Source organism: Gymnoscopelus braueri (genome assembly GCF_963280865.1).
Source record: "Gymnoscopelus braueri genome assembly, chromosome: 8".
Taxonomy (NCBI): Eukaryota; Metazoa; Chordata; class Actinopteri; order Myctophiformes; family Myctophidae; genus Gymnoscopelus; species Gymnoscopelus braueri.
The window spans coordinates 9721432-9786988 of NC_137609.1; the positions used below are offsets into that span (position 1 = coordinate 9721432).

General features: G+C 42.4%; 1 protein-coding gene across 1 annotated transcript; it reads left to right on the top strand.

Moving 5' to 3' along the window:
- The first annotated feature begins 295 nt into the window (after positions 1–295).
- Positions 296–48505, top strand: postna (periostin, osteoblast specific factor a). Its single transcript, XM_080436282.1, is given in 30 exon segments — positions 296–551; positions 2168–2266; positions 17362–17426; positions 17844–18001; positions 18397–18561; positions 20195–20341; positions 21622–21763; positions 24949–25010; positions 25012–25029; positions 25031–25072; positions 25074–25154; positions 25156–25165; positions 26623–26757; positions 27301–27449; positions 28404–28540; positions 29124–29142; positions 29144–29194; positions 29196–29256; positions 30191–30321; positions 34488–34590; positions 35299–35366; positions 35517–35562; positions 35657–35692; positions 40173–40646; positions 41332–41379; positions 42048–42128; positions 45658–45702; positions 46801–46887; positions 47092–47130; positions 47703–48505. Coding segments are annotated over 30 exon segments (2874 nt in total). The 5' UTR covers positions 296–432; the 3' UTR covers positions 47759–48505.
- Positions 48506–65557: the final 17052 nt, after the last annotated feature.

The following is a 65557-nucleotide window of genomic DNA, read 5'->3' on the forward strand; positions in this document are numbered from 1 at the left end:
GGGGTCTCGGGGTGTCCTTGGTGTTCTGGGATGAGATGGTAGTAAAAAAGAACAGACTCTTTAGAGAGAGAGAGAGAGAGAGACAATGAGCTCGTGCTCGAGTTAAAGACTTGCCCTAGAGAGAGGGGGGGAGAGGGTGGGGGGTGAGCGTCAGTCATTCGTTAAACAGAGAGAGAGAGAGAGAGAGAGAGGAAAAGGGGAGTGGGTGGGGGCATGGGTGTGTGAGGCAGAGAGACCTGATGCTATAAAAGCTCCCTCTCTTGTGCGCGTTCCCATTTCTCCAGTGAACTTTTTTTTGTTGCGGGGGGTGGGCCAGAGTGTGTGTGTGAGGTGTGTGTGTGTGGAAGAGAGAGTGAGAGTGAGTGGGTGAGTGTGTGTGACCTGAGCTGAACAGAACAACCAAAAAGGATTGATATTATTTCCACACCCAGGATGAGGCATTTATTTGTGTTTACCTGTGTGCTGCTGGCACACTGGTCCATAGACAGAGTGGAGTCTTCTGCATATGACAAGATTGTCACCCACAGCCGCATACGGGCCAGGCTTGAAGGGTAAGAACATAATGAGAGAGAGAGAGAGAGACAGAGAGAGAGAGAGAGAGAGAGAGAGGATGCTGTGCAGTGGACCTGTGCTTCTCAAACGTTTTAATTTCAAGGGCCCCCCATAACTCTGAGAGTGTACAAATGGAACCAAATGAACCCTCACGGGTCCATTTGGTTCCATTTGTACACTCTTAGAGTTACAGACCTGTAAGGGTCCATTTTTAGAACCTTCTCAATTAACCCTGAGGGGGTCCCTGGACCCCCACTTTGAGAACCAAAATAGGTTCCATTTGTGCAATCTCAAGAGTTGTACAAAATTAGTCAAAAAGGGTCCATTTGGTTCCGTTTGTAAGACACTCAGGGTTACATTGACACTGTCGTATGTTGCTGTGTGGTACAATGATAGGTTGATGTGAGAGGATGTACTGCGCAACAGGTGGAAATTAGACGTTGATGCTTTTTAAACACTTTTTTTACAAAAAAAATGCAATTTTGACAAATTGTAGAGGTTAGAATGTGGTTTGAATTTAAATTTGAGTTAACTGTATACACGTGTGGTTACAATTATTAATACATACAGTGTATGTGGATGTTTATGGAAAAAATAAGCACACATGAGTGTTGTTTAAGACGTCATGTTTGTTTTGCTTCTATGCACAGACTTGTTCTGTGGTTCAGATAGTGGTCGAACGTAAAATGTGTAAAGTATCGATTTTTTGTCATAATGGAAAGGTCAATATCCTTCCTCAGTTGCATTCACTCCTGTTCTAATTCTGAAAAAGGTTAAGGTGATCTATAGGGCTTGTGTCAGCAGTTTTCCATTGATCTAAAGACAAGACCGTTAATCCTAATTCAATAATAAGTGGGAAAGTTGTCAGTTGTGAAATTTTCATTATATACTGCAAAGTGATAAAAGTGGTTATTTGAACTTAATGAGCTATTCAATACAGCTGTCCCGTCTTAGTCGAATAATTGATTAATCAATCAATTTGGGTTTTGTCGATCGAGACATTTTTTGTTGATAAGTTGTTTTTAATACTAATACTTAATACCGTACTAGTTTCCAAAATGTTTTCTTGAAAAACTATGAGCACATCTCTTGTGAACTCTAGACATAATAACCCTTTATATGTACAAGTCTACAGGCCAATTGTCACTCAGTAGCTATTGTGAAATCAACATCAGAAAAGGCTGCTCTCTGCATGATTACAGCCTATACTGCAGCAAACATTATTTCACAGATCTTTTCAATTAAAACAACGAATTAGTCGACAAATTCCTGTGACTATTAGTCGAATAAGAATGTTTTTAAGTCTAAGTCAGTCCTATACTATTCAAGTAACACACTACAACCCATAAAGTCTACATTAACGTCTGCATCTCTCCTCCTTCTCATCCCCTCCCTGTTCATGTGTCTTCTCTCCATGACCGTCTCTCTCCATGACCATCTCCTCCTCCTCCTCCTCCTCCTCCTCCTCCTCCTCCTCCTCCTCCTCCTCTATACGCTGACACAAGCTCTCTTTGTGTTCTTCTCCTTTTCCTCCTCCTACCACCACTCACCTTTTCCACCCCTCCTCCCCCCTCCACCTCACCTGTCTCCCCCCACCTCCCTCGTCTCCTTGCAGGCCCAACGTGTGTGCTCTGCAGCAGGTCATGGGGACCAAGAAGAAGTACTTCAGCACGTGTAGGAACTGGTACAAGGGCGCCATCTGTGGCAAGAAGGCGTAAGTTCCCCCCCCCCCCCCCCACACACACACACACAAACTGTGATGTCATCACCACACCACACACCTGGGATCAATCTGTAATTCAATGGTTCTTATGAACGTTTTCATTTCAAAGACCCCCGTCACTCTGAGAGTGTAAAAATGGAACCAAATAGGTCCATTTTTCCACTCTCCGAGTTACAGACATGTAAGGGTACATTTGGAACCCTGTCAAGGAACCCTGAGGGTCCCTGGACCCCACTTTGAAAGTCACTGCTCTGATTGGTTCACATTAGTAACCAAATTTTGGTTACTGTTTTTGTTGTTGAATAGACTGGCTATACACGTTGCATTAATAGTTGTCTCCCAAAGTAATACTACGGCATAATATGTTCTCAACCGAGACAACACAATAATGAAAACTAGTCGGATTAGAAATTGATCCAAGACTTAATATTAATAGCAACTATTCAATGCAGTGCCCATCTTACCCTGATTAAATCAATACCTATGGTCATGCAAACACAAATTATGGTTTCCGAAATTGGAGTATTGTCTTACTCGGTAGCCAGGGGCGTGGCTGTAGCTGAGTGGGTAGAGCAGGTCATCCGGGGATCAGAAGGTCACCGGCACCTTTGACCCCTAACTGGTCCTCAGGTGTTGTGTTATTAATGGCTCCTAATAGTTGGCATTGGAGGAATGTCAGGTATGTGTAAATGCAATTGTCAAACACGGAAACACCACAACAACAACAACAACAACAACAACAAAAAAGAGATGAAGATGGCAGTTTTCTTTATTATTATCATTATTATTATTATTTTGCTGCGACCACACAGCTACTATATCGCTGTTGTCGGGCAGAAACGTTCACTTATCCATGTAATTGCTTTGTCAGATTTCACTTGGGTTTCTTAACGTCGGTTATATGTATTCCCAGTAATGTGTCAGGGCATCACGGCTATCTGTCTTAATAATACTCTGTGGTGTGAAAACGTAAATCTTACTTTAGTGAACTTGGGGAAGCTTTAAGTGTTAGTGTAGTGTTTCTGCAGATGTTCTTTTACAACGCCTGCTGCAGCCGTGACCGTGTCACCTCTGTATTAAAGGTTCAAAGGTCAGAGGTCGTCAGGCTCTTGTCTGTTCAGACCCGTGGTATAGGACGGTCTCTGGGTTGAGTTGTAGAAGATGTTCACCAGCTGTGACTCTCTACCCCGATGCTTGTCAAAATGCAGGTGTTGGCGTTTATAGGAAACAGAAAACGGAAAGGATTTATCTTTGTCCTTTTCAAGCAGTTGCTTTCCTCCCTCTTTCATTCTAATAATTCCCTTTTTATTCTATTCAGTTTAATCCTCCTAAATATATAATCCTCTAAATGACACATGGAATCCCCTAACTGTCCCAATCTGTTTGTCTCTGCTTCTCTGTCACCACCCCAAGCCCACTCGCCTCTCGCTCTGCCCTCCAGTCTGTGCGTGCGTGTGCGCGTGTGCGTGTGCGTGTGTGCGTGCGTGCGTGCGTGCAAGTGTGCAAGTTTGTGTGCAACCCTGACAAGTGTCCTGTGTCAGTTTTAATGACATGACGGCCCCACAGGTGCTATGCATTCCTTGACTCTGTGCAGATTGGCATTTCTATAGGTGCATTTTAACCTGACAGTCAGTCGGGAGAACCTTGGATTATAGTGCAGGTCAGATCATGTACATAGGAGCTCCTGTTTTGGGATGCGTTCATGCATGCGCGTGCGTGCATGCGTTGTTGTGCATGTGACAGGGAATGCAGGCACAGGAGGACTTGTGTTTGGAGATGCATTTTGTTTGCAGGTCCGTTGTACTTTCATCTTATTTTCCGTATTATCTTTATTATCATCTTGTGTTTATTTTATTTACAAAACAATTGTCGCTTCTTGTATGGAGTGACAAATAAACCCTCTCGAATCTTGATTTTCAAGTGATACATCGATGCAAAAGTGTTTTGATTCAAGCTGTCAGTCGGAGACCTTCTGCAAAGCATCCTTACTGGCTTCTTGAAGAAAGTCTGTTTACAGAATGTTTACATCGAACCATTTTTGCACAGAGCTGTGTGTGAATGCTCTTCTTGAACCCTAGCGTCTCTATTCCGCGGCAAACAATCTGCTATTTTCGGTGTAGAATGAAATACTAGCGGACCTAGTACAGACCCCAGGGGGACCCCGGTCAACAATATATGGTTTTAGTGGTTAAAGCCAAATGTATGACAATAATAGATTTACAATGCATTGCGATGAGACACGTTGTTAGCTTGTAGATCTGGTCTTTTTGGCACGCAACACTGACATGCGATGGGTTATAAATTGAGCTTTAGTTCCAGCACCTGGGCTAAACAAGCGTTTATTTCTTCCAGGTGATCCATGTATATAAACAATCTGTAGACTGATGTCTAGGGAGAGGAGGACACTGGTTCTTATAGGAGACCATGTTTGGAGTGTAGGGCTCGACTGGAGAACGTCTGCTGTGTGTGTGTGTGTGTGTGTGTGTGTGTGTGTGTGTGTGTGTTTGTGTGTTTGTGTGTGTGTGTGTGTGTGTGTGTGTGTGTGTGTGTGTGTGTGTGTGTGTGTGTGTGTGTGTGTGTGTGTACATCCTGGGTGGGGTCGTGTGGGACTTTTATTGTTCTGTATCAGAAACATACACTTCAAACACACACGCAGACACAGATGCATGCACGAATGCACACAGACATACACACATGTTGTACTCAAGTGCATACATACACAGATTACACACTCACATTTAAGCACGCACGCATGCTCACGCTTGCACATACACATGCACGTGCACACATACACATACAGACACACAACATTCACACACATAGGCCACACACACACACACGCACACATGCGAGTTCAAACACACAGTGCGCACACACATGCATTGCACAGGCACACACACGCACGCACGCACGCACGCACGCACGCACGCACACACACACACACACACACACACACACACACACACTCACTCACTCACTCACTCACTCACTCACTCACTCACTCACACGCGCATGCACGCACGCACGCACGCACGCACGCACGCACGCACGCACGCACGCACGCACGCACGCACGCACGCACGCACGCACGCACGCACGCACGCACGCACGCACGCACGCACGCACGCACGCACGCACGCACGCACGCACGCACGCACGCACGCACGCACGCACGCACGCACGCACGCACGCACGCACGCACGCACGCACGCACGCACACACACACACACACACACACACACACACACACACACACACACACACACACACACACACACACACACACACACACACACACACACACACACACACACACACACACACACACACACACACACACACACACACACACACACACACACACACACACATACAAACCACATGTGTTGGTCACATTACAGCTATCAGCTCCAGCACCTGCTGTTGTGTCAGGATGTGTCTGGTTTAACTGTGGGAAACTTAACTTCAAGATGGAGGATGAGAGAGAGAGAGAGAGAGACAGCAAGAGATAGAAGAGAAGAGATAGTAGGATAGAGATACTAGTTGTAAACAGAGAGAGGGGGAGAGTGACGCGTTTTGATCTTGTAGATCTGCCATTTTTTGTGTCGAGCATTAATTTACAAACAAAACATTAAAAAGTTATAATATGGAGATAAGAGGTTTCTGCCCGAAAGCGACGATTTAATATAGCACTATTTAGAGTGCGATCCATCAGCCAGCACATGCCTTATCATACAAAGTATTTGCCAAGATTTCACGCCTGCTGCTCAGCGCTGTCTTTTATGGCCGGTGTCGTAACATTAACGCATTATAAATCAAAGCTACCAAAATCCATTAAGCCGTCCATATGATATATATGATGTACAATATTGATATGCTGGAACGTGGATCAAAGTACTTTGATCCAGTCTCTCCGGCACTAATGAATTTCCCCTGAACGCTTTGTGTCAATATTGAATTTCATTCTAATATAGTGAATACATCGTAGCAAATTGTGATGTTTTCTGTCCTACCTGGCATTCGAACCCCAGGTCTCGTGCGTGGTAGACCAAACATCTACCACTCATTCAAGAGGGATCCGGATCCCTTGAATCATTGTCCAGCGGAGATGTTGCGCTTGTGAACTTCAGGTGCAGTACCACTTGTCAACCAGTAGGTGTCATACCTGACTCCAGGGTCTTAAATGTCTCAATGGAAGAGTAGGGAGTCCACTTCTAACCACTGCAGGTGTACCAGTTATTGTAATACAATGTAAATACTCTACCATTCAGAATGGTTTAAATAAAAATGTATTAATTCTAATAAGTTATGTATAGTCTCGCGTGGCCAGACTGTTGCCTCCCAAAATTTTGTTTCCGGTCATACAGTCTGGGACTCGGAAGCTCTGATTATGATTAAAATATAAAGTCGATGTGAAGCTTCCTCCCCACTTCCGTTTCATCTTTACAGTCCTGCAAATTTATCCGGTTATAAATCAAAATCATCTAAGCATATATAGCTTGCAGCTTAGCAGAAATGGAAATTTAAAAATATAATGTAAACATATTTTTTAATATATTTTGTGAACGGAAGTGCCAGCTTCCTCTCTCGGATTTCGGGAGGTCTAGTTCCAGACTCTATATAGCATTCGGAGATTGTGGAATAGTTGTCTGGCCACGCGAGACTAAGTTGTGTATAGCTTTTACACCTGTAAAACATTTAACTAAAAACCTGAAGACAACCACCACTTAAAGTGGACATTTACGAGCGATAAAAACTCGAAGTGAAACGAGATTGACGCTATCTCGACGTTAACTGTCTGTGACTAAGCTGACATGGAACTTTTGCGAAAAGGGGGAAATGGAATAATAAAACGGTAGAGGGACAGTGTGAACATTGTTCAGCCGCACTGGAGGAAATCCAGCCAGCTGTGATGAATGTCTCACTTGGATTTGGGTGTTGATGAGAGATTAGCAGAGGTTCTTTGGGGCTACGGTATATGGGTCTGCTGGGGTGTCCTCTATTTGGGTCCATTCTTCCCATCTCAGAGTTAAATTAAAACAGCGATATTTGCTGTGTTAACACATAACACGTGTACTCAGTAAAAGTGTCAGTGTTAATTTATCCATTAAGTAGCTCTGAGATTGTACAGATGCAACCAAATTATAGGTCCATTTGGTTACATCTGTACACTCTCAAAGATACTTTTTTTGGGTCGTATTTTATACTTATACTTTACATTTTGAAAATGTTAGCTTAAAACGACATCCCCAAAATAGGGGCGCCTAAACATTCAACCAATTAAAAGTATTAACAAGACCTTTTGACTAAATAATAACTACACTGAATCCATTGGAACACATGGGGGTACTTTTTTTGCATTTCCTTAAAAGCAACAGTCTTTGACCTACAGTACAGAACAAGGTTTCCACCCAACAGCAACGATGTAGTACAGCTGCTTCATGTCTGCCACTGAAAGATAAGAAGGAATCATGGCAAGACATGTAGGGTGAAACTGGAATTCCCTGCTGTGTGAATCTACGGGGAGCAGAGACATAACTAAGACTCCAGTTCATAAAACTCACGCCCTGTTAGCGCTATTCTCCATTCATTACCCAAATTGCCCCTTCGTGTGGCTGCTAATGATGTATTCTGTGGAGGAATGGCACCATGGGGACTTCCCTAACGAGCTAATTTCTGCTAAAGCACTCCCCGACTTGAGCTGCTGGAACTCAGGTGGAAGCAATTAGCCTCCCAGTGAGGCGCTGTGCGACTGCGATTGATTCACCAGCTAGTTACTGTCAGGAAAGTGTTAAAGCTGGAAATGAGCTCCCGAAGCTATTTTAATGAATAAAACATTACTTTAACCCATCTGTACTGTAGAGCATTGGTTCGTAAACTTTTTTCAAGGACCACCAGTTTGTAATGCCATAGCCCAAGGACACTCATAACTCTGATAGTGTACTAATGGAACCAAATAAACCCGTAAGGTCTCTCAGAGTTACAGACCTGTAAGGGTCCATTTGGTTCACAACTGTCTAGAGTTTTGCTGGGGGGCCCACTGGAACCCCCCCAAGGACCCCCGGGGGTCCCTGGACCTCACTTTGAGAACCACTGTATCTGCAGTGGTTGGAGCCTCCATTATTATTATTACATTGGAAATGTAGCAAGACCACCTCCAACTTGGAGGTGGTCTCGCTACACTTCCGATGTAATAATAATAATAAACTTTATTTGTATAGCACTTTTCATGACATGAAATGCAGCTCAAAGTGCTATTCAGAGCAAGAATAAAGCACTAGTGCTTTACAGAAAAAGCGAAAACAATTTAGCAATAAAGCTTGTCAACCTTGGTGTTGACAAGTGATACTGCCTGGAGCTCATAAGTGCAATATCTCCGCTGGAAAAGTGTGGTTTGCCTCTTGAATGAGCGGTAGATGATTGGTCTCTCATGCAGGATACATAAAACGTTATGGACTGCAGCTTAAAAGCTGTTTGTACGTTTTATTTCCTGACTGGACTGCCTGTTGTAGGTGTGCACTGTAGCTGTATAATTGTTGCATGTGAAATTGTTGTACAGTTGGTGTTGCTATTTCTATACAGTATATTCATATTATAGTATAATGTATTATATGTACGGATTGTATGCCGAGTTTTCAGGGAGCAATGGGCATTCACAAAATGTAAAAAAGACCCTGAAAGATCCTTCTTCATGGTTGATTACGTAACCAGAAAGAAGAACTGTCTTATGTTTTTAAACATATGGCAAGATCCCCCACCACCTGTGTGAATGTGCAAGTTTGCACTGTGTGTGTGTGTATGTGTGTATGTGTGTGTGTGTGTGTGTGTGTGTGTGTGTGTGTGTGTGTGTGTGTGTGTGTGTGTGTGTGTGTGTGTGTGTGTGTGTGTGTGTGTGTGTGTGTGTGTGTGTGTGCGCGAGTGTGTGTGTGCGCGAGCGTGTGTGTGGGTGTGTGTGTTTGCGCATGGTTGCGTGCATGTACGTGTGCATGGCGTGCGTTCATGCGTGCTTGCTTGAGTGTGTCCATCAGTGCGCACGCATGCATAAGTGTATGTGCGCACGGCTGTGTGTGTGTTCATGTTTAAACATCTGTCTTATTATTGCTGTGAGCGTGGAGCCCATCTGGAGAGCACTGTGTGCTGGCTCACACTGCTAGGGTCTGGTGGTGGTGGTGGTGTGAGGGTCAGTTCCACCTCCAGTCTCCAGACCCTCATCCATTATGCTGTCATAGTTATACCATGACCTCATACCTGCCTGACGGCCAGCCACTTTATTGGAACCGTATAGAGTATATCGTTGCTGTCGGGGGCAGAAACCTCTTATCTCCATATTTTCACTGTTTGTGGTTTTCTGTAAATTAACGCCCTGCTTGATCATACTACAGTGTCACACAAAAACATCAAAAGTAGCAGATCTACAAGCTTCGCGCCGCGTTTCGAGCTTGTAGATCTGCTACTTTTGATACTTTGGAATTTGAATCCTGAAAAGTAACAGTTTTTTGGACATAATGAGGTTTCCACCCGACAGAGACGATATACACACATAATCATCAAAGCATGGGCTTTAACAAATAGTCCATGAGCCAGAGCCCCAAAATTGAGCAATGATTATCGAAAGAGTGGGCAAAACCATACCTATATTAAATTGTTTATAGGGTCAATATAAGTAAATAAATATATGATAACCTTTCCACAGGAGCAGCTTTTTCATATTTATCACACATTTTGTTATTTTCCCCATACGTACATGACAGGTGAAAAAATGACAACATTTTAAAAATAATCATCATAATGAAACTTCCCCAGTTGATTACTTACATAAAGACAATGATTTATCGTATTACAAGTTTTCTGAAATTGTATATTTAAATATGCAAATTAGGCATTAGGAAAATATGCCCGAATTTGCATAACTTTCTAGAATCAACATTGGAACATTGGACAAAGCCAGAGTCAACATTATTATTTCATTTTGTTAAGATGTTGGAGTCAAAGGTTTTTAACGAGGGAATATTCAATATCTGGCTCAATTTTGGGGCTCTGGCTCATGGACTAAATGCCTAATTTGCATATTTAAATATACAATTTCATAAAACTTGTAATACGATAAATCATTGTCTTCATGTACTGTAAGTAATCAACTGGGGAAGTTTCATTATGATAACTATTTTCTAAATGTCGTCATTGTTTCACCTGTCATGTACGTATGGGGAAAATAACAAAATGTGTGATAACTATGAAAAAGCTGCTCCTGTGGAAAGGTTATCATATATTTATTTACTTATATTGACCCTATAAACAATTTAATATAAGTATGGTTTTGCCCACTCTTTCGATAATGAAATCTTGTCTGGCTCATGGACTAAAAGTCGTAGTTAAAAAAGAAAAAAGGGAAAAAAAACAAGAACAGAAGTAGTGAATTGATAAAGGTTTTGAGGAAGCGGTTGAAGCATAATAGGCAAGTGGTTCCCAACCTGTGGGCCGGGGCCCACTGTTGAGCCGCGAGGGTATTGCGAGTGGGCCCCCAAATAATTGGCTAAACACCTTTAAAGATTTTAATGATAATATAGCATTGATATAAACAAAATTATATTTATATTGCCGAATGACTAGCGTGGGAACCGAGGGTGTAGGTCATTACAAGTTCAGACGGGCAGCCCAAATCATATTTTTGGCCTATCCAGATTGGAATCATTAGGGGTTAAGTGTCTTGCTCATGGACACCTCAACACATAAGGAATTGAACTTGGGACCTTCCGTTTCTCAGGCTGCCTCTCTACCCATTCAGCTATGGCCGCCCTAAAAGACAAATATCTACAAGCTCACAGCACATCACATCGTGATGTGCTGTGAGCTTGTTGGATGGCTATTTTTTATTATTTTTTTGTCTGAAAACACAAATCAGATCTGCTCACCGATAACAGTGTGGATAGTCACTCCTAAAGATCGTATTTGAGAAACAAATGTTGCCTTAATTTGCCTGTAATCTGAAACAAACCCCAAAATAAAGTGGGAGAGACGCTTCTGAATGTTATTTTGTTTTTGTTTTGTTTTGCTCTCTGGACTTGAACGTCATAAAAAAGCCAGCGGATCTGAAGCATGTTTCTGATAAATCACTGTGGAACAGAAATTTGTGAAATTTTCGCTGGAATATATTGACCTTGGACAGCCTGTGGGTTTTCTGTCACCGCTCCCAATAACACATCATGATCTGTGTTCCTGTTCATCTCTGGAGGGGAAAGGGAACGCACTTACAGTATTGGTGTTGGACGCAGCCCTGAACCCCGGAGACAACCTCGACATACTGTAGAATCACAGCCGTATTTCCATGGGAAAACAGGAAGCACACTCCCTTCACGACTCGGCTGCAACGCTCGGATTGTGTAAATAAATAAGCTCCAGTAATTAGCCCAAAAGACGAAGAAAAACTCACTGAAGTACTTTGGCCTAAACCCCCTCTTACTGTAAACTCACTCCAGTAGTTAGGAGGACCGAGGGGTGTTTCTCCGGTGTTTATCCTGGAGTTACAACTTGCAATTTTACAATTTAGGCATTTAGCAGATGCTCTCCTCCGAAGGGAGTGTAAATGGCAGGAGCCCAATAAACGACAGGATAAACGGTCATGTAAATAGAGTGGAAAGAAAACAATTAAGTGTTACAAAGTAACTTGGATACCAGCTAAACATCAAACCTTAGCATGTGTCTAAACAAGAGCTATCGCCTTTTACAGTATGTCTCGTCTTTGGGGGTCCTTGACAGGAAAATGTTTGATCTAAATAACATGTACTTAGGATTTGTAGTCAATCAAACAGTATATCCATCTAAATAACATGTGAATAGTATATCTGCATAGTATAACTAGCAGCATCTTGAGCTGTCCTGTAATAGTTGTTTGCAGAAAGCGTTTTTTGAGTGACTGAGTGTCCAGAGCACTACGCATGCAGAGAAACATATGAAATCGGCATTAGAATATTAAGTTCTCAATCTCGCCAGCCTGAAAAGGCTGGTCTCTGCATGATTGCATGCAGCAAATTTGACAAATGTGTTGTTCAAACAACTAACCGATTAGTCAGCAGATTCCTATGACTGTTGGTCGACTATGAATTTATTTAGTCAGCCCTATTACCATCTAACACAATCTAGGCGACAAGAAGGCATACAAGGAATGAGAAGTGCAAGGAGGCACGCTGGGCAAGACCTTGCCGGTTGAGTGTCTAAACGGAAGTACCGCCCAAGGAAATGGCGTTGACGTTTTACAAATCTGTCTATATTCTCTGTGAATGAAACAAGTGTGGTGATTGGTCAAAAAAGATTGTTTCCGGGGGAAATGCATAGGACTGAAGACCCACCCCTATAGACACTCTATGCGTTAAGTCGTGACCAGGCATTTCTTCTCGGAGATGAGTAAAGACTGGGAACGAGGCTAGCAAGGAGGTGAGGTACAGTAGAGAGGGGTGAGGGCTAGGGCAGGGGTCTTCAACAGGGGGTCCGGGACCCCTAGGGGGTCCTCAGAGTTACTAAAGGGGGGCCACCAAATCTTTGAGTGATTTTTTTTACATTAACACCTTCAACCTTAGAATCCCTATTCTGAGGGGAAATAGCCGAAAATAGCAGATCTGCAAGCTCACAACGCCTCGCGCTGCGAGGCGTTGTGAGCTTGTAGATCGGCTATTTTCGGCAAAGAGGTTTGGTGTATAAGGAAAAAAGAGCAGATCAAGTACAGAGCCAACGATTGAAGTATTGACTTGAGGGTTTAAGTGAAATAAACAAAAAACATTAGTTCACACAACACTGTTGAAATCTATGAAAAGGTTTAATCTGCAACACACTTTATACAATATGTAGAGGGGGTCCCTGCTTCATCTCTCTCTCAGCTAGGGGGTCCTTGGCCTGAAAAGGTTGAAGACCCCTGGGCTAGGGGGAGAGGTGGAATCTGCAGACGTGGGTTTTCAGACTGTGGTGGAAAATGGGGCGTGAGTCTGTGGTCCTGACTGAGTGGGGTCAGAGGTCATTCCACTGGAGCCAGGAGGGAGAAGAGACGATATAGGAGCATTGGCCATGCCGGGTGTTTTAGGGAAGGGGAGGGGAGGGACATTACAAAAGAGAGTTGTCTGTTTGATCTCTGTCTGTCACCATCTTCAGAGTCTCAGTACTGTGGAAGGCGTTGCAGTGAAAACATCTGTATTGATACATATACAGTATCATGATCTGTTATTAGTCACTAAGCACTGGAAAGAGTTATTCACGCTATATTTGTCTAATGTGTTTACTCATAATGGCAACATGGCCTCAGTCCTTTTTCCACTAAGTGTTTATGGAATATGAGCGTCATTCAATATTATGTGCATAGAAAGTATCTTACTTTGTGAACAGAAGAAAGTGCAGTTTAAGACACATGTTGATTCAGACTCTTTTGTTCATACCCATGTGTGTGTATGTTGGTGCATCTGGATAATTCTAAAGTATTAGTGCTGCCCACAAACCTGTAAGCGCCAAACCATTGTATTAGTTACAGGTTTAACGTAGCCTACTACTATATTATGATGCTATAGACATTTTACAGGAAATATACAGTATAGGGTGACATGAATTTCCCCAAAGTTTCTTGTTTCCGCTTTTTAAATTGCATTAATGTAAGGTTTGGTGTGATGTCCTATTTAAACGTCAGTGAATGGCATACATAGTTTGGCTCCTGCACAATGACCCCTGAGATCTTTATAATTATTGGAATAGCAGGGCAGCAGAATAGGCTCAATATTAATATGTGCAATAACTGTAGTCGCGGGTTTCCAGAGGGTGTGGTATACCCGTTTGATTGGCTCAGCAGCAGATTTGAGTTCCACTCAGGTATTCTTTATTGTTCCATCTCCGGGAGCTGTTTTAGTTAAGTTGTTACCTTCTCGGATTACTTTTAGTTTCAGGCTACTCTTACATCTTGATGCAATGGTATTTGTGACTGTTTTCATATTATGCCTATTTTATTGTTTACAGTATATTGTGTTGTTTGCTGGGTTTATTGATGCTGACTGCATGGGAAATTGTCCTCTAAGGGAATGATTCTTGGCTAGCGCCGAGGCTAGTGAAGAAGCTTTGTATTCTGTCCCACTCCCCCGCAGGTCTTACTGCTGTGTTTGTGTTTCTGGTGCCACTTTGTACCATTTGGGCCATTAGGAGTTGTGTGTTCCTGTGCCAGTGTCCTCATGGTGGTATATTATAAAGCTCGCTGATCTTAGACTGTGGAACTGTGTCTTCACTTTGTATTCAGAGTGTCTCCTGTGTTCTATTGATTATAGAAGACATAACTCATAACTTAATTATTTGCACTTCAGTTAGATTTGTTTATGCAATTCTATTGCCGCTAGGGTTGCAACTAAGAATTATTTTCATATGTAATGAATCTGTCTGTTATTCAATTAATATACTTGTATTGATTTAGACTATAAATGATGGTAAACGCCTTCTCATTATCCATGTAAATGATCTGAAGCCAACATCTTGAAATATTTAGAGCTGGAACACCGTTGTTATACCTTTCCAGCCGGGAACACGTCTGTGTGTAGTTGTTTCTATATATACAGTATATAGCAATATTCATAAAAAAATTGTTTTCAGAAAACTTTTTAGAATCGGCCTCAGATCTAAATGGGTTCATGTGTTTACCCAGCAGTTAAGAACTGCAGTTTTATAATACTTTTTGTGAAGGCACATCATGACACACCACTAAACCGATTACTCAGTCCGTTGACCGATTAATCGATTCACCCTTAACTGCTGTTTTATCGAACGCAGATGTGGTGAAAATAGCCGTTATCAGGCATTACTCTCCTGTTACAAGCTTCTCCAGACCCCAGTGTTTTCTTTGTGTAATCTTTCTCGTCTCTTGCTCAGACATTGTTTTTATTTTCCCTCTGTGCGAAGTTGATCTGTCTTATTTCTTGTGGTCATGCACTGCTTTACTGTTTGATATTGTTAACTTGTTTGGATGTTATTATTTTTCTGCACACCTTTTGAGTTTAAACTTTGAACAGGACCAACGTACAGAATACAGAACATCTGTATGGTTGATTTATGTTTTTTGTTTTTTGGAAACACTTTATGTGTTTTAACGTGACACACGTGTGGCTTTGTGTACTGTTTTGTGTAGGAAAGATGCTGCCTCCAAAGATTAAGTGAACACAGATTGTTGAGTAGATATTAAAGATGAAATGAACACAGATGGTGTACATCTTTGTTGTTGTTATATCGTTGGAAGGTATGTCTTTCCATTAATTGTTAATGTCTGGTATTGTCTTCATGGTGATGACAAATGGTTTTGTTCTTACTCAGTTCTTGTTTATGCCTTACTTTGTTTGTTTCAATTATGAGGACACCAGGGATGGTAATATTTTCCTGTCTCCTGGTCCATAAAACTGCTTTAATCATGCATGGTTTTTTATCATCTAATGTGTTGAGAATGCATGAGAGTGTGTCCCTTGGCAAACACGATTTTGAAGTTTTAAATGTGGTTCAAACTAATAAACATGGAGAAGCTGCATTTCGGGGGGGGGGGGGGGTTTGCGCCACATATCTGGAACAAACTCCCATAAAACTGCAGGTGTGCTACAACTCAGATTTTTCTGTTTACGGCTGCCTTTTATTAAGGTTTTTGATTCATTTATTGTGCTGCACTGTAACTTTGTTCTTGTATTTGTTAGGAATTTATGTTTTATTTTAACTCGGGAACTGAAATATAGTGACGCTGTAAACAAACTGCTGTGATAGGAAGCATGCGTGGTTCTACGCATGCGTGACTGGTCTATCTGACAGCGCGTCACACCGCCACCTAGCCACCTGTTATGCACACTACAGCGTTTGTACGCAGAATAAAAAGTGAGAACGCAACGGCAATTTGTCGTTTTCTGTTCTGTTACCGTGTAAACGTGGCCTCATTCACTGTTGGATTCCAGGCTTGGAATCAGTTGTGTTGACGTTGCTGTGACATTTTATTGGTTGCATTTAACTTTTTAGGCATTTTTTTACAATTTGGAAAAACATTTAAAAATAGTTCAAATAGCCGATCTACATCGACACGTTGTGAGCCTGTAGATCGGCTATTTGAACTATAAAAAAAAAAATCAAAGGCGGCGCACAAGATAGGGCCCTTGTCTCTCCAAGTTTTTTTAAGGTAGAAATGAAAGTTATGTGGACTGGAGTATTTCTAATTTGAAAATATGACACACTGCTCTCCTGATCTGTGTTATATACTGTAACAGAGATTTCACTTGAAATCAAAGCTGACGTGAGAAATTGAATGACCAACTATGACCATGACGTGTATCTGTTACGAATCCTGATTTTTAACATTGTCGAATGGTGTTTTTTTTCTCAGGAACAATGTATTTTACGCTGATAATTTGCCATTTTGCTGCACTGAATTTGTGTTTATGTATTTTGCCTGTTTTGAATGGCGATTTATACTCCACAATGGAAGAAACAACAGATGTGCAAAACAACAATTGTTATGTGCTGATGATGCGTATAATGTGAAATATATCAACATAACTGTAATAATAGAGTGTCTTGTTAGCGGATCTTGTAAACAGGTCCCAGTGGAACAGTATTTTCCGGTGGAACAATATTGTCATGCTTTTCCAATGTTTTACCAACTCTACCACTTTACAGAAATGAGGCATTTTGTTTTGAAAGTTGGTTAAAAATGGGTGGAAAACATTTAGTTTGGTAGTTAGACTACTTCACTGAACAGAGGAAAAAAAGTTTCGATTTTTGCATGTGACACGCTGTGAGCTTGTATTTAGCCAACGTATAAATGGATATTAAAGTGGTTAAAGTGAGTGTGATACTGTATTAACTAATTTAGCTGGGGACCCTCTGGAACCACCGCCTCAAGGACCCCTGGGGGTCCCCGGACCGCACTCTGAGAACCTATAATGACTTGCCCAAAATAGGAACGCCAGGTTGAAAGTGTTTAAGTCTGTCTGTGGGTTTTTATAAATATTTAGCCAATGAAAAGTATTAACGAGAGCTTAAGTTGTGACTAAAATAATGATAACTAAGGTTTACATGTTTGTTTGTTTGTTTGTTGTTGACAGGATGGTGCTGTATGAGTGCTGTCCCGGTTACATGAAGCTGGAAGGCATGAAGGGCTGTCCTGCAGGTCAGTGGCTCATAACACATTTTAGATTTTAGCGTTGGCTATTAAAAAATAGCAGATCTACAAGTTCACAGCGCGTCACTTCGTGCCACGCTGCGACCTTGCACATCTGCTACTTTTGAACATTTTTTTTAAATCTTGAAAGTGATTTAGAAGGCATTTGCAGAATCGGCCTCAGGTCTTCATAGGTTAACATGACTGCATGCTAGACTTAGCTCACTTTCCATTTCAATCATACAATTCAATCAATCATTTATAACATTTCAGGTTTCAAGTAAACACTGTTGTTCATCCGTTAAAGACAGCACTTAGTACGGACCATTAAAAAAGGTTTTTCAGGAACCTGGGATCTCAGAAGACAATACTTCCTGAATGAGTTTAATTGGTTTAAACATCTCCTGTGTCTGTTTGGCCTTATAGTGGCTCCTATCGATCATGTGTACGGCACCCTGGGCCTGGTGAAGGCCACCACCACCCAGCAGTACTCGGACGTCTCCAAACTGAGAGAGGAGATCGAAGGCAAGGGTTCCTTCACCATGTTCGCCCCGAGCAATGACGCCTGGGACCTGCTGGATGAAGTGAGTATAGCACAATGGAATGTATTTTACTTGTTCGCTATGTGTATTATTGTATTTGATAGATGACTTCAGCATAACCTATCGTTACTGTCGGGCAGAAACCTCTTATCTCCATATTTGAACTTTTTCGTAAATGAACGCCCTACTTGATCATCCTACAGCGTCACACAAAAGCATCAAAAGTAGCAGATCTACAAGCTCGCTCGCGCCGCGCTTTGAGCTTGATCTGATACTTTTGCTATTTTTGAATTTGAATCCTGAAAAAGTAACAGTTTTGGACATATGAAGTTTCCACCCGACAGAGACGCAGAGAAGAAAAAGTGTGTATGTTACACATTATGTTATTTAGTTGTTGTTTTATTCTCTGTTTCAAATGTTCTGTGTGATCTGTGCAGAGTGTGCGCTCGGCGCTGGTGAGCAACGTGAACATTGAGCTGTACAACGCTCTCCACTACCACATGGTGAACCGCCGTCTTCTCACCAAGGACCTGAAGAACGACCTGACTCTGACGTCCATGTACAACGACCTGGGGCTCCACATCAACCACTACTCCAACGGGGTCAGTCTCTGTGAACACGAGCATCCATAAGACATTTGAAACCTGTAATTTAATACACATCTCTTTCAATCTCATCCATATGTTTTGAATTGAATACTGTAAGCCCTATTTTTTATTGTCACATGGCCGTGTGTGATGTACACATCTGGAGAGACGATTTCACCCATGCAACAACAAACATCAACACAGTAATGTTTGATGTTAGAGAGTAATAATAATAATAATAAACTTTATTTGTATAGCACCTTTCATGACATCAAATGCAGCCCAAAGTGCTTTACATAAAAAAGATCAACAAAATTTAAATAAAACTATATTAAACAAAAACAATAAGATCAAAGACATGATCAAGAACAAATTAAAGGATCAAATTTAAAATAATACAAGAAAATAATAAGAAAATAAAATGGCCCATAAAAGCAGAAAGCGTTTTTTAGAATTCATTTTTGGCACCTCGAGGAGGCCAGCACTAGATGACCTAAGGAGACGGATTGGAACATATTTGGGAAGGCAATCCGAAAGGTAGGAAGGTGCTAAACAATTAAGTGCCTTAAAAACTATTAAAAGGATTTTAATCAATCCTAAAAGTTACCGGGAGCCAGTGTAAGGATGCTAAAATCGGAGTGATATGTTCTCTCATCTTGGTTTTTATCAAAGGGATAGTTCATCCAAAAAAACACCTTTTTTTCTATCGATTAGTCACCCCATGGAGACTTGAATTCATGGTTTTGTTCAAGTCTTTATCGCATTCCTAAGCCAATAATTAGATAAAGGATACACAAAGGAGACTCTGTGTCTCCTACCGGAACCGCTGCCGGTCATCAAATTATTGGCTTAGGAATGCGACAAAAAAAAAAAATCCTTAAATTCAAGTCTCCAAATGATAGGAAAAAAGTCATTTTGGGGGTGAACTATCCCTTTAAAACTCTGGCTTCCGCATTCTGAACAAGTTGTAGTCTGTCAGTGCTTTTCTTAGGAAGGCCAGAATTTTTTTTTAACGTTTAACACATTAACCGCCAAGAACGTAGTCCTACGGTCCGTTAAATCCAACTGTTAAGCGCCGAGACCGTAGCCCTACGGTCCACGGTCTTTTCGCGCTAAACACTTCCGGGTTCACTTTCGGAATTTGTTTGATCCACTTCCGTTTCCGGTTTGATGACCGGAAATAGAATTATTTGGGATCCGGTTTTGACGATCACGTCCGCTCTCGTTCTACAGACGAAACTGAAACTCAATTCTCTTCCTGTAGTTTTTTCTCCTCGCATTTCACTGTTTAACGTAATCCGCTCTAAATACAACATGGATACCCCGTTTGACACGTGGTCTTCACTGGGAGATACAGTGGGATGTCGCGGATGTAAACAGACCTTGTACGGCTCAATCTTAAGGATTTTAACAAGATCTATGGCGACATGAAAAAAACAAAAAAACAACAAAAACACCTTGGCACTGGTGAGTACATTATGAGATTAACCTCTGGCGGTCGATGTGTTAAGAACCACCGCACTGATCGGTGCCTCGCAAAGCAATGTGTTGTCAGTGCAATAACCCCGGGCAATGCCGGGCAAGCTGATTTCTGCTTGTATGTGATATATCCTTTAAATCCTAAAAAAGCCTCTCTCTTCCTGTGCAGATCGTGACAGTAAACTGTGCCAGGATCATCCATGGCAACCAGGTGTCAACCAACGGCGTGGTGCACGTCATCGACAGAGTCATCAGCGCCGTGGGCAACACCATCCAGGACGTCCTGGAAGTCGATGATGACCTCACTTCCTTCAGCGTAAGACCCCCTTTAGCGTGTCATCATTTTGTAGTCCGCTCCTTAAGGGATTCCGGATCTAACGTCTAAGTCTAACAAAACATAACTCAAGTCACCAAGCCCACATCTGTTTGAAATAAAGCCATTTAATACAAGTAACAAGGAGCACCGCTGTTGTAGAACTTTAAAAGAAGAAACTGCACTGGAAAACTGCATTTTGTGTGCCTACTTGCAGTGGTGTAAAGTAACTAAGTACATTTACTCAAGTATTGTACTTAAGTACACTTTTGAGAAATGTTTACTTTACTGGAGTGTCTCCAATTTTCAGTACTTTTACTTCTACTCCACTACATCTCAGAGGCAAATATTGTACTTTTACTCCACTACAATTATAAGACTTTAGTTACTAGTTATTTTGCAGATATAAATTATCATATTATAAAACATACATTAACCACTTTAGCCCTACTTTATGCATAGGCTTTTTGAAAATAGCCGATCTACAAGCTCACAATGCATCGCATCGCGACGCGTTGTGAGCTTGTAGATCTGCTATTTTCAAACATTTTAGTATACTTTTGGTACTTTAAGTATGTTTTGATGACAATAGACCGCCGAAGTCTGACGTCATTTACACATCCTTTGTTTGTCTACCTGGTTCGCAGTTTTCCACCCCCGTTCTGAATCCCATAGACGTATTTAATATCGCGTCAAATAAGAACTGTGTTCCAAAAATAAACAAATGACCCCGGCGGTTTGACTCTTATGGATATGAAGCATCAACTGACGGTGAGAAAACGCTAATGTTACTTCCGCCGAATTAGTTACATTTTCGCCAGAAACAGACTGTATCAAATATAAGTGACTGACTATCATAAACGATACAGAACCTCCTCCCTGACAATAACGCCGACACGCGGTGTTTATTTTTGGACCACAAGACGATTCTAAGATGACCCAATGTTATTCTCCATAGAGAAATTACTTCCGCAAACCTGGGGATGAACGAGTGACATCAGGACTTCGGTGCTCTATACTTTTCTACTTTTACTCAAGTAACATTTTGAACACAGCCTTTTACTTGTAACAGAGTACTTCTACATTGCTGTATTGAGTACTTTTTCCATCACTGCCTACTTGTGAACAGTTTCCTCTCAGTGTAGCAGCTGTAGCAACGTTAATGACATGCAGTTTTAGCTCCAGGTTCATATAAATAAATACGTGTGGCAGTTACATTCACATGACAAAGCTGGTGTCCCCCTGGTTGTTAACTTAATTTCTTGTCGTCTCTCCAAAAAAAGGCTGTGGCTCTGGCCTCTGGTGTGATGGAGAAGCTGGGCCAAGCCGGCCACTACACCCTGTTCGCTCCCACCAATGAGGCCTTTGAAAAGCTGGAAGCAGGATACCTAGAGCGGATCATGGGAGACCAGGCTGTTATGCAAGGTAAAACCTCACTGAAGATTACATTAAATTAACCCATTAAAGCCGGGAACACATCTGTGTCATTTAGATTTCTTCTTTAGGCTGTTCAAAAATAGCAGATCTACAAGCTCATAGTGCAGCATAGTGCAGGGGGGGGGGTCCCTGGAACAAAATATTTTGAGATGGGGGGGTCCGAAGTTTGAGGACCACTGACATATAGAGACATACGTTTTTCAGAAAACTTTTAGGATTTAGAAGACATTTGTTGAATCCCCAGAAGCAAAGATTTGAGTTACAAATGTTCGCTTAAAAATATATATATATTCAAAGATTTGCACAAATTTTCACGATTTATCAAAAGATTGCAGATCTACAAGGTCATAGTATTGGCATTCGGTGCCGGCGCTATGAGCTTGTAGATATGCTATTTTTGGAATAGCCAAAGAAATGCAAAACATATATGAATGGGTTAACAATTGTGTGCAGACTGTTTATTCCTTCCTTCCTTTGGAGTGTGCTGTATCAAGGGTTCTTGACTGCAACTTCTTGAATTGAGTGTGCTTTCATTTATACTGTGCTGAGGGCAAGAGTAAACTATAACACACACTGATGACCAGAAACCTTTTAAAGCTAAAACATACCATCATCTAATGTTATGGCTGCACGCTGGCTGGCCATAGGCAATGGCCACAAACAACAAAAATGTCTGGTTAAGACAAGAGGTTCATTTGAGGTCCAACAGATCCTAATGGGAACATTGCTATGTTTCTATTCATATCCTTCGTAGTTGGTCTGTCCTCATATACCCCATTCTCCGAGTTGGGCCAGTTCCTCTGGGGGTGAAAGACACCCCATATCACCTCAGTCAGTGGCATGCAGGGTCACGGACCAAAAAAGTCTGAGAAACATCCATACACACAACACACCAGTGGTGGAAAGAAACTAACTACATTTACTCAAGTACTGTTCTTATTATTTTAAGGTACTTTTACTTCACTCGAGTATGCCTATTTTTTATTTTATTTTTTATTACTTTATAATTGTCCTCCACTACATCTCAGAGGCAGATATTACACTTTTTACTCCACAAGTATTTGAAAAATGTTATTAGGCCTGCTACAGTAGTTACTTTATAGATTTTTAATATTATTTCAAAACCAATGGAGCCCTGTATTATATTTCAACTATTAGAATTTGTTTTGAATACTGGCCTTTTACTTGAGTATCGTGGTATTGCTACTTATACTTAAGCAAAAAAATCACTACTTTTTCTTTTCACCACTGCACACAACACACACACTCATACATCACTTACACTCCCCCAAGTCACAGACCAAAGCGGGAGACATTTGTCTCCACAATGTCAGCAGCTTATCTTGCTTATCTACTGAGCTGCTGGCTGGCTGGCCAGCAGGACTCTTGCTGTTATATCATGATGATGAAGTGGGGTTTGCGGTGTGCTGAGCATGTGGTTAAAAAGCCAGCAGCCCACAGTACGACCTCAGATACTGTAGATTCTCAGACAGTTGGCAGACAGGTTAACAAGCCAAGCCGCGTCAGAACCGCATCCAAAGTTAAGATGGTGTGCGGCCCCCGTTGGCAGGAACAGGATGGGTTTGAGCCATCATCGCTGTGTGGGTGAAATTGAAATAAAATCTTGTACTGTATGTCCACACAACTGTTATTTTCAGAACATTTTTTAATTAACCCATTAAGACCTGAGGCCGATTCTACAAATGCCTTTCAAAATCAGTTGTTTTCAAACTTTTTCGTGCAAAGGACCCACCTAAATGATATGTATTTGGCTGCGGACCCCCCATCTGAAAAAAAGTTTTCTGCCAGGGACTCCCAGAAGAGAAGATTTGTGTTTAACACTTTCAAGATTGTTCCGTTTTTTTTTTCTAAAATAGCAGATGTACAAGCTCACAGTGTGGCACGAAGCGACGCTTGTATATCTACTATTTTTGAGAACCACTGTTCTAAACCACTGCTTTCTGAAAAACAACAGTTTTCTGAAAAACCGCTACATATTTGCTACATAGCTCAAATCTAAAATGACACAGGTTTTAATGGGTTAAGCTGTGCTCCAATAGATCCGATGTAATTATTATTTAGCTTGCTTATCATTGGTTCAATATTTATAAAAACCCACAGACACACATTACCACTTTCTCTGAAAAAGATGTTGCCAATCTACAAGCTCGTAGATCGGCTGTCACTGCAGAATGACGTAGTATAGGGCATTACTTTATGGAAAAGTTGAAAATATGGAGATACGAGCTTTCTGCCTGACAGCAACGCCGTACAGTAAGTCTGAAAATCCCCAAACGCTAACAATAATCGCTCTGATTGCCTCTGAGGTTTGGAGGGTTTTGGAAGGGGTCGAGGGGTCGTAATTAAACGTGTATGGAACTGTTTCTATGGGCCAGCTCTCCTCGCTCAGTTTTGACAGTTGGACTGAGTTAGAGGTGTAATCCCATATCTAAATGTTGACAGAACTGCCTAAATATTTCCTCCATGACAGAAGAGCGCCCTTATTGTGCGCGCCCGTGTGTGTGTGTGTGTGTGTGTGTGTGTGTGTGTGTGTGTGTGTGTGTGTGTGTGTGTGTGTGTGTGCGTGTTCGTGTGTGTGTGTGCTTGTGTGTCTGTGTGTTATGTCTAATTGCACGCGTACAAATTCTGTCCAAGTTCCGTAATGATTACTTACTGTAAACCTTGAGGTTATGTAAGCAAAGCCGAAATAGATTAACGGACATCGATTTTAATCAAAAGGGCAATGGTTTGTGAAAGAGCAGAACCTCATTATTTAGTTTTCTCTTTTAATTATCTCCTTCTCTCTCTCTCTCTCTCTCTCTCTCTCTCTCTCTCTCTCTCTCTCTCTCTCTCTCTCTGTCTCTCTTTCTCTTTGACTCCCTTTCTCTGTCTGTCTCTTTTATTCCTTGCCTCTCTCTCTCTCTCTCTCTCTCTCTCTCTCTCTCTCTCTCTCTCTCTCTCTCTCTCTCTCTCTCTCTCTCTCTCTCTCTCTCTCTCTCTCTCTCTGTGTGTCTCTCTGTCGCTTTCTCTGTCGCTTTCTCTCTCGCTTTCTCTCTCGCTTTCTCTCTCTCTGTCTGTCTCTCTCTCTCTCTCTCTCTCTTCTCTCTCTCTCTCTCTCTCTCTCTCTCTCACTCTCTCTCTCCTCTCTCTCTCTCTCTCTCTTCCCCTCTCAGCGCTGGTGAACTACCACCGTCTGAACAGCATGCAGTGCTCGGAGGCCATCATGGCGGGCACGGGTGTACGAGACGGCGGAGGTGCAGCACCATAGAGATCGGCTGTGATGGGGACAGCCTGACGTGTCAACGGCATCAAGATGGTGCTGAAGAAGGACATCGTCACCACCAACGGTGTCATCCACCTCATCGACCAGGTGCTCGTCCCCCAACTCGGGTAAGAAGCACCTTCATGGGGATCTGAAGATTTATAACCTCTTGAACCCCAGCATCCATATTTTGGGGGAACTTTACCAGTGGTGGAAAAAATAAATCTTTTGAAAATAGCAGATCTACTATTCTACTAGATCTACTAGAACTACTAGATCGGCTATTTTCAAATAGCCAAAGTTGCGGAGTTCATAACTTGAACTCTCCAATCAGTGTCCTCGCTCATTGTTCTGTGATTGACAGCGGAGGTAGGCCAATCAGGTGGAACCCGAGTGAACCCGAATGGAGCCGAGTGCAGCCGACAAAAATGGAACGGGCCGCCATTGAAATTCTGTCCGCTGTTTCTGGTTTCGTTTTTTAAAACTTGAAAACGCTCTCAAACTTCTTTTTTGAGGCACGGAATTTACTTTTAAGATCGGATAGAATTTAGTTGTTTAACTTCATATAATGTGGTCAATTAATCATGACAGAGCCTATTCAGAGGTTCTCTGGTTTCAGACCTGACCTGAAATAGGTTTCAGGGCCATGCCGAAAACCTATTTTCGGCATGGCCCTTTCAAAAGTCCCTTTGCGTCACGTTGGCTGGTGGTGGGGAAAACAAACTGCTGATTGGCTGAAGGGGAACGAACTGCTGATTGGCTCAACGGTACTAATCCCGCCCCAGCTCCCGGCCACAGCCAAATTGCCCATACAGGCCCTGTTGGCCAGACCAATTCCGGAAATCAAATGCAAAAGAGATTTACGGAAGGGGGATGGTTTACCAGGCTAGGGCTGAAGGGGTTAATGTATGTTTTGTAATAATAATCAAAATCTACAAGTAACTACTAAAGTTTTCAAATAATTGTACTGGCCGCTGCCAAATACATATCATTTTGGGGGGTCTTGACATGAAAAAGTTTGAGAACCACTGGACTAGAGGGTTGAAGTGGCTTTACATTTTTTCCCCCTATAATTCCATTGTGGCAAGTTGTTGTATTTTAGTAATGTTTTACTATAGGCCATACTATTATTTTATTGCCTTTTTGTATGCTATATTCTTCTTGACGCGGGTGTGGAGGAGCCTAAACCCAAGACTCTTACTATATCATACTTCAATGTAACTGTTCTCCTTTTTATGCGATTTTTTCTTGGGTTTTTATTTTTATTTTTTAATATCTACTACTTCATTATAAACGTGTCACCTAATTGTGCCCTAATTGAGTCATAAATGCATGTTGGAAAACATGTATTGGATGGTTGAATAAGTGAAACTTCCCATTCCAGTTAATCTTTAATTGGATAAGCTCTGTGATCATCATCATCTCTCTCTCTCTCTCTCTCTCTCTCTCTCACTCTCTCTCACTCTCTCTCTCTCTCTCTCTCTCTCTCTCTCTCTCTCTCTCTCTCTCTCTCTCTCTCTCTCTCCTCTCTCTCTCTCTCTCTCTCTCTCTCTCTCTCTCTCTCTCTCCCCCTCCCTCCATTCAGCCAAGGAGGTGATGGAGTTGGTAGGAGAGGGTCAGAGCACATTCAGTGACATGGTGGCAGAACTGGGCCTGTCAGCGGCCATGAGTCCAGGGACAGAGTACACTCTGCTGGCTCCCCTCAACGCTGCCTTCAGCGGTGAGTTTAACAACAAGCTTTTTCACCAGTGGTTGAAAAAGTACTCACATGTTTTACTTAAGTAAAAGTATCAATACTGAAATACTTTGTTTACAAGTAAATGTCCGGAATTCAAAATTTACTTGAATAAAAGTACAAAAGTATCTGTATCAAAATGTACTTAAATTACCAAAAGTAAAAGTACTCATTGTGCAGAATGTCCCATTTCACATGTTCAAAATGTATAAAAATCTTTTGAAAATAGCAGATCTACAAGCTCACAATGCGTCGCATCGCGACGCATTGTGAGCTTGTAGATCGGCTATTTTCAAAAGGCCTAAATGTGTACTACCTTTTAGTAACTAAACTAATTAAAACAAATTAATTTAGATTTATTGAGTTTTGTATCAGTGAGCTTAACAACTCAGGAGTTATTTGACTGTACTCCAAATTTTGTTTTAAATCTGCGTTTTCCCTGTGCACGTGTGTGTGCTTGTGTGTGTGCGTGCGTGCGCGTGTGTGTGCGTGTGTGTGCGTGTGTGCGTGTGCGTGTGTGTGCATCAGACAAGGTGATGTCGATAGACCAGAGCGACCTGAAGGTGATCCTGCAGAATCACATCCTGAAGCTCAAGGTCACGCTGAGTGAACTGTACAACGGACAGCTGCTAGAGACACTGGCAGGGAAACTGCTACGAGTCTTCATCTACCGCACTGTGAGTCACTGTAAACTATATGTACTCTGAGTCACTGTAAATGATGTACTTTGAGTCACTGTAAATTATATGTACTCTGAGTCACTGTAAATGATGTACTGTGAGTCACTGTAAATTATGTCACTGTGAACTATATGTACGCTGAGTCACTGTAAATGATGTACTGTGAGTCACTGTAAATTATGTCACTGTGAACTATATGTACGCTGAGTCATTGTAAATCATGTACTCTGAGTCTCTGTAAATCTATACGCATAGTCATTGTAAACTATGTACTCTGAGTCAGTGTAAATCACGTACACTGAGTCAGTGTAAATCATGAACATTGAGGCACTATGTCACTGTAAATCATGTTAATTGAGGATGTGTGTTAAGCATTAATCCTGCCTTTAATGCGTTCTGTGTATGGGTGATCAGTCACACTGTATGCAAGTGTGTGCACGTCTGTTTAATTAAGTGTGTGTGTGAGCGTGTGTGAGTGCATGCATTCGTGTGCGTGTGTGCATGCGTCTGTGTGTGGTCTATGTGTGTGTGTGACGTCTATGTACAGTATATTTCAATGTCACAGACGATTATTGTTGTGTAGCGACAAATGACAGAGAGCAGGGAGGACAATTGAGAGAGTGAGGCTGGGGGCGGGGGGGGGGGGGGGACACTTTAAATCTGAAATCCATTAGGAGGCTCGTGCCAAACTGTTAACACAATCATGTCTTTGAGCTGTAAACAAATACAATAAAACAGCTAATTAGCACGGCTCTTGGCACAACGCGGCGTGTTCCTTATTCCTTAATCTGATGGTTAACATGGCTCTCATTTTACCCACGTAGAGGAGACCTCTGATTGTTTTTTCTCACTGACCCCGAACCCTCCTGGAAGCATTGTGTGAACGTGCTGCACGCTTCACTTGCAGTAGATGTTTACCAGATCCGTGGCTCTATCTCTGCTCCCCTGCAGGCCGTGTGCATAGAGAACTCCTGCATGCTCCGTGGCAGCAAGGAGGGCAGCAACGGAGCGCTCCACGTCATGAACACCCTCATCCAGCCGGCGCAGACCTCCATGTACCAGATCCTGCTGGCCGACGGACGCTTCAAGTGAGAATCATTGACATATTATGGCTACTTTTATTTTATTTAACTTTATATGCTAATTATTAGTATTCAACAGTGTATAATGAATGAGGCATTACACAGTGGTTGAAAAATTACTGACACTTTTTACTTAAGTAAAAGTATCAATACTGCGATACAGAAATACTCTTTACAAGTCCGAAATTCAAAATGTACTTGAGTAAAAGTACAAAAGTACAAAAGTACTTAAACCAAAAGTTAAAAGTAATCATTATGCAGAATGTCCCCCTTTTGAAAATAGCAGATATACAAGCTCACAATGCGACGCATTGTGAGCATGTAGATCTGCTATTTTCAAATGGACGAAATGTGTATAGGCATAGGGCTGAAGTGGTTAATGTATGTTTTTGTAATCAAAATCTACAAAATAACTAGTAACTAAAACTTTCAAATAATTGTAGTGGAGTAAAAGTGGAAATACTCAAGTAAAGTAGAATACCTCAGAATTGTACTTAAGGACAGAACTTAAGTACATGTACTTAGTAACTTTCCACCACTGGTATTACAGTATGAGGGCACATGTCTATTAAATTGTCTCTCTCCACAGGATCTTCCTGTCCTTGATGGGAGAGCGCGGGCCTGATGGATCTGCTGAAGCAGGAGGGCTCCTACACCGTCTTTTGCCCCGACGGACGATGCGTGGACCGGCCTCACCGAACAGGACTTCAATCTGCTTAGAAGTCAGTAGGAATTAGTATTGTTCATTCATTCATTCAAATGTTTCTTAACTCTTTAACTGCCAGAGCTTTTCAGAAAGATGTCAAGCCACTACCAGCGAATCTGAGCGATTTTACTAACCTTTGAAAAATCATGGAATATTTAACGTGATCGCCGTCCTCACGCCGATCGCCTCATTACACGCACGGGATCTCGTAGAATCGGGGGGGGGGGGGGGGGGGAATGTCCGGTCGGGTGATATATTGTTGTGGCCAGTTGAATGTGGCTTGTTTTTGCCAAAAAGCAACAGAAACAGTGAAAAGGCCATTTTTTCCACTACGAATAAAAAGGAAGTGAACGATTTTATTTTTTAAATCACGTCATTTCCGGGTCTGTCGTTCTCTGGCAGTGAAAGCATCATTCATAGGTTAGCGAACAGCGCCATCTGGTGAAAAACCACTGAAAACACAAAATCTCGTCAAACTCGTCAATGGCAGGCTGCACCTTAGCAGAATCTCGTCAGTGGCAGGAAAAGAGTTAAAGATGCAATTACCCTCTCTGTCAGGAGAGGACATAGAACCTTAGGGATTGTAGCTTTAAGACAATGAAATATTCCCATGCCAGCGTCAGGTCAGCTGTGTTACTCCATGCCAGATGAAAACAAGCTGAGCCGGTAATAGTGGATAGAAAATAAATAAAATAATTGAACTCTAAACTGTTTCTCTGACGGTTTATGTTGTTTCCCAAAGCAACGCTGACACACAGGAATATTCACCCTGGTTGGAATGTCCAGGGGCAGCTACGTTATTGTTGTTACAGCCTGAAACAGTTTATTCTAAGTTGCTTTGGATAAAAAAAAGTGCCCCCACTCACCCCATGAGGGAATGGCAAGGACAAGGACATAAAAGCGTGTGTGTTTGTGTGTGTGTGTAAACATGTTCTTGATGTAATCAACAGGTGACATCAACGCCCTGCGGACCATCCTGCTGTACCACGTCAGCAGCGGGGTCTTCATCAACGGGGGTCTGGAGGGAGGGGTCACCAACCTGCTTAGGACCCTACAAGGAAAGAACCTGCAAGTCTTGTCTGTAAGTACCCTTACTGCTTAGTTCAATGTGTGTGTGTGTGTGTGTGTGTGCGTGTGTGTGCGAGTGCGTGTGCGTGTGCGTGTTTCCTGCTTGTGTTTGTCTCAGTGTCCCCCAGGACAGCGAAGTATCTGCAGTATGATCATCTGTGGTAGTGAGCTCTGAGCTGATACAGGAAACATTTGTCTGAATTGCTTCTTCTTATCCAGTAACACCATTAACATGGGCTGGACTTTTCCTCCTCTTTGCACTTCGCTTTCGTGTTACAGTTACTCACTTATTCGTGAAGATATTCCAGAAGCACATCTCTGGAACGATGTCATCTTCCTCAGCTTAGTTCTCGCTGGTTCTCATGTTTCATAGTTAATTTACACTGAGGATTTTGCATTGTAGATTGGGATCCATGGGGGTCCATGGCGTCATGCATAATAATACTGGGAAGTTCCTGGGTCAATCCCTGGCGGAACCCCTATCTGCTCCTGATGAGCAGGTTGGTGGCTTACATGGTATTCTGCACAAATGTGCGGGTGAATGTAAAATACGCGTTGGATAGAGGCGACATATACTGCTTTTTTGTTTTTTTATTATAAACTGGTGGTCCTTATAATCTAAAGGAGAGTCACTGGCTTAGTGGACCAGTACCTTCCATAGAGTTAAAAATAATAGAGAGGGCACCGGATATCCCCTCCCATCCACTTGCATTGACTTTCTCGCCCAGCGCATGGGCCGAAATCACCCCTTTCTTCCGGGTTGGGAAATGTGATGGGCGAGGCCTATCTGGAGCTTCTGCGACACGTTTTGCGTCTTGCGTCACCTCGGTGCGCAGCCCCGTGCGCAAGCTCGTGCGCAAGCTTGTGAGTCGAGCCCATTGGTCGAAACCGTTATCGTTCGTTCGTGTTAGTGGCCCCAGCCGTTTTGAGCTCCAGTACCTGTGAATGGCCACCGTGTCTAATACGCGTCAATGCAACCACTGGGTTCTGGGGGCTTGGTACCTTCACTTCTGTTCTTACCTCATCGCACTTCTTCATATAGACAGTAGCATTACCAACAGCCCCCACCTGCCCCTCCCCACTGCTGCTTCTACCATTACGATTAGCTAATCTTCAAAGCTGAACATCTCTGAGGCAAAGCCAAAAAAAATAATGAACACCCACTTCCTGGCCGCTCTGTCAATGCCATCAACCCCTCCCCCCCCCCCCCCCCAAACCCCAACGCTCTCGTTGCTCCACCCTTGTCGGTATAGGTACTGGTAATATATGTTCCTGTACATTTCCTGTCCCAATTCTGGGGGGATTATTTCCCCCCCCTCCCACCCTTTACCTCAATCCCCCTCTCAACTCCCACACCAGGTCTGCAGACACTCAGTGATTCATTTCAGGCCTTCAGGCCCTCGGGCCTGGTGGTGGTGGACACAGGAAGACGCTGTCTGGAGATTGAACATGTTGATACGGACGGGAAGCAAGCCGGGGCGGGGAGATTAATGATGGGACACTTACATGGAAATAATGTGGTTAGCTTGTTAACCAATGGACGGGTGTGTGCGTGTGTGTGCGTGTGTGTGCGTGTGTGTGTGTGTGTGTGTGTGTGTGTGTGTGTGTGTGTGTGTGTGTGTGTGTGTGTGTGTGTGTGTGTGTGTGTGTGTGTGTGTGTGTGTGTGTGTGTGTGTGTGTGCGTGCGTGTGTGTGTGTGCAAGTGCAATGTGGCTCAAATTAATGAATGAGAAAAGAGGATTTGAACAAGCGAGGAGGGGAAATCTATAGTATCTGTACTTTAATTGAGTGTTTGTATTTTTGGATACTTACTATCATCACTTTCACTCCACTACATTTCAAAGATAATTTTGTAGTTTTGACTCTACATTAGGAAAGGGAAAAAGTACATCATGAATTAACCACTTAAGGCCTATGTCAAATATAAAAATAGTATAGAAGATATACAAGCTAACAACACGTCGCATGGAGATTTAGACAGCAGTATCGCCATTGTTTTATTATTGATATTTCTTGAAAAATACTGCAAAATCTTTGACTTTTTGGGGGGAAAATGTCAAAAATTCAATACAGCACTGCATTGATATTAAAAATAAAATGTAATTTGTAATTTGTACTTAATACAATATTTTTTAAAAGCATGTACTTTTGAATAAAGCAAGTGAAAATTTGACAGAGCAACTTTTATACAGTGCAGTTGAGTAATAATTAAAAAAAAATAAAGTACTGGGGTTTTGTCCACCAGTGAGAAGCAATGTGGCTCAAATTAATGAATGAGAAAAAGGGGTTTTGGAACGAGCGAGGAGGGAAATCTATACACCCCTCCGCTCACCGGGCCTGTCCACCTCCAGCGACCTTCCATTAGGAGACGTTTAAATTACAGGAAATTAAGCGCCACTGATGGAAAATCCACATGTCATCCGTTCCCCCCGCCCCCCCCCCCCTCCCCCGACAATGGAACCCAGCATCTGGAATCCAGTTTTCATATTCTCACCTCAGACCCTGTTGTGTCCGAAGCGCTGAGACAAGAACTGAGTTTTTCAGATGTTCCAGCATCAGAAAGTCATTATGACCATGATTACAGTCACTGTCGTGGTGGGCGGCCATTATAATTTAAGTGTGTTATCATCGCTAATAGCTGCTGGGCCTGACACCACCTCAGGCTAGAGATATGTCAGCTTATGTAATATGGATTTATGCCTAAACGTGTCATTATCTGGTGTTTATAGTCTGCTATAGAGACTCATGCGGGGGTCCTTGTACTTTGTATGAGTTGTGAATATGTCTTTGCATTAGAGATTTATTGAACTTGGCAGTTCAAGACCGGCAGTAATGACAGAAGAGAGGAGGGCTTTGGCTTGACCGTAGTAGTGAAAGGTGCCCTTTGGAAAACGGGGCACCGGCCAACCCCACACAACACGTTATTGGTGCAATGCATGAGCCAGTTCTAATAAAAATCTTGTTAGAAGAGACAGTGTCTTGGCCTTATTACTGTAGTCCCTTACCTAACCTCTGAGGATTGGACAGGTGTGCACTCCATCTGTCTGTCCTTCCTTCCATCTGTCCCTCCGTCCAACTGAGATCTTGTCTGGAGCTAGCTCCTCTATAACGGCTGTTCCCAACTTTTTTCTGGATCAGGGCCCACTTAAGCGTTCAGTGCCCACCCATCTGACCACTTAGTGACAGCTCCTCCAGGCATTTTGTCCCTAAGTAGGACACCTAACCACTTAAGCCCTGGCCTCGTTCCCAGCCTTACTCATCTGCGAAGAGAAAAGCCTGCTGGTCACGACCTAAAGCAGAGAGTGTCTATTATAGGCGGCGGGACTTACGCTGTACGTATTCCCCCCGGAAACGATATTTTTCGACCAATCACAACACTTGTTTCATTGACGGAGAATTTAAACAGATTTGTAAAGCATCAACGTCATTTCCTTTGGGCGGTACTGCCGCCAAATTCTGGTACTTACGTTTAGACACTCAACCGGCTAGGTCTTGCCCAGCGTGCTTAAGCCCTAGATACTGTACTTATGCGGAAATATAGCCGATATACAAGCTCACAATGTGTTGCAGAAAATCTTCTATTTTTGCTGTTATTTTATTCATTTATTTGCTTATTTAGATTGTTCGCCAACCAGGTTGAAAGTGGTTCTCCCCTTATTGTTCACTCATGCACCCAGCTGAGCAGCACACTGCTGGGTCACATGGAGAAAAGTAATTTCCCCCCAGGGATCGCAAAAAGCCGAATTCTCTCTTTCTTTTTTTAATGGGAGGCAGTGTGTCACCAAATACTATACTGTGGCCGCCTGGGACTAAACTGCACTGGGACTCTAACACATCATCAATCACTAAGCTTACTCTGGTCTGTTATGGCAGTGGCTCCCGGGACCCAAACAGTGAAAATACTATACAGCTGATCTACAAAGTCCCACTGTTTGGGAACGGATTGAACTTTGCCTCATTTTAATTGACTGGCCAGTCAAAGGGATTGCGCTTGTGTATTGTTCTAGGTAAAAGGGATTGTGTTTGTGTATCTGTGTTTGTATATTGTCCTCGGGTTAATTGATTGGTTGTCCTCAGGTAAATTGATTGGTTTGTTCTCAGGTAAATTGATTGGTTTGTTCTCAGGTAAATTGATTGGTTAGTCAAAGAGATTGTTTGTCTTTGTGTGCTTGTTCTCAGGTGAATAAGAGCATCCATGTGAACAGCGTGGACGTGCCTGACAACGACCTGATGGCGACCAACGGCGTGGTCCATGTGGTCAAGAACATCCTGTATCCTGGTGGTAAGTTAACCATGCCACTCATTAATCTGAAGACACTGTTCTAGGGCTAGTGTTTCTCAACCAGTAGCTCAGGGACTTAGAAGCTGGGTCCCAAGATATATATGACGCAATTCACAATTATAAATGTACAATTTTAGCCATTTAGCAGACAATGAAAATAATGACATAAATGACACAGCTCAACTGAGCTGAAAGAGAGTGCCCCCGCAGTGACCCCATTTTTTTACATTTTAACTTCTAGCTATTACCAGAGTTTGCCCTGTCTGTTTGTGTACATAATGTGTATGCATTTGAATGAATGAATGTAAACTATGTGGCTGATGTTGGACAATGGATAACTACATGTAACACTGCGATGGTCCTTTAACCCATTAAGACTGTGTAATTTTTTTTAATGTATTTGGCTATTCAAAAATAGCAGATATACAAGTCGCTATGAACTTGTATATCTGCTATTTTTGAACATTTGTGAAAATGTGTGCAAATCTTTGAATATATAAATATTTTTAAAGCGAAATTTTTTTACTCAAATCTTTGCTTCTCGGGGTCCCTGGAACAACATATTTTGAGACATATACTTTTGGGGGTCCTTGACATGAAAAAGGTTTGAACACACCACTGTACCAACATAAGTTTTTTTTTCAGAAAACTGTTAGGATTTAAAATATTTTTAATCAGATTTTTGTTGATAATGTCTTTATAATGCAGATCTTCCTGTGGGCCGAGAGGACTTCCTGGTTCTGCTGAAGAAGCTTATCAAGTACATCCAAATCAAGGTAGAGGAACGCAAAGCCATTGCATGTGTGTGGCTGTGTGGAGGAATCCCCAAAACAATCATCTGTTATTTTTTACATTTTCATTTCATCTGTTTGTTTGACCCTCATCACCCTCCCATCCCTGTTACACCTGCTTTTGTTTTCCTTTAGTTTGTGTCTGGCTTTTCGTGGGTCGAGATCCCACTCACCTTCATAAGTAAGTGTCCACTGTCTTCACATCAGCTTTCTTTCTTTTTTTAAAAACAGTTTCAGCAAAATCCTGACTGAACTTGATTTGTTTTGTGTTACAGGGAGAACTATAACCACCACCCATATCGTGGAAACAGGTGAGACCTAACAGTATGTTTACTGTGTGAGTGAAAATAGAAAATGTTGCATAAGCTGATTATTACCCTTTAAGATAAATTAGCATTTATACAATCTACACACATGCTCACGATGTGTCGCGATGTGACGCATTGTGAGCTTGTAGATCTGCTATTTTAAGATTTTTAAACATTTTATACATTTGAAAACGTGTGGCTCGTGAGAGTATTTCTACATTGAAGTATTGATACTTTTACTTAAGTAAAACATTTCAGTACTTTTCCCACCACTGGTTAATACAATATAACTAGTGCACCTGCTGTGGTTGTAGGTGGTGTCCCTACCCTGGTGCCGGGTAGGACACCTACTGTACCGGTCGACAACGTCAGTACATTTATTTGAAGTAGACAAAGCACAGGATCGAACACCATAGATGTGCCACCATCTTTATTGTAGTTTGGTGAATCTAGGTATTGTAGTTCTCTGTCGGGAGAGGGAGATAACAGACATAAAACGTATGGATTGTAACCCTATATACTCAGATATATATACCCAGAATAGGGATACTAGGCAAGGCAAGGCAAGTTTATTTGTATAGCACATTTCAACAACAAGGCAATTCACTGTGCTTCACATCAAATATTAAGCAAAAGAAACACATTAAAACAGGACATAAGAATTCAATAAAGATTCAGAAAGGGTTCATGTGGTTAATGACACAGTAGGGCTCCCTTTATGCAACCTGAGACCCCGATATCTCGTGAAGCCATCGTCCATTAGGTAGCATGCTCTCTCGGCACTGCTCCAGTTCACTTAGATCCTCCGGCTTCTTTTAATCAGGTCCTCTGGGGTGATGAGGTAATTGGGCTGTCACAGCACGGTTTGGGATAGGACCACAGAGGACTCTCATAGAGAGGCTATTAGTTGGCTCTGGGTCCGGTCCAGACCCGGCCCGGTTCCAGACAGATGGGAGCGTGTGCCTTGATGTATTCGGTTTCATAGGGGAAGATGAAGTCTAATATTGTTCGGAGGTGACAGTCTTTAACCCTAGGGGGATAATACGAGGTTGAGAGAGGACCTGTCTGCCTCTCGTTATGGCAGCAAAAACAGCCGTTGTATTGTACTGTAGTTGATTACGTGTGTACAATCTCGGCTTACTGAACAAGCTTGTGTTCTTTGTATCAAATTCAGAACACGTTATATTAACTCATTCACTGCCAGCGATTTTCGTTTTTCTTACCTTTTCAACTTGTCACAGAATATTTATATCCAGTATGATCAATCCTAGGACGGCGGCTAAGCACGGAGGGTTCTACTGTGCTGCCGCGAGAGAGAAAAAAATCACGCGAACTCCCCTTCCCTTGATACAGGCTGTTGAATATAGCATGTCTTGGCAAAATGCAGGGGAAAAAAAGAGAACTCAAGATACAGCTGATTTCCCAAAAACGCTAAACAGGAAGTGGATGGGGGGGGGGAATCTTTCTATCACGTGATCTTCTGGATCTGTTTGACTTGAGGGTGAAACTCTCTTGAGGGTGCACTCTCTGTAGACGTCTTAGGAGTCTTTTTTAATAATGTTGAGAATCCGCACCAGCAGTCAACCAAACGAGCAGATGTTTCTTCCTCAGTGTTACTCTAAGGGCAGACATTCAGGCCAGTAGGTGAACAGAGAGCTGAGTAGGTGAACCAGAGAGTGAACAGGAGATAGCGGTTAGCGAGAATACCCAGGCTAATGTAATCGGTCGCGAACGTGACTGACGTGGCAGTACAAACTAAGTACCATCTGGACATGGATGGGATGGGAGGCCAGGGTTTAAACAGTGCGAGGTGATGAGCTGATGAACTGCAGGTGTGTGGGCAGCAGAGGAAAGGAGGGTGACGTGTCCAGGGAAGAGCCAGAGCCTGAAGTGATGCCCCCCCACACACACACACACACACACACACACACACACACATAGAGTGAAGCGTGACACGTTATGGTTCACAGAAAATGACTAATATGTTTGTTCTGCATAGTTGGTCACGCCGGTCAGTCAGTTCTAAGTAAGTCCAACTACTAATTAATTACACATGTAAATGAGTGTGATGGATGGATCTACAAATAAAAGGAGAAGTGGTGTTGATGAGCACGCCACAACCAGACTTCAAACAGATCAGCAAACGGTTATCAATTAGTCAGGAAGACAAGCAGACACAAACACATGCCCGTACATAAACATGCTTGTCTGCACGTAAGGACTCACATAAATAATGTACGTGCCCACACACACACAAACGTGTGTCTGACTGCACGCGAGAACATTTTGTTATCATTCATTACTGCCAATAGGTGGCCGTATGGTAATCAGAAGGTCACCAGTGCGAGCCCTTGGCTCACCCAGCTACACGTCGAAGTGTCCATGAGCAAGACACTCAACCCCCTAACAGCTCCTCCCGATCCCGCTCATCTGAGCCATCTGAGCAACCATCAGAGCAACCATCAGAGAAACCATCAGCTAGCTGGCTGAAGTTGCTAAAGTAATTTCCCCTTCCCCGCGGAGCATAAAATACGCCCCCTTCGCTTAGGTAGTAGTTCATCAAATGTAAGTGTATAGACATAAATATACTCTGCATGATTAGACATAAATATTATTTCTATGGTAGGCCTAGTTCAGTTCTATTAGGGGCGGCAGTGGCTCAGGGGTAGAGTGGCCGGTAGAGTGGCCGAATGGAAACCGTGAGGTTCCCAATTCGATCCCGGGCTCCCCCAGAGTTAGTGTCAAAGTGTCCTTGAGCAAGACACTGAACCCCTAATTGCTCCCGATGAGCAGGTTGGTGCCTTGCATGGTTTCCTTCGTCATCGATGTATGATACAATTTATGTAAAGCACTTAGGATAAAAGCTCTATATAAATGCACCATTTACCATTTATTTACCATTTATACTACAAATACTACAACATACAGGGAAAGACTAGTACACTAGTGAAGAAAGATATAAAGGTTAAATGGCATTATAGCCAAATACCAGGCTAATGGTTAGGGTACTACTGCATGTCAAAGGCTGTTGGCCATTTGAACAACCTTGGTGGCATGGTAGACATAAAACTAACTTGAGCTGTAAGCAAGCAACTTATGTGGCAGTGATTACCTAGTGTAAGTAGCCCGCACGACCAGAGAGCTCAGGGAGAAGATCAGAAGATGTGTTTCCACCACACATCTGTCAGCTTTCATCTATTTATAGCCCAATAAATACCGTCACTCAGCGAAGTTCTGCTCAGAAGCAGCGCACATAAAAACGTACAAGAATGCCTTTTGGCCGGAGCGTTTTGGCACGTCACACTCAATGGCAGTGAAAGGAAACAAGAAGATTTGTCGTGTTTTTAGAGGATCATCTGTGAGGCTTTCTTTCGGCAGCAAAAGACAATTTATTGCATGGCGGTAGACTGTGAAGAATACAAACACAAGTTAAGTGTAACATGTCCCGCCTTTGCCCATCATACAGTATATCACTGTCCATTGAGCTGTCGGGATTCTTGTCGATGCTGGCAAAAATGTCATTCCTTCCTGACAGACAGGATGTGATGATTGGAAAGGAACAGACGAGGCAAACATTTAAGCTCTGGTCTGCAACTTTTTACAGTGTGCCTCTGTAAGAGACACAGGGCCCTATTTTGCGCGGCGTCTTATGGCTTATGACTCATCTAATTAGGCATTTTTTATAGTGAAAATAGCCGATCTACAAGCTCACAATGTGTCGCTGTAGATTTTCACTATTTTAAAATGTTTTTCAAAATAATAAAACATGGTATAAAAAGGCATAAGACACCGCGCAAAAAAGGACCCCTTTAAGATGTCTACAAATGGGTCTGTCTCTGTGTTTGCCCTTGACCCAAAATGTTAGTAAAATAATAATTAAGGAAAATTGAGGTGTGGAGGTACTTATGTGGCATAATACAGTGTGCATAAGACATTTGGCTCTGATCGGTATAGTGGTTTGCAAGATTAGCTCTATAGCCACAAAGACAGACACACCAACCCTCTAATAGATGGCTAGCCTCCTGCGGAAATAAGGCGTAAAAAATGCTGCTTTCATAGCTCTTTGTTTTTGTTGTAATACAATCAGTGAACAGCCAAGACATACTGTATCTTTATCAGATTATTTGAACATTTGCTTGGATGGTTTGTATAAATGGCCATAGCCCTCCCTTCTTTGGCTGTGTGTTGTAATCTATTGAATATTAAAGGCTATTACACACCAGGAGTGATGTGAATAAACGATACGGAAGTTATTCGCGATTATTTCACATCAAACTTTTATTTTGGTGATTTTATTTGCGCTTAAAAATCAACCTTGTTTCGAATAATGATTATGTCACCTTGTTATAATTGTGCTCTGTGTGCATGCGCTCACACAAACAGCAGTTCAAATTAATACGAGTGTGTACGAACCTTAACAAATATTTTATACCATTCGTACCATTTCATACCAGACGTTTTATCCTGGTCTTATCTTTTACAGTTCCTGAGATCACCAAGGTGACAAGAGTCATTGGAGGTGAGCCCACCATCACCAAAGTGACAAGAGTCATCGAGGGAGAGCCATCCATAACTAAGGTGACCAGAGTCATCGAGGGAGAGCCATCCATAACTAAGGTGACAAGAGTCATCGAGGGAGAGCCATCCATAACCAAAGTGACAAGAGTCATTGAGGGAGAGCCATCCATCACCAAAGTGACAAGAGTCGTTCAGGGAGAGCCTTCCATCACCAAAATGACAAGAGTTGTTCAGGGAGAGCCATCCATCACCAAAGTGACAAGGGTCATTGAAACGGAACCCATCATCTCCAAGGTGATACTGGAAGGCCCAGTAGACACCCGCTTCACCCACACCCAGCTCACTAAGATGATCCAGGGGGGTGACGCGACCTTGACCAAGGTCACCAGGGTCATTGAAGGACAGCCAAGCATTACCAAGGTCACAAGAGTAATTGAAGGTAAGTTCTCTATTCATGATGCCGACTCCGTTATTTGCGCCTGGAGGTGTGCCCGTGGGCGTGTTGTTGCGTTTTCCCTAAAATTGCTATCTCGCCCACACACGTTTGGGAAAGCGCATAGCGGATTCTAAAACCAACCCCCTGTGCCACATTAAACAATGTGCATATTTATATATGTTGGTTATTTGAAAAAAGCCGATCTACAAGCTCACAACCGCAACCCACAACTACCATTTACAAGCAACTTTACAGAAAAACAAGCCCAACGTGGCTTATAATAAGCAGACCTGGCAACACTGGCAGAGAGGGAGAGAGCGCACGAAGATTGCATTGGGGATAATTGGTTGTGCAGTCTTCTCTTGAAGGCAATGGCACCTGGCACAGTGATTGGTTTTATTATTGTGACGACTAAACCACACCTATGCATAATGTAACGGGTAGTGCCGGTGTTTTGCAGATAAGGCTGGTGTCCCAAAATAGCAACTTTTGCACGGGAACGCCCCTTGCGCCATCCTAAATCCCCAAATAGTGGATTTAGCCAGTCTGGACTAAAATAGAGCCCCTTACCTTGTTTTAGTACTAAAGATGTCTCTGTGGTATTGAAAGTTGTGCCAGAGCATCCATGCAAACTGTACACAACTGGAAAGCGATTTGATGACATGTCATCTCTCTCTTCCTGATACAGCACACAGTGGGGAGTCGGATGCAGAGATTAAGAAACTTCTGGACCAAGGTAAGTTTCTAAAACCCTTTTTTTTTTTTTTTTACAATACAGTATATAGTGTCATAATAGCCTACATCCAAGCGCTTTCATGCTTCTTCGAATGGCGCTTAACAAATTCATTACTGTCCATGCTTACCTGGGTTAATGGCATATCATTATCTTACGTGAAGTCTGTTTTTTTCCATGTTGTCATTAACATACACGTAACGTACAAGCTCTTACCATGAGGTCTGTCTGCTCAGCTATATATAGCATGGCGTGAACCTCTTCTTAGAGCCTCATCAGAGCTTCAAGCAGTGATACTTTTGGAAGGCATTTGATTACATTGGTGTACTGCCATTAATCCCGTTATAAATTCCCTCAGAACTTTTTGGGTCTCGTTTCAAAAATCATTCATTCGTGCGCTAAATGATTGATTTGAGTCAAATGTTGAATCGCTTCATTTCATTGGGCATGGAGAGTCTATCCAACACACAACTGTTCCAAAGGTTTCATGTACTGCACTACATTATGACGTGTCAATCCATTGGTATTTTTTGGCGCGCCAGGCCTGCTACAGTTCTGTACAGTGTGTGTTTCTTGGAACCGTTCCATAACTCCACAATGTCTTTCCACTTGCTTTGCACCTCATGGCACGTGACCTATGCTTGATTCCCGACACGCTTGGGTCACGCTAGAGGTAAGGAAGGTTAAGACGATGCTGGAGAGCGGGGTTCACATTCTGCAGGACGAGGAGATCAAGCAAATCGTAGAGGGAGGTTAGTTGGAGATCAAATAAAAAGACGGAACGGCATGAGCACGGATTCTCCACGAGCTGCCTTGACTATTATTATAGGCACTCGCTTACCTCCTTGGACTTAGCATCCTATCTATATCTGTTTTGGGTTTCTATTTTTATGTACTTTTTGAGGACTAAACATTTAGCCTCAAAAAGGTGGAATCAATATCATTCAGAAACTTTGTTCAATATCACAATTGAATTAACTGGGGTCATGAATTAATTATTCAATTAATTGAATTCAAGTTAATTAATTTGGATTTCTGTAAAAAAAAAGAGAGAGAAAAAAGCATCAATTAAAAAATCTAATTGAAGAATAATTCATAACAGTTAATGGATGATATTCACCCCACAGTTGTCTGTAGTCCCAATGTAGAGGTAGTGCATGCAATCTTACTGCAATATACTTTGGATTGAATGACTGACGGCAGATTCACCCAGCCCAGGCAACAACAGTACCTGATTGGGCTCAACGATCCAAAGATATATAAATCCACTTAAAACACAGACTCCATCACTAAGATGACAGTAAATGTAGACAAGCCATCCCGCAAGGGTGTATCTGCCAGTGTTGCAAGTCATAAAAATTCAATAGTAGTCTATTAGTTTTGGTTGCAACTATTTCTGTCACCCTTTTTTTTTTCTCAACAGTAAAACTTGGTATGCATTGCACAGCATGCACATGCATGCATATCAAGTTTACGACAAAGTCTAACTGCAGAGAAACTTATTACAGAGCCATAGAATGTTTTATAGTTAAGGTGTTGTACATACGTAGTTATGGCGCGTCCTGACAATTGGAAAGCTGGGAGATTTACATAGATCACAAATCATCACTAATGACAGTAATAATGCTAGTGGCATGTTTTACGCAGAGAACACTCTCTGCAGTACATTAAGGCCATGTCCCTGGCCAGTCTCCATAACAAACATCACAAGCTCATTTCGGTTTATGATGTTTGTTTAAGCTCAGTAACTGTTATGCAGGAAGTATGCTTAGTTTTTATAGTCGCGTACATATGGTTCGACGCACATAAACTACTGTCCATTAATGAGATAATGACAAGAATTGTGGTTCTGAGTCTGACTCTCACGGTGCACCAAGACAATTTGGATGCCTTTTTGCATTGCCTGCCTCTCTTTCTTCTATTTTCTCTCATTTCACCTGCCTACGGTGCCGCCTGTTTGCCCCTGCTGACGTATTTTTGTTGAAATGAAAAGCTTTGGTTTGGGAGATACTGTAGTTGTATTTTGCTTGTGTGCTGGTGTGGATTCGGAGTGGTAGGCGGGCGTGTGTGTGTTTGTGTGTGTGTGTGTGTGTGTGTGTGTGTGTGTGTGTGTGTGTGTGTGTGTGTGTGTGTGTGTGTGGGGGGGGGGGGCGTGTGCGTGTGTGTGTGTGTGGGGGGGGGCGTGTGTGTGCGTGTGCGGGTGTGTGCGTGCGGGTGCGTGTGTGTGTGTGTGTGTGTGTGCGGGTGTGTGCGTGTGTGTGTGTGTGTGCGTGAGGATGTAACGAGCCCCATCTGTGAACTCCCCCTCTACTGTCTAGCCCCGGGACTTGGTCACATAAAGTTAAGATTTGGCAGATGGGGCGAACATCTAAACGGTACATTCTATTATATATAAAAATATATAAAGGTAGTCCCAGGATCACTATGTCTGTAGTTTCAACTGAAGGGCTTGACAGCCTGCACCAAACTGTAGAACATGGAGACGTGTTCCCGCTGAAGTTAATGTGCAGGCATGTTCCTGGTCTGCTGCTGATCAGGAATGCGCCGCGGCCTCCATGTAGTTAAAAGGCTGTAAAAAGGTTTTTTTCAACCTGTCTTTTAATGAAAACTACATAGACATCTGTAGGATCCCAGAGGGCTGCCTTTTTAACATTTTTGATCCGATGTTCAGATCTGATTGTGATTTTGAAATAGGTAGAATATTGACCATTTTAAACCCCTCTGTCGGATCTTAACTTTATGTGACTGAGTCCCGTAGCGTAGAGTTCGGAGGGGGGGGGTCACAGACTGGGCCAGGGTGTAACATGCAATATGCAACATGGAGTGTTCAAACTACATCTGGTGTGGGTCCGTCTCTGCCAACTGGACGGTTCTATGGGTCTCTGTCGGGGGGGGGAACCTGATCCTCATATGTCCAAAACTGTTACTTATCAGGATTCAAATTCAAATCAAAAGTAGCAAAATCTGCAGGCTCAAAACGAGTCGCTTTGCGCCGCGTTGCGATTTTGTATATATCTGCTACTTTTGATACTTTTGTGTGACGCTGTGTACGATCAAGCAAGGCAATAATTAATTAATCAGGGGCACGGTGGTGCAGTCGCTAGCGCTGTCGCCTCACAACTAGAAGGTCCTGGGTTCGATTTCCGCCAGGGACGCTGTGGGCGCTGGGTGCGTGTTCTCTCCTCCGCGTCATCAGTGCCCATAACCTAGGTGGTGTTGGCGAAAAAAGGGCCTTTCTGTGTGGAGTTTGCATGTTCTCTCCGTGTCCCCTAGGGTAGGTACCCTCACAAAAAACATGTAGTAATCCTGGTCTCTATACTGCCTCCCCCTGGTCAGCCGGGGCGCCTGATGGAGGGGAAAGGAACTGGTTGAAATAACGTGTTCCTTCCACGCGCTACGTCCTACTGGGGAAACTCCCCCCTGTCAGGTGATAAGAAGCGGCCTGCTCACTCCTCATGCATTGAAGGAAGCATGAGCTCAGTTTGGGGCTCTCCCCAGGCTGGCAGAGGGAGAGTAGCGCCCAGGAGCTTAGGCTATTGGCACTAGGTGAAAAAATTGGTTACAAAAATCTCGGGATATATATATATAAGGGAAAACAAAAACATACAAAGGTTTAAATGGAGATAAGAGTTTTTTCTGCCCCGACTGCAACAAATGGGCGGCTTTTTGAGGGTGCTTCAGAGATCACAGAAAGTTTACTGTACAGTACATGCACACTATTAAAACACTATTATGACACCATTACCCTGATTACTGTGCATATAATCAGGTTATATAGCAGCAGTCATTTTATTGTAGTGTTCATATGAACGGAATTTGTGCGATCATGGTAATAACCCCTGAGTTACATAAAAATGTATATATGGCCCAAGTAAATGAAAAGAGAGGCCAAAAACACTGTGTTGTTTTACATGACCAGAATATTGCCTTCATCAGAATAAGATCAACTTATTAGTATGCATGTGAAAACACACATTTGAGCTGAGCGCTCCACTTTGTAATTTGCAGTGTGCGTGCGTGCATGTGCGTGCATGTGTGTGTGTGTGTGTGTGTGTGTGTGCGTGAGTGTGCGTGTTATATATATATATATACTGTATACAGTGTGAGTGTGAGTTTGTGTTGGCGGTGGTGGTGGTGGTGGTGGTGGAGGAGAAGGAGGAGGAGGAGGAAGAGGAGGAGGAGGAGGAGGGGTGGTGTCTGTCTGTCTGTCAGTCAGTCTGTACACTGTTGTTAAGTCGTTAAATGACTTCCAACACCTTCCTTCCGCTGCCCGCTGTTAAGGTGGAACGGGATCCATCACGGTCCTCGAGCCTCTGATCATTGAGGGTAGGCCCTCCGCCTCCTTAAATAAGATAAAATGGTTTGTTTTTCAAATGCCTCTCGCCTTTCCTCCCTGAACAACACACTCTCACTCTCCAGACGGCCTATAGTGACTTCTTTGGACAGAATGTGACCAAAACGTCAAACGTTTGACTGGACGGGGGGTCCCCTGGGGGTCCACTGGGGCCGTCCCGGGTACTTCTGCAATCCAGGAATGTGGAAGTGCCGTTCTCAAACCAAAGACGTAAAAGGGCAGTGGTGGAAAAAGTACACATTTTCTTGTGAGCTTGTAGATCTGCTATTTTCAAATGGCCGAAATGGTTAATTTATGTTTTATAATTATAATCAAAATGTTCAAAGTAACTAGTAACTAAAGTTTTCAAATAAGTAATTGTAACGAGTAATTTGCCTCTGAGATGTAGTGGTGGAAAAGTAAAAGTACAGATAATTGGAAATTCTCCAGTAAAGTAAAAATACCTCAAAATTGTACTTAAGTACAGTACTTGAGTAAATGTAATTAGTTACTTTCCACCACTGTAAAAGGGTGACGGCTCCGTAAAAACAAAACTGTTAAAACGACGCCGCCTAAAGCGGACTTGAGCCATGAGGCACCGCCGAGCGAGCCGTCAGGCGAGCAAGTTGCCGTGCCGAGCGTTGCGAAGTCCGCTTCAGCCGACTCAGCCCTGTCGAGTTATCGTAACTCATATTACCCCCTCCCAGTCAAACGTTTGACGTTTGGTCAAATCCGTTCCCAAGAAGTCACCCGTGAGCCGTCTTGGGAGTGAGAATGCGTTGCCCTGAACTGATAAGGGTATGACACGGTTCAATACCACACAATTTTTTATCATAGTATCCGTGTGTATGTTCAGAGCTGTGGTCACTTTCAGATGGAAACGAGAGAGAGAGAGATGTACTGTATGTTTTCAAAGTGATCTGACTGAAACTGGTATTGTATGTGCTCTGGTGAGATGAGATGAGATGAGACATACTTTATTAATCCCCGATTAATAAAGTATATCTGGCGTGGTGGTGTGGGAGGAAAGAGGGACCGGCTCCGTCCACCATTATTTTGTGTCTAACTGGTTTGTTTTGGACGCCCTCCAGGACCAGATTACTCCAAGATCACCACCATCCACAGCAACCCAGATCTGATTGACATGGAGACAGAGAGGATCACCAAACTCATTCAAGGTCAAAACCAGTGGATGTTTAGTTTATAGTCACACGTTTTCTCTCTCTCAACTCGTCGCATTTCGAGGCTTGGTCGAGTACCTTTGTGGTCGGGTCTGTATGTGACGGTTTGGGAGTGAGAATGTGTTGTTGTAATATAGACAAACTGATGTCTGTATGTCTCTCTTTATATTGAAATCTCTGTCATTGTGTGTTTGTTTGCAGAGGGAGCAGGAAGAAGAGCCCCTGCCAGGAGACCTCCAGGTAAGAAACGGATGAAGTTCACGTAGGCATGCAGAGGTGTAAAGCCCGGGAATCAAACCTGGGTCTCCTCCTGTGCGGGAACTCGGGAAGGGACGCTAAAACCAAACATCTTATCCATGACTTTTCAGGGTGTGATAGCCTAACGTGCACGATAGCCTAAAGGGCCTAATATCTCCCCCTTGCCCGGGGGTGATATTAGGCTTTTGGTCTTCAGGCAGAGGCTCTGAACCACTACACCCCCCCCCCCCCCTGACATTAAAAACACAAAAAAAAAATTGGATGGTTTCAACTTGATATTATGTAATACAGACCAGCCCTTCGTTAAAACAAAAAACAGACTGCCCCGTGTTCTCTCTGTTATCCGTCAACGATATCAGAATCCATTGGCTCAGTGCAACTTTCTCTCTCTCTCTCTCTCTCTCTCTCTCTCTCTCTCTCTCTCTCTCTCTCTCTCTCTCTCTCTCTCTCTCTCTCTCTCCTCTCTCTCTCTCTCTCTCTCTCTCTCTCTCTCTCTCTGCTTGTATTTCACCATGTCACCACACTGATTGCCTCCCCTGTATTTCTGTCCACAGCGGGTGTGAGGAGGAAAGCAAGGCTGGTCAGACGTCACCACAAGCCCAGGGAGTGAAAGCCATGCAGCGACCCCATATGGAGATACTAGATGCCTTCAGACTAGCCCTATATCAATAACACACATAGTGAATGACCGAACCGGTGCTCCTGGTAGAGTGCTGGAGGACTGCAAAACTGTGGATCCAATTAAGTAGCTACTTCTCTGTCCAAAAACCACCAATATTGAGTGTTTACTATTCCATCGGGACCATAAGGGATAAGCATGATGTGTTTTAACAATGCAATGAAATTAGAAGTACCCTACATTGTAAGTTATGTAAGTATGCAAGGGAAATTATGAACTTTCTTTTTCTGTGGTGTTGATGGGGGGTGAAAGTGTGAGATATTTCTACGATGGAGGGAATTATTTGTTTGTTTGTTTATCTAGTTTTTTTTTATGCTTTGTCACTTTGTAAACAGATGGCATGACAAAAACTTTGTATGTTTTTTATTTTTTCTAATGGTGCTACCATTCTGTACAACAGATGTATCATACCGAGATGCAATACATAAACAATTTTGAGACAATTAGGGACAATTAGGAACAGTTTTATATTCCTTTTACATTTTATGATTTGAGTAATTACATGTTCGTTGACATGAGTGACCTTTTTTTCTTATCCAGAGCTTGACCTGTACAACCAGGCTCCTCCAAACCCATGTTTGTTTGTTTGATGTTTTTTGTTTTTGTTTTGTTTGTTGCTGTTGTTATTGACAAGTGGTCAATAAATGTTTTAATAAAATGTGAATGGTGCTTTGTGAATACGATTTATGGTTCATTTTTTGTACAACCTAAAACAGCCCATCCTAATGCCAATTAAGCCAATTAATTTACTGTAACAGACAGTGCTGCACAGTAAAGTGTTAATTTATCCATTTGTAATTCGGAGAGTGTCTCAGACTTAGTTTAACACTCAGGATTTTACAGTTACCTGCTTTTCTGTATGTTATTCACACACTTTTGAAGAGTAGAAAAACTACTCAGGGAGACCAACTGGCTCGACGAGATACACAGTCAAAACTAGAGTCTAAATTGAACTAAATTGAATGGTTTAGGTGATTCTGAAGTGATATTTCTCCAGTCTGGTGCAGTAAAATGTTACCAGTGATAGAAGATGACACTGGAAGATGAAAGTAAAGAAAAAGTGAACTGACCTACTGAGGTACAAAGTTCAGAGAAATGTGTATCTCTGCTGTCCAGCGCGAACCTGCTAACTCCAAAACGCTCATTGTTCAGGAAACGAAAAAACGAAATATAAGTTTTTCAGGAAATGAAGAAAACCTATTTTCAAAACAAAGCAATACTGCCTCATCAAAGTTGGTATAGTGACTTTATATATTGTCAGATACTTGCATGTGTCATTATATTATCAACACTTTACCCAAATCCAGCACAAGTGGAGTTAGTTGTTTCAGACGAGCAGAAATCAAGCTGAAATGGAGTTAGGTGTCCAAACAACAATAGCTCCACTCGCTGCTGAGGGAGAGGTTTCAAAAGGGTACAAATTCCCAAAAGCTAACAATGGATCTCCAAGCTCACAATGCATCACAACAACGTGTGAATTAATGCCCTGATGCTTCATGACACTTATTACATAGGCCTACAATAATAAAAAGGACTTTAAATGTTACAATAACTTCTGCAAAGAGGTAGTAGAACTAGCGCGACAGAAATGCTATGAACGCCTTTCTTCTTGTCACATTGCTCTCCTCATTAAACACTTCATAGATTTTCGAAATATAATGACTTGTTTTCATAACATTAGCGTCAGTGCTAAGTTTGATAAACAGGTACACTGCATAGTTTTAACAGACTACGGGGAGTTTGTTTACGTGGTCCTCCTCCTCGCTCACTGCGCAGCGCGCTCTACTCATGCTGTTAAAAGGCAGCACTGGAGAGTTCTCTCATAGATATTAAAGGGATACTTCACTTTCGGCGGGGGGAAACATTTAAAAAATATATTAAAAATAAATGAAAAAAGTAATGGAAAATTCATGGCCCCCTCACGCATTAGAGTGTCCTACTAATGTGTGAGGGGGCCTTTATTTTGCCATAACTTCTTTCATTTTTTTTAATTTTTAATGTTTATTTTATGTGAAAGTGAAGTATCCCTTTAATAATTTAATGTTACCTCTTGACATCACTGGTCACAAACATGCTGTATGTCACACAATGCTTCACAAGATGATAAAAAATAAATGGTCAAATGAAAGGACCATAAATTATTGCAATACAAATGCAACTGGTAATAAAAGGAACAGGGGAAATAAAATAAAAACGTTTTACATTGTAAACTAGAAATAATGCATCACAGTCGTATGCCTCCACTAACCAGTTACAGTTTACATCCATGTCTGCTCAGAGTCCAGACTCATTGTCGTTGCTGTCGGGCAGAAACCTCTTATCTCCATATTCTAACTTTTTTTCGTAAATTAACACCTGGCTTTACTACAGCGTCACACAAAAGCATCACACGTAGCAGATCTACGAGGTCGAAACGCGGCGCGAAGTGACGCGTTTCGACCTTGTAGATCTGCTACTTTGAATCCTGAGAAGTAACAGTTTTGGACATATGAGGTTTCCACCCGACATAGACGATATACTATGTAGTATGAAGTCGTTGAAGGAATCCGTATGTAGTGAAGTCTTTGAAGGGATTTAATGAACATCTGTTCTGAAGTCACAGTGATCGTGGGCAAAGAAAAGTCTGATTCATCATTATTCTTTGTACTGTACTTGATTCTTTTGCGTCACGTCGTCAGGTACACTTGAATCCAGTGGTGTAAAGTAACTAAGTACATTTACTCAAGTACTGTACTTAAGTACAGTTTTGAGGTATTTTTGGGCGGTGAAACCGCCCCTATAAGTGAGATTTGGAAAAATGTACATTTTCCTGCGCTGTGATCTGGGCCCAGGAAATTAGTAGAATTATCCTGCGCTGTGATTGGCCAATCACAATCTATTCAGGACTGTGATTGGCCAGTGTCACATGACACATGTGCATAGCCCTATATAAGCAACCATAACTTGAAAAAAACCAAATATTTGTTTTTTTCAAGTTATGGTTTCGTCCATCATAAAGAGTGTTTCAATAAATGTATTTATCTTTTGTACATGATTGGTTGACTCCATTCAGTATTGTGATTAGCTAGCAAGACACCGCCCACTTCACACAGGGTGTGATTTTTTACTTTATTGGAGTATTTCCAAATGTCAGTACTTTTACTTCTGCTCCACTACATCTCAGAGGCAAATATTGTACTTTTACTCCACTACAATTATTTGAAAACTTTAGTTACTTTGTAGATTCTGATTATTATTACAAAACATACACTAACCACTTCAGCCCTATATATATTTCTGCCATTTGAAAATAGCCGATCTACAAGCTCACAATGTATCTTGTGATTGATTCACAAGATACGATTGATTGATTGAAATTTGTATTAGGCACAAAAGAATGTAAAACATCACAGTTACATTTATAATACTTTTGTCTAAAAGATCCGTCCAAAAAAGTCCTTGCGGACTTTTTCCCGTTGAGGTCCTTGGTATTCATTTCATAGACATATATAGTAGCAACCAAACAGTTCAAATATCAACATAAAAATATACAGAGAAAAAATAACACTATGTACAAAAAAAGAAGAGGGGGGAAAAAAATAAGCAAAAAGCATGAAAAAATATATATATACAAAAAAAGGGAGGGGGGTCGTCTGTCTACCGGGAAACTGGTACTACCTCCTCTTTTGGCCTCCAGAAAGATTAGTTTTTAGGGCTGTTTTAAATGAGCCCGGCGAACAAATTTTTTGAGGGATGGGGTTAGACTATTCCATACCTTGTGGCTGTGCTTTAGAAGGAGAATTTGCCCATGTTTGTTTTATGGGTGGGTGGTACCAGATTGTTGTTTACGCTCCCTCTAGTTTCGTGACTGTGGGTGTCACTAACTTTTTAGAGGTATTTAGACAGATATGCGGGTATAGGGGGCATTTCGGGCAAATCTGCATTTACAATTTTGAAGACCAGTCCCATTTTTTGTTGTTTAACCCTGTCTTCCAGCCTAGGCTGGCAAAGTGAGTGGGAGAGAGGTGGGTCATGGGCCCCAGTCCGAGAAGTAGTCGAATCAGTTTGTTTTGGGAGGTTTGAAGCTTGTTGGAGTACCAAGAGGAGCAAGCATAGTCGAAAAGGGGCTGAATCAGGGCCCCTGAGAGGGTCCTGAGGGCCTGAGGGTTGACAAAAGAGGAAACTCTGCCCATAAATCTGGTTCTCTGGTTTACTCTTTTGACCACCTTTGTTGCCATGCTTTCACTTGTCAGGTATTTGTCAAGAATACATCCCAAATAGCTAATCTCTTCTTTGCTAGAGATGATTGTGTCATCGACTTTGACCTTGAAGTCATTTACCTTCATCTTACTGAGGGAATGTTTGGTCCCAAAGAGAATGGATTCAGTTTTCCCAAGGTGTAGTGACAGTTTGTTATCGGTAAGCCAGGTACGGATTTTGGAGAGTTCAGAGCTGAGAGCTTCCTCAACTTGCAACTTGTCCTCACCCGAGATCAGGAGTGCCGAGTCATCAGCGAACAGGAACAGTTTGCAGTTACAGGCAGCATTCATGTCGTTAATGTATAGAAGGAATAGTAACTATCCTAGAATGCTGCCTTGAGGAACCCTGCAGCTCATCGGGAGGGATGAGGACATGGTTCCGTTGATGTCAACCACTTGCTCTCTACCCTCCAAGTAAAATCTCATCCAATTTAGTGATGTGCAATCAAAACCAATCGCTTATCAAGTAGAATTGAGTGGTTTACAGTGTCAAACTCCTTTTGGAGGTCCAACATGACCATGCCGCAGTATTTGCCCGAGTCTACCTCACGTTTGATGTAGTCGGTCAAATACAGTAGGCATGTGTCAGTGGAGTGGGATGTTCTGAAGCCCGATTGGAATTCAAACAACAGTTTACGCTCGCCGAGGTAGCTGTTGATTTGTTCTTGGATTAATCGCTCTATGACCTTTGACATGGAACAAAGGATGGAAACAGGCCTATAGTTGCCAGGATCTAATTTGCTTCCTTTTTTTATATAGAGGGATTACTCTTGCCAACTTGAATTATTGTGGGACGTGACACTGACTGATGGATAAGTTTGTAATGTGGCCTACTATGGGAGCAATAGAGACCGCTGCATCTCTGAGGAATATGGTGGGGATGTTGTCAAGGCCGGTGAAAAGGTTTTTGTGTGTGTGTGTGTGTGTGTGTGTGTGTGTGTGTGTGTGTGTGTGTGTGTGTGTGTGTGTGTGTGTGTGTGTGTGTGTGTGTGTGTGTGTGTGTGTGTGACCCCCCACGCCAAACAGTCATTGCACATTTTTTATTTTTGCTTTTTTCTTGTCATATGAAAGCAGGGAATCATAGCTAACTAGAAAAAGTGCTCCTCGGAGCACAGGTCTCCGCCAGGTCAGGTAGGTTATTGTGGCCTCCTGGTGGCGCTATAATAGGCCAATGTTTAAAGGGTACCATTTGTTCTTAGGCCTTGCACGGCAATCGGACACTGCATTCATGATTTGAGGCATTTTGTGCATTTCTTTTTTGCTAAATTAGAGCTGCTGGTGGCGCTATAACAGGCCAATGTTAAAAGGGTGGCATTTGTTCCTCAACATAGTGTGAATGTGCGTGCAAAGTTTGACCGCAATCGGACGGTGCGTTCATGATTTGCGGAATTTTGTTCAAAACAAGCCACTACTGCAAACTTTAGATGTCAATCTTAGCCAATGAGGATGGAAAATCAAAGTCTTGATCACATGACTATAGAGATCATGTGTACCGATTTGCGTGAAATTTGGATAAAATCGGAAGGAGTAATATAAAGAAATGTGTTTTACATAAGTCGGCCTCCTGGTGGCGCTATAAAAGGCAGATGGGAAAAATGCAGGGCAAAGGTTTTTCCTTGACCTCTAGGGAGTGCGCATACAAAGTTTTACACAGATCGGTGCAGTTATAGGTAAAAACATGAATCGGCCTGTTATAGCGCCACCATGAGGCTGATTTGAACATTTTGTGTGGCATTTCTTCCTCGGCATAGTGGAAATATGCGTGCAAAATTTCACCAAAATTGCATGCTTTGTTCATGATTTGAGGCATTTTGTTGAAAATGGAGCACTCCTGCAAACTTTGGAAGCCATTTTTAGCCAATCAGGATGGAATCTGAAAAATCTGAAAGACAAGTTTTGTTTAATGACTATAGAGATACTGTGTACCGATTTGCGAGATTTTTGGACAAAATCTGTAGGAGTACTGTCAAAAAATATGTTTTGCACAAATAGGCCTCCTGGTGGCGCTATAAAAGGCCCATGTGAAAAAATTGGGGCAGAAGTTCGGAATTGGCATCCAGGGAGTGTGTGTGCACAGTTTAGCTGCGATCAAGCCAACGGTGGCAGAGATTAGCTGGTGACAGACGGACACACGGACACACACACGGACACACACACGGACACACGGACGGACGGACGGACGGACGGACGGACGGAGGGTAAAACATACTCTCTCGCCATGCCTTTCGGCCTGGCGGAGACAAAAATACTGGTTGTGCAGTTTGACCCACCAGTTTGAAGATATGGCTTATAGAGTGATGAGAGAACTGGACTGAAAGGGTCATTTCTGTGATCTGTGACATTTTAACACCTATCCCATCATGCATTGCTGAAAGGTGGGGGTCTGGGGGAGGCCAGGTAAACACCTCAGATGCTATCCCAGAGTGCATTGTTCTCAAATGGGGGGGGGGGGGGGGGTTGAATCTATTTCACATTTAGCCTTTATAAAAAGGGAAGCTCACAACTTGACTTCTACTTTCACTATTTGCTTTCACTATAAACTTTAAGGCTTAAGTTGGACATCCACATGTGGCCCCCAGGGGCCCTTTGCAGGTGCTCTTATCTTCTCTCTTTAGCATTCCGGTGCTGCTTTCCAGTCAAACAAGTTAACGGCCAGATAACCGTCATTGAAGATGTACAGTACAGAAGACAAAAGTGGACCATTTAAATGTATACTCACATGTTACAATGTAATGTGTCAGGCTGTCACTAATTTATTTATGTTATGGTGTTTGCTGTTTTCTTAAATGTATCCCTTATTTATTCACTTTTTATTTCAAGGTGCTCACTGTTTTCCGTTATTGTCTCCGCCAGGCCGAAAGGCATGGCGAGAGAGTATGTTTTGCCCCCTGTCCGTCCGTCAGTCCGTCCGTCCGTGTGTCTGTGTGTGTGTCATTCTGTCTTGTCTGTGTACAGCTAATCTCTGGCACCGTTGGCTTGCTCGCAGCGAAACTGTGCTCACACAGTCCCTGGATGCCAGAGCAGAACCTCTGCCCCAGATTTTTCACATGGGAATTTTATAGCGTCACGAGGAGGCCGATTTGTGCAAAACACATTTTTGGACAGTAATCCTACAGATTTTGTCCAAAAATCCTGCAAATCGGTATACAGTATCTCTATAGTCATAAAATAAACGGCTCATTTCAGATTTTTCAGATTCAATCCTGATTGGTAAAAATTGGCTTACAAAGTTTGCAGGAGTACTCCGTTTCAAACAAAATGCCTCACATCATGAACACAGCATGCAATTTCCATGAAATTTTGCACACACATTCCCATTAAGTCAGGAAGAAATGCCATTTGAAAATGTTCAAATCAGCCTCATGGTGGCACTATAACAGGCCAATTCGTGTTTTTACCTATAACTGCACCAATCCATGTAAAACTTTGTATGCACACTCTCTAGAAGCTAAGGAAAAACCTTTGCCCTGCATTTTTCACATTTGCCTTTTATAGCGCCACCAGGAGGCCGACTTATGTAAAACACATTTTTTTATATTAAGCCTTCAGATTTTATCTAAATTTCATGCAAATCGGTACTGATGTGCCGTGACAGACCTGTCACTCTTGGTTCAATAAAACCCTAAAGTCCAGTTTATAGACGACATACACAGAAATTACCTTTTACATGCGCAAGGCATCTTTATTGACAAACAAGGGAGATTCCCTCTATACTATGTGAATAAAAGAACAGCAAATTAATGATATTAAAACAATACGACCTGATATATCACGAAGGCAAATCGCTCCACATCTAAGTCTGCATGCAAACAAGCGTTCGGTTGAGCGCCTGGAGAATTCTGAAGTTCTTATCTATTACATACAGTATATCAACGCTGTGGCTATCAAGGCCTGTCTTCTGACTGCACTCTATAAAGTAAAGGTTGACGGCCCAAGGTTCCACAATGGACCATCAAGCCCTCCTTGGGTACGAATTTAGTACCCACAACAACACAAGATTAAAATCTAAACAGTACTTTATAGAAATTATCCACTTGCATAACATATTTCATGTTTAAAAAAATCAGGTCCCATTATTCTCTTTTTGAGTCATGTGAGCCGAGGAAAACCCTTTTCTTTGAAGGGGAAACTCTGAACTAGGCTGGGGCAGTCCCAAACCTACCATCTGGACATGAGCTCTTATTGGGGACAATTACATCATTTGATTCCATATTGCATTGCTGAACTTAGGGTCCCTCAGTGGGGCATTCCCACTGAGTTTTCCTTTACAAGCAACTATTCTAACATGTGTAATATATATTTAAAAAAAAATCATATCTCTTGTTCTCTGTGTGCATTTTTGGTTTCTTCTCCAATTCCTCTGGTTGAGGTGGTCACTTTTCCGAGCCCGGAGGAGGAGGTTCCGACAGAGCCCAAGACTAGGCCCCCCCCCCCCCAACCCATCCAGTGCCATTAACGAATGTACTTGGCACTGAATGAGCTAAGAGGCGGAGGTCCCACTCCCGAGCCCCCCGGGTCCGTACCCTCCTGGGGCCTGAGACCGGAGCCCCCCGTATTATACACAGGGGCCCCAACCCCCAAGCGCCAGTCAGATCCGTACCCTCCTTGAGGTCGAAAGTCGGGGCGTAGATATCGTGCAGGGGTGTTCTTCGTCAAGTTCAGCATGGGGGCCCAGGTGGCAATATAATGTTTCTGTGGTGTGTATTGGGATCACTCTGTCACTGCTCTCTTATCACTTGCCATTTGCGAAGGGCAAGACAGCCTATTTTAATGTGCCTAAAGCTGCCAGGGAGATCGCTACGATCAGATTATGTCCCCCAACATTACTATCAAAATCAAAATCAAAATTAATATGTAATCTGGGGTCGTTCAGTGGCCTTGGGCAGCATAGATGTACCCCATGAAACAATGGTATGTTCCTGTCTGGCTGAGAGTGATATTGGTACTACTCAAATTAAATGTGTAGTGTCCCTCCTTTATCTAAAAAAATAATATTGGGTGGGGGTTTGATGGTGAGTCTTTGCTCTCTGTATGCAATCACTGAAATGTCTCTGTAATGGTCACTCTGCCATAAGTCTAAGCACATTCATTTAACAAAAATGAACGGCAACATTACAACACTTCGACATGTAACTTTAGTCACTTAACATTATACTATGTAACTCAATATCAATATTCTACTATACTATACATATGCTATCATATATTTCCCTCCTTGACCTGACACCCGGCAGGGCACACAGCATAGGAATGTGCAGAGGCCAGGGTGCCACCCTCCTTTACCCTTTTTGACATACACAACAACACATACCATACACAAAATGTAATTGGAAACACAACAAAACAACTTTCCTGTGCTTTATGCACAGGTCAATTGACATTATCCTCGGGCTGTACAAAATTGTACAATTCTCTTCTGCAACCCATGACCTGTTTCAGAGAAATGGAAGGTTAACGACAGCAAAATTGCATACGTCTCTCCTGCAAGCAGTCGACCTGTTTTAGAGAAATGGAAGGTTAACGACAGCATACACAACCTTAATCACACCTTGGTCAATCAGTGGTCACATGGTAATTGAAATGAACGTTAGGTCAATGATGAGCAAGGTAATTGGATACATCTAGCACCAAAATCGATGATGTAAAGTATGCATTCTTTTGAAGATAGTGTAGGTTTCAGTCAGTCCACCGCAACTGGCAATAAACTGTAAAGCAAATGTCAGCAATGTATGAAATCACTTGACATCCACTCTGCACCCAAAACCCGGCATGTTCTCATAATGTACACCAAACGCACTGACCATTACCATAAGGGGGAGATATTTTGAGCAGCACACACAAACACCTCACTTCGCTGTATGTGAATCAAATCAAGCCAGAGCACAAAAGGAGCCAACACGCGCACAGCCCCGAAGTGTGCACCCTTCTGAGGCCATGGACCGTGCATCTACCCCCGTGGTCATAAATGTTCTGCTAGGCATCACCCAACGTGCTCGTGAGTCTCTTGACAACCACTTAAGTCTTTCGAACCTCCCCACCGGGGCGCAGTCCCAGGCTAGACCCCTTTCCACTTGAGGTCTACACCCAGGTCACCCTGGATAGAGAGTTCAAGTCTCCTGCTTCCCGGCGTCTTCTTTTCAAAGCCCACCGATCACAGGAGCATCACTCGCTTAGTAACTGTAGCACTCCGGCGGTCGCTTTCAGCTTGTGATGGCCTGACTGTACATTGAGCCGAACGCAGCGACCACACCCGCCTCCTGTCGGGGAGCACGCCATGGAATTAATGCTTTTTGCGATCCGACCGGCAGGTGACCCAGTCGATAGCGATCCCTTACCCGTAGGCGTGGTTGGCGCCCCAGGCAGGAAACCGACGGTCTTGTCCTGGCCCCGCTTGGCTACGGGAACCAGAATATTAACCGTTTTCACCCGCCTTGCCTGTAACCGGTGAGTCACGCACTCCCGTCCGGTTAGGTGTGGACTGTCATCCACGCACCATGTGCTGCCAACCCTAGGAGAGAGCGGCAGTCGGCACACCGACTAGACGGAAAACACAGCTAGGATGTTGATTCATCCTTGACAGAACACGGGGGCCCTTCAGTCTCTCCCCAGCACTATATGAGGTCTTTAACGTGCTCTGGGAGCCTTGCGACCCCGCTGCCGCCTGTTAGTGGCAAGGGATTGGGGAGCCTACCCCCTAACCTCACCACTTAACTCAACTGCAACAGAAATCAACTACCTTTCAATTCACGTAACTAATTTAGATAGGCATTTATGATATTTTGGTATCTTGTAAGAGCCTAAATGTCCCCAGTAGGTATGATATCTATTGTTTATGTTATAAACTTATCTTGCTATGGTTCACCCTGTCCACCCTGCCACATTGTGATCAATTTATCGCTCCAACAATCCATACTCTCCTAATGCACACTATTCATGTTTCTCTTCGCTTAAATAATTTTATTACTCTGCCATTCATGTAACATAAAAATAATGAACACTTAACCCTGCCCTATTTTAGCTATAGCCAGACAATAATTCTCATTTCAATACAGCCTTTACTTAATTATTTTCACAACTCTGAGGTTCCCTTGTGCACTTCAGTCTCGTTCATCTGTGCCTGTCTTGTTGACACAGCCACTGAATTGGGTGAAACAGCTGAACTGTAAACATCTTGATAAGAAAGGACATCTATTGCACAGTGTCGATATGGAAAAACTAGAGCTGCTCGCCACTAAAATCATCTTAATGTCCTCCCTTAATTTTTCACTACATGTATTGTCTTTATTCAAAAATTAAAATATGTTCACACTTATAACTTAATCAGTCGTTACATGTGCCTTCATAGTTTCAGATTGAGACGTGCATGCCTCTGAAAAGCATGTGGAAATATTTTAAATGACGACGCTATTCATTAACATATCTCACTTAATTTATTATCATTTCACTTATATTGGAGTACTAGCACTCATTAAAAAATTGACTTGATTGATGTTTCCGTTCAGTTAACTAATTTGACATTATTAATTGATGAATTTGAAAAGATATATAGTTTGATTGTGGCATTCTATCTAACACTACACAACAGTTTATCGCGTCAATTTGGTTGTTTTGTCCGCTATTTCAAATATGTTAGTCTGCGATGTCACTACACATAAGATGTAATATTAATTTACTAGTGGGGCACTATTATTATTTGATCTTTTGAAGCTTCAATCTATGCAGAATCAAGGTTCACTATAATGTATTAGTGCACACTTAAGTCTCAAAACGTGTATGTCTAATAAGTATCATGTTTCACACTTCTCTAGTGTCTGTTTTTTGTAAAAAAATAAATAAAAAATGTATTGTGTCCTACCTAGAGCGATAGAAAATGTATTTGTTTACACATGTCGAGGCCCCAACAACAACGATTAGCAGTAAGTCAACCTTGCTTCATATATTCCACTCCTTGCTTAGAAAGTGTGTCCTTCCCCATGGCATAGTAGTTCCAGTGTCTGTAACAGATAAAAGTTTGTAAAAAGTCATGCAAGCTTTCCCAAGGCTTGCTCTCTGGTCGCCATAGGTGTCACCGGAAGTGAGTCTCGTGAACACTGCAGTTTGCAATGTTGGTGCCCCTCTGCATCAGCATGTCGATCAGACTGCATTATATCGTGGTCTTTCACATGTCTCTTTCAGTTTTCATTCAATGCACTTCAAGTGCATGTTTCCAGTTCATAGAACGAAAATGACCGTCCGCCAAACATTGTTGCAGTCCTCGAATGTGAAACAAACCCACTTCTAAAGTCTGAGATAGTAGGTTTTTTTTTTAAAAGATATATACAATATATATATGTAATGATAGTGTAAAATAATTGCAGATACAGTGTATGTGAGACCATAAGTTAATTTCTCTTTTGATAGCAGTGTAAGTGGCACACTCACTATCGTGCACCATGCCTAATATGTATTTCTCATTCCAAATTATCTCCATTGAAGTGTCCTGGCCTTCCATTGCATGCACTGTCACTTGTTTGGTCTATCACAACTAATGTTTGCACTATCTGGACTCCAGAATGCGTCTCGCCACCAAGAGAGACTACTGGCCCTGGCACGGAAAGAAATGATGAGGTGTTCATTCAATGCCTAAGTAGGGTATCAATACTTAGAAGCTTTTGGGCTTTCTGTCATTTGCTTACATTCTTAAAATTATTATTATTATTATTATTATTATTACACTTATTATATATATATGTATTTATTTTAAACTAAAAACTCTACTATCTTATTACTGGTCAAATTGGCGTAGTTTTATATTTAGTCTTGTTTGTCTAGAATCACTTCTGCTGGCTGGTCCTCCTATGAAAGTAAACACTGACTTTTTGTACACCATAATTAATTTTAGCGAAAATATAATTACACAATATAGTTGCCCCATACCTAAAAATACAGATTAATTTGAATATTTCGTATGCAAGCTACTGTTTTCTTTATATTCTGCAGAATTCTCTGAAGAAACTAATTTATTTGAACGTAATTTCTCTTACTTCACCTCTGACCTCGCTTCTCTTTCTTTTTTTTCTTTTTTTTATTATTATTATTATTATTTTTTTAATAACTGACTCCATTTGTCTAATTTACAGGTTGAATCACTTAATTTCAGACTGTTCATAACTTTAACGAAAATAACAGATCTACTTGCTTGTATTAATATAACCTGGATTGGTCACAGTACATTATTTCTGCATTTATTTTATTATTCTACAGAGAATTTAGTTGATCTACACACTTATGTTGGGTCACTAATTTCAACCAGATTTACTTCCACTGTCCATGACTACATTTTAGCTGGGAGCATTCACATGAATAAAAATAATTTTGTTTTCCTTTTCCACTGACAGTGTTGTGGGAATCTTATCAGTGTTTGTGTGCCACTGCTACAGGCAGCTGGTAATGGGTGAAGGTCACAGCGCCTTCCTTCCCCCCCATTCCAGTCTATTTTAACAGCTTTAAAGAATAAGCTATTTCTCTCCCTCAATGCATGGCTCAACAGCCTTTTATAATTCATGAACTGTATTTATCTCCTTTTATTAATTTTTTTAAACTCTGAAAGTACTGGTCAACCTGACAACTGCAGTATGTAAATTCTCAGGGGTATAGGCTTCAATATAACTCAAATATTTTAATTCAGAAAAAAAAAAAAAACAATGGTAAGTGTCTTGGATGCACCTTACGTGAATGTGGGGTATATCTGAGTTTCTTTCTCTTTCTCCTGGAAAATATTCCCCTAGTGTCTCAGTCCTCAGGCCTACACGCCGTTCACTCAGAAGTAAATCACTGTGCCCCACTGAGTCAGACTCAAAATGGTACGCAGCCATGCACTTGTGAATGCACCACAGTAACCAGAATCAGTAGTACTCTACAAGGCCACCCCAAGCAGAACGATAAGATTTGTGTTCAACCCAATTACATATATGGACCCAGGAACGGCAACGATCGAGGGGCACATATGAAATATGTTGAACCACGACCCTAATGTATAAAATGGGTGCGCCTGTCATTCATACGCTCACAATTCCTAATGCATTCACCTCTAACACTTACCCCAAAGTGGGACACACATACAGCTGCAGCAGTCACACGGTCAGTCACCACTTGTCAGGCGTTCAGTGTAAAAACCAGTTGGGGATGTGTCCGGTGGCGTAACGAACATATACAGAACGGACCAGCAGTCTGTGTGCAGCACACCTCCTGCTTACAGTAGATACAAACATGTACACTTAACAATGACACAATATCCCAACTTTGTTACATACAAGACAAAACAAACAAACAAACAAACAAACAGTCGCAGTGTATATTTTTTTCAAGACTTCACTGTAAGTCTAAACCTTCACTCGGTCGCAGTGTATATTTTTTTCAAGACTTCACTGTAAGTCTAAACCTTCACTCGGTCGCAGTGTATATTTTTTTCAAGACTTCACTGTAAGTCTAAACCTTCACTCGGTCTCAGTGTATATTTTTTTCAAGACTTCACTGTAAGTCTAAACCTTCACTCGGTCGCAGTGTATATTTTTTTCAAGACTTCACTGTAAGTCTAAACCTTCACTCGGTCGCAGTGTATATTTTTTTCAAGACTTCACTGTAAGTCTAAACCTTCACTCGGTCGCAGTGTATATTTTTTTCAAGACTTCACTGTAAGTCTAAACCTTCACTCGGTCGCAGTGTATATTTTTTTTAAGACTTCACTGTAAGTCTAAACCTTCACTCGGTCGCAGTGTATATTTTTTTCAAGACTTCACTGTAAGTCTAAACCTTCACTCGGTCGCAGTGTATATTTTTTTCAAGACTTCACTGTAAATCTAAACCTTCACTCGGTCGCAGTGTATATTTTTTTCAAGACTTCACTGTAAGTCTAAACCTTCACTCGGTCGCAGTGTATATTTTTTTCAAGACTTCACTGTAAGTCTAAACCTTCACTCGGTCGCAGTGTATATTTTTTTCAAGACTTCACTGTAAGTCTAAACCTTCACTCGGTCGCACGTCGGAACATACAAGATGAAACATACAAGACACATTTAGGCTAGGTGTTATCTATTCCCAGGAACCCAGCGTAGTTTGCGGATGAGAGAGCCGTGTAAACGCAGCTAGTGTAGTGTCTCAGTAAACTATAGGATCATAGAATACAGAGAGACAGTTGCTGGGAGGATCAACTCGGTCCACCCAGCCACGCTAACAGGACATCATGGGGTATAGGAAGTACAGAGCCTAAGTATTAAACACAAAGGTCATTCAATCTGCTGTTCAGTGGTGACTTCACATGCATGCAATCATATTTACACATTGTCTTTAACAATTGACCTAAATTTGGTATAATACAATTCACATATAGCACCGCGTGTACCCTTCCTGGGGCCCCAAGGAATTGTAGCACATAGTGTATGGGTGAATTGTTATTTGGATCTTATGGATCCAGCGGTCGTCTGGACTGGACAGGGTCACGGTCGGGGTCACCAGCTGATGTGATGTGACAGACCTGTCACTCTTGGTTCAATAAAACCCTAAAGTCCAGTTTATAGACGACATACACAGAAATTACCTTTTACATGCGCAATGCATCTTTATTGACAAACAAGGGAGATTCCCTCTATACTATGTGAATAAAAGAACAGCAAATTAATGATATTAAAACAATACGACCTGATATATCACGAAGGCAAATCGCTCCACATCTAAGTCTGCATGCAAACAAGCGTTCGGTTGAGCGCCTGGAGAATTCTGAAGTTCTTATCTATTACATACAGTATATCAACGCTGTGGCTATCAAGGCCTGTCTTCTGACTGCACTCTATAAAGTAAAGGTTGACGGCCCAAGGTTCCACAATGGACCATCAGTACACATGATCTCTATAGTCATGTAATCAAGACGGATCTGTTTCTATTTTTCATATTCCATCCTGATTGGCTAACATTGACATCTAAAGTTTGGCGTGGCGTTTTGAACAAAATGCTGCAAATCATGAACGCAGCGTCGATTGCGGTGAAACTTTGCACGCACATTCGCACTACGTTGAGGAACAACTGCCACCATTTTAACATTGCCCTGTTATAGCGCCACCAGGAGGCCGCTTTTTGCAACACTTTTCTTATTTATATTACTCATAAAAACTTTGTCCAAACATCATGCAAATCGGTACACATTATCCCTATAGTCATGTAATCAAGATGGTTCCGTCCGATATTTCATATTCCATCTGATTGGCAAATTCCAAACATTGCTGGCCCGCAATAACCTACGTAACCTCGCGGAGACCTGTGCTCCGAGGAGCACTTTTTCTAGTTTATTTTTTTCTACTGTTGCTGTTGTCATTGCTGCCAGTTCCCACCTGATGTTGTGTGGGAGTCCTGACTGCTTCAGACCATACTGAATAACTGCTAGCTTGCATATCATTTTAAGACTAGGACTTAAGTCTAAGATCTGTAAGATGGGCTGTGCATGGTCTCTGTATCCTCCAAAGAGTATGATACGATCTCCTACCATGCAACACCACCTACCAGAACTCCAATCCTGGCCTTTCCCCTTGGGCTCAACCTTCTGAAAAGAGAAGGTCTTTGAATTTAACTTCCACAGATCATGTACTGCCATGCTTCCTCTGTCTTGCTGAGGACGGAACCACCAAATATCTACAGCTCTCCATTGTACGCAAAAGCTGAATGACCCAGACGTCCTTCTGGAAGAAGCTGTGCAGAAGATGTGTTCATCCAACAGTTGGTCTCTGTGTCAAACACACTGATGTTGTTGTAGTATTCCCCGTGTCTCCCAAAGCCCCCAAATACAAACATCTTTGTCCCGATGATGGTGGCAGAGTGAAGTTCTGAAGCAGGTGGCTGGGTGCCTCTGGTGTTAATTAAAGACCAGACCATTGTACAAGTGTCCAACTTGTAGATGTTATTAGTTAATCCAGTCGGCTTGTTGTGTCCTCCATACACGTACATCACCTTCGCCAAGACACAGGCTGAGTGGGCGGCCCTTGTTGCAGGAACAAACCCAGAAACTTTGGGCTTTAACCATCTGTGGGTGTCAACGTCAAATGCATAAAGAACGTTGTCCCAGTAGTCCCCTGTGATGATAGTCGTGGCACGTAATATCTTACAATTCACTACACCCCCCTAGATGTAGATGATAGATTCTACCAGCACAGCTGTGTGGCCAAAGCGCATGGAGGGAACCTCAAGAGGACGTCTTCCTCCTCTCCTAGGTGTCACTGGGGGAAACTTCATCCAGCGTAAATTCACTGTGTTGAAGACGCTCACATCAATCTGATCCATGGTGTAGGATGAGTTGATATAGTATCCTCCGAAGTAATACACCTTGTCCCCCGCTGGTTCAGCAGCATAAGAAAGTGGCTCAAGGCTTCTTCCCGGACGCATGGGACCTCTCTTCATGGGCAACGTCCAGCACAACATTCTCTCTCTGTCTCCCTCTCTCTTTGGCTCTGTCTCTGTCCCTGTGTCT